The following is a 72,089-nucleotide window of genomic DNA, read 5'->3' on the forward strand; positions in this document are numbered from 1 at the left end:
GGCCTCCCAAGCCACATGGAACTGTAAATCCATTAAACCTCTTTTACTTTCCAGTCTCAGGTATGTCTTTATCAGCAGTGTGTAAATGGACTAATACAGTTGTCAGGCTGTTTTTAAACTCCTGGGCTCAAGCTATTCTCCTGGCTTGGCCTCCCAAAGTGTTGGGATTACATGGGTGAGCCACCACACCTGGCCTATGTCTCTGAGCTCTATTTAAGGTCACCTCTCCACTAGGGCACTTCACCCATCATAAGGATATAAAAGTATGCTAAAGAAGAGTTTATGAAAACTATATAATGGAGTGTTTCTTGCTCTTTAAGTTTGAAAGATACAGCACTCTGTGCTTGAAATTCTAAGCTCCAAAGGTACAGATGTCAAAGGTTTATTCCAATATCTTTACTGTGTAGATGTGTATCTTTAGTATATCCAGGAAGTAATGTAAATTTAATAGTTTGCATAACATAGTACAATTTATATAGCCAAGGCTTGTAAAAGGTGATAAAATCCATTTTAAACTGCTCTGTGGTAAGATTTGTGATTGCCAGTTCAGCAGCATAAGGGTGATGGACTTTGAACAGAATAGACAACTTGGGTTTGTGTCTCAGCAGAACCCTTTAGTAAGAAAATAATCTCTACCTCACTAGGTTGTGTAAATATTAAATGAGATAGCTCTCATAAGGCTGCCATGTAAACTGTAAAGGGCTTTTTTAATATAAAATATTATTTAAAAATGCTTATAGTCACATAGCTATTAAAACCTCAAAAAGTGAACTTGGTTTTCTCAAGGACAGAAAAACCAATGTGGCAAAAAAAACAAACAACAACAACAACAACAACAACAAAAAAAACCGGTAACACTATTAGCCTTTTAAAACTGAGATTGTATTTATAGGCTGCATTTTTTTCACAGAACCTTAATAGAATTCAAATTGCCGTTGTACTGAAATCTCTGTAATGATTACCATTATTGCTTAACTTTCTTACATGCTTTGTTAAATTCAGGATATGCTATTCTTTGGGGTCATCTACAGATAAATTGTTTGTTAAACTGTTAAAATTACTGAGAGTAAACCACTAATAAAGAATAGTCTGCAGCTCTTTCAAAGGTTTGTAAACTATGGGTGGACCTGAATAATGAATTAGGAAGAAAATGAACTATTAAAGAATTCTTACTTGTTCTTATTTAGTTGGAGTTTTATAGAAAAGAAGAGAAAACTAGTGAATTGCTGTTAATTTTGTAGGTAAGAATGTTATTGTCTTTTAAAAAAGTGATTAGCTTCTAGAGACATACTAAAACATGAAAAAATGTAATATGAAAGAGACTTTTTTCCTGAGATGAGTGGATGAAAGTCTATAGTTCAGGAGTCAGCAGACTTTTTCTGTAAAGGGCTAAACAGTAACTATTTTAGGCTTTGCAGGCCATACAACTTCTGTTGCAACTACTCAACTCCACTACTGCAGCACAAAAACAGGCATGTAAACAAAAGAGTATGGCTGTGTTCCAACAAAATTTTATTGACAAAAGCAGGAGACAGGCTGGATTTAGTCTGTGGGTCATAGTTTCCAACCGCCGGGGACAAATGAAACTAAATTTGCCGAGATTAATGTTTATGAAAGCTCAGTGATAGGTACATAGAAGTTGTTACACTATTCTGTGTACATTTTATATATTTAAAATTTTCCATAATAAATTTTCTATAATAAAAAGTCAAAAACATGCCGGGCATGGTGGCCCACGCTTGTAATCCCAGCACTCTTTGGGAGGCCGAGGCGGGCGGATCACGAGGTCAGGAGATTGAGACCACGGTGAAACCCTGTCTCTACTAAAAATACAAAAAATTAGCCGGGCGTGGTGGCGGGCGCCTGTAATCCCAGCTACTTGGCGAGGCCGAGGCAGGGGAATGGCGTGAACCCGGGATGCGGAGCTTGCAGTGAGCCGAGATTGCGCCACTGCACTCCAGCCTGGGTGAGAGGGCGAGACTCCGTCTCAAAAAAAAAAAAAAAGTCAAAAACAAAGAAGAGAGAAAATTTTGATAAGAGAGAAGAGAATGAGATAACCAGGCTGTGATAAAATACCTTCATATTTGATATACACACATTTTACTAGTTTATTTTAATGATCCGATTTGCTGGCTATTTTCCATTTATTTATTGATTTATTTTTGAGACAGGGTCTTGCACTGTCTCCCAGGCTGGAGTGCAGTGGCTTGATGATGGCTCACTGAAGCTTTGACCTCCTAGGCTCAAGTGATCCTCCTGCCTCAGCCTCCCATGTAGCTGGGACCATAGGTACATGCCACCACACCGGGCCAATTTTTGTATTTTTTGCAGAGACAGGGTTTCATTTTGTTGCCCAGACTTGTCTTGAACTCCTGGGCTCAAGCAATCCTCCCGCTTCAGCCTCCAAAAGTGTTGGGATTACAGGCATGAGGCACCACCCCCAGCCTATTTTCCTTTTATATAATCTGCCTGATCATTTTTTTAAAAAAGGTACTGAATTGGAATATTTATGAATTTTTTTGTGTGTGTGTGAGATGGAGTCTCGCTCTGCCACCCAGGCTGGAGTGCAGTGGTGTGATCTCGGCTCACTGCAAGCTCTGCCTCCCGGGTTCATGCCATTCTCCTGCCTCAGCCTCCCGAGTAGCTGGGACTACAGGCGCCCGCCACCACGCCCGGCTAATTTTCTTTTTTTTTTTGTATTTTTAGTAGAGACAGGGTTTTACCGTGTTAGCCAGGATGGTCTTGATCTCCTGACCTCGTGATCTGCCTGCCTCGGCCTCCCAAAGTGCTGGGATTACAGGCGTGAGCCACCACGCCCAGCCTTATGAAACTATTTTTTGGTAATATACTACATTTGGCATACTTAAGTGCCAAGGGATTTTAAAACCTTTTATTTTTAAAAAACCATCACATGAAATAAAGGATATATTTCATATAGGATTCTAGGACTTTGGATTACAATGCTATTGAAAGTTCACAATTTGCATTATTCCTTTACTCAAAACTCATGGCCATGATACATAATACATTAAAGGAAAAAAATACACAGCTTTTTTTTTTTTTTTTTTTTTTAAAAAAAAGGACTTAGCTGTGTTCAGGAAGATAAATCTCCGTGAGCTAGGAACAGAAAATGCAGTGAAGAAAATTGGTAGGTGGAGGCCGGGCACGGTGGCTCACAACTGTAATCCCAGCATTTTGGGAGGCCAAGGCGGGTGGATCACGAGGTCAGGAGATCAAGACCATCCTGGCTAACATGGTGAAAACCGGTCTCTACTAAAAATACAAAAAGTTAGCTGGGCGTGATGGCAGGTGCCTGTAGTCCCAGCTACTCAGCAGGCTGAGGCAGGAGAAAGGCGTGAACCCAGGAGGCAGAGCTTGCAGTGAGCTGAGATCACGCCACTGTACTCCAGCCTGGATGGCAGAGCGAGACTCCGTCTCAAAAGTAGATAGAGGCCATTGTGAGTTCATATCCTTTTAGGAGATCAGAGACAGGTTCACTGCCTAAAACCAGGAGCTGGGCTGGTGATCCTCACTCCCATCCCTTTCACAAGGAAGCTTAAAAAGCTGCTGCTGACTACTGCCTGGGACTACAGGTTTAGGGGAAGCTGTGAGCTTCAGGAGGCAGGACAGAAACACAAGCTGGCAACCAATATTCTACATGTTATCATGAAGGATGTAATCAATGACTGGTCCAAATTATCATTTTTTTAAATTTTATTTTAAGTTCCCGGATACATATGCAGGACATTCAGGTTTGTTACATAGGTAAACGTGTGCTGCTGCACGTATCAACCCATCACGTAGATATGAAGCCCCACATGCATTAGCTATTTTTCCTGGTGCTCTCCTTCCCCCCACCTGCCCTCACCACCAAGGACAGACCCCGTATGTGTTGTTCCCTTTCCTGTGTCCATGTATTCTCAGTGTTCAGCTCACACTTATGAGCGAGAACATGTGGTGTTTGGTTTTCTGTTCCTGTGTTAGTTTGCTGAGGATGATGGCTTCCAGCTCCATCCATGTCCCTGCAAAGGACATGATCTTGTTCCTTTTTATGGCTTCATAGTATTCCATGGTGTACATGTACCACATTTTCTTTATCCAGTCTATCACTAATGGACATTTGGGTTGATTCCATTTCTTTGCTATTGTGAATAGTGCTGCAGTAAACATATGCATGCATGTATCTGTAAAATAAAATGATTTATAGGTCCAATTTATTTACCCCTTTTTGTGCCCATATCCTTTGCCATTGTAACATTGAAGTTCTTCCCATAAAAGGCAGTATGGCCAGGCGTGATGACTCACGCCTGTAATCCCAGCACTTTGGGAGGCCGAGATGGGTGGATCACAAGGTCAGGAGCTCAAGACCAGCCTGGCCAAGGTGGTGAAATCCCATCTCTACTAAAAATGCAAAAATTAGCCAGGCGTGGTGGTGGGTGCCTGTAATCCCAGCTACTCGGGAGGCTGAGGCAGAGAATTGCTTGAATCCAGGAGGCGGAGGCTGCGGTGAGCCGAGATTGTGCCTCTGCACTCCAGCCTGGGCAACAGAGCGAGACTCCGTCTCAAAAAATAAAATAAAAATAAAAAAGGCAGTATACTTTTCTGGGCTCAGCCATGGGATATGCTTTGGCCAATGGGGCATTAGTAGGTATGATGAAAGCAAGGGCTTGAAATGTGCTTATCTAATGGGGCTTGCCCCCTTGCACTTTTGTCACCACAATGAGGAGAGTTTTCCCCAGGGTAGCTGATGCCCTGGGCCCCAGAATAAGCATGCGTAGCAGAAGTGCCCTCTCTGTTTGCAGACCTGGCAACTCCACTCACCTCACACCATCTCTGTGGCTGACAGTGCCCCAGGTGATATGATCCAGCAGCCTCCTGGCCTTGTCCCCTCCACTCTCCCTCTCTCACTGTTCCAGGTCCATAGCTTCCTCCCTCTCCCTTGAACACCTGCCCCAGGGTGTTTGCACTGGCACACCCTCCCCCATTCTGCCCAGCTGGGCCCTTCTCATCACCCGTAAGTCAGTACAATTGTCATCTCCTCAGAGAGGCCCAGGCTGCCCAGGGCCCCAGATTCCAGCTGCACCTCAGAATGAGCATGTGGAGCATAACTGTCCTGGCTGCCTGAGACCTGCTTTATAAACTAAAGCTACTTCAGTGACTGCAGCCTGAAGTTGCCCTAACTGACCTGCAGATCCATGAGAAAATTAAAAGCTTATTAACAAAATGAAAAGCTTACATGTCACTGAGATTTTGTGATTGTTTCTTATGTAGCAATAGTAACCTAATCTAGAAGTCAGCACCTAATACTGGGATGCCGCTGTAATCAGAACCTAAAATATATGTTATTAGCTTAGGGTGGTGGATATAGTGAGGCAACTATTAGAGAAACTGAAAAATGGCAACCTGTATTTGTACAATGGTTGCCCATAGTAATGTGGAGGATAGTAGGATAGTTTCTAGGCATATGTCAAAGGTATGGGGCTAGGTGCTTTAAGTATTATTCTGTTTTGTTTTGTTTTTTTTTTTTTTGAGACCAAGTCTCGCTCTGTTGCCCAGGCTGGAGTGCAGTGGCGTGATCTTGACTCACTGTAACCTCTGTCTCCTGGGTTCAAGAGATTCTCCTGCTTCAGCCTTCTGAGTAGCTGGGATTACAGGTGTGCGCCACCACATCCAGTTAATTTTTTTTTGGTATTTATTTATTTATTTATTTATTTATTTTGAGACAGAGTTTTGCTCTTGTTGCCCAGGCTGGAGTGCAATGATGTGATCTTGGCTCACTGCAACCTCCACCTCCCGGGTTCAAGACATTCTCCTGCCTCAGCCTCCTGAGTAGCTGGGCTTACAGGCATGTGCTACCACGCCTGGCGAATTTTTTATATTTTTAGTAGAAATGGGGTTTCTCCATGTTGGTCAGGCTAGTCTCGAATTCCCAACCTCAGGTGATCCGCCTGCCTCAGCCTCCCAAAGTGCTGGGATTACACTGCACCCGGCTTTATTGTATTTTTAGTAGAGACAGGGTTTCGCCATGTTGGCCAGGCTGGTCTCAAACTCCTGGCCTCAAGTGATCCACCTGCCTCGGCCTCCCAAAGTGCCGGGATTACAGGCTTGAGCCACCGCTCCCAGTTTTAAGTCCTATTTGATAAAATAACAAGAAAAATGAGAAATTCAGAAAAAAAAATCCCACTGACTTGCAAGAAGTGTTTAGAGAGCCCAGAACTTGCTTAGTTGAAGAATAAAATTCTTAATCTCCAGCTAGTGAAAGTGTTTCAGATCCAGCCTGGGAGAAAAATATCAAACTAAGGGCAAGGCTGTAACGTTCTTCATTTAGACATCTGAAAGAATTAAGGTAGTGTCTGGTAGTTCCTTTCACCTGGAAAAAGGGGTTTCTAGAAAGCTTAAGGGCAGGGTCCCTCAGAAGTCAAATGAGCATTAGTTCCTCATAATAAAGTCTAGAAAGACAGGCATGTAGGAAAAAGAATTGTGGGTGTGGGTTTTTTGGTTTTTTTTGTTTTTGTTTTTTTTTTTTTTGAGACAGTCTTGCTTTGTCACCCTGGCTGGAGTGCAGTGGCACGATCTCGGCTCACTGCAACCTCTGCCTCCTGGGTTCAAGTGATTCTCCTGTCTCAGCCTCCTGAGTATCTGGGATTACAGGCTCATGCCACCATGCCCGGCTAATTTTTGTATTTTTGGTAGAGAAGTTTTCACCATGTTAGCCAGGCTGGTCTCAAACTCCTGACCTCAGGTGATCCGGCCTCCCAAAGTGCTGGGATTACAGGTATGAGCCACCGTGTCTGGCCACATAAATTTTTAAAAAGAATAAATTATGAAACAAAATCAGGCTTAAGTGATCCAAGAATAGGTAGAAAGAGTTTTTAAAAAATTTGCTGGACATGGTGGTGTATGTCTGTAGTCCCAGCTGTTTGGGAGGTCAAGGCAGGAGGATGGCTTGAGGCCAGAAGTTCAAGGATTCAGTGCACTATGATTGCTCCCGTGAATAGCCACTGCACTGCAGCCTGGGCAACATAGTGAGACCCTGTCTCTAAAAACGTAAACATTTTTAAAATAAATAAATTTTAAAAAATTAGGAGAACAGTGGGCAAGGACTTCATGTCTAAAACACCAAAAGCAATGGCAACAAAAGCCAAAATCGACAAATGGGATCTCATTAAACTAAAGAGCTTCTGCACAGCAAAAGAAACTATCATCAGAGTGAACAGGCAACCTACAGAATGGGAGAAAATTTTTGCAACCTACTCATCTGACAAAGGGCTAATATCCAGAATCTACAATGAACTCAAACAAATTTACAAGAAAAAAACAAACAACCCCATCAAAAAGTGGGCAGAGGACATGAACAGACACTTCTCAAAAGAAGACATTTATGCAGCCGAAAAACACATGAAGAAATGCTCATCATCACTGGCCATCAGAGAAATGCAAATCAAAACCACAGTGAGATACCATCTTACACCAGTTAGAATGGCCATCATTAAAAAATCAGGAAACAACAGGTGCTGGAGAGGATGTGGAGAAATAGGAACACTTTTACACTGTTGGTGGGACTGTAAACTAGTTCAACCATTGTGGAAGTCAGTGTGGCGATTCCTCAGGGATCTAGAACTAGAAATACCATTTGACCCAGCCATCCCATTACTGGGTATATACCCAAAGGACTATAAATCATGCTGCTATAAAGACACATGCACACGTATGTTTATTGCGGCACTATTCACAATAGCAAAGAGTTGGAACCAACCCAAATGTCCAACAACGATAGACTGGATTAAGAAAATGTGGCACATATACACCATGGAATACTATGCAGCCATAAAAAATGATGAGTTCGTGTCCTTTGTAGGGACATGGATGAAACTGGAAAACATCATTCTCAGTAAACTATCGCAAGGACAAAAAACCAAACACCGCATGTTCTCACTCATAGGTGGGAATTGAACAATGAGAACTCATGGACACAGGAAGGGGAACATCACACTCCGGGGACTGTTGTGGGGTGGGGGGAGGGGGGAGGGACAGCATTAGGAGATACACCTAATGCTAAAGGACGAGTTAATGGGTGCAGGAAATCAACATGGCACATGGATACATATGTAACAAACCTGCACATTGTCACATTGTGCACATGTACCCTAAAACCCTAAAGTATAATAAAAAAGAAAAAAAAAAAAAAAAAATTAGGAGAACATACCAATTTAAAGACTCAATGGACATTCTAGACTGCACACAATCTAAGAAAGAATTACTATATTTTAAGGCATTACTGAGGAAATAATGTAAAATGCAACAGAAAGAGGTTTTTTAAAATGAGTGAGAAAATAAGTGACATAGAGACCAGACCGAGAGGCTCCAACTGTCTAATAAAACTTCAAAAGATGAAAATAGACAAAATTACAAACAAGCAATATTTGAAGAGATAGGGGCAGAGAACTTTCCAAAATTGAAGAATAATCCCTTAGAGTAAAAGTACATTCTGTACCAAGCAGGATAAAATGTAAACTCTTAGGTAGACACATAAAAGCAAAACTGCAGGATACAGAAAAATTTAAAGTTATCAAAGAGGGAACAAAATTAACCATAAAGGAATAAAAATTAGACTAATAACAGATTTCTAATTGAGAAAAATAAGTGACAGCATGCAATAGGATAATCGTTTCAAATTGTTAAGGGAAAATTACTCCGGACGTAGAATTCTATACTCAGCCAAAAGCTACTGTCTAAGAGTGAAAGCAAAGTAAAGGCATTTGCAGACAAAAAGGAAACAAAATGAAACAAAACCCCAAAATACATCTCACTGAAATAACCATTAGAGCTTGCAAGAAGAAAAGTGAATGTAAGGGAAAATAGATGCAAAATACAATGGTGATTTTATGGTATGTGAATTGAATATGAATCAAATTATTTTGTTTAAAAAGAAACAATGGGCCGGGCTCAGTGGCTCACGCCTGTAATCCCAGCACTTTGAGAGGCCGAGGCAGGCGGATCACCTGAGGTCGGGAGTTCGAGACCAGCCTGACCAATATGGAGGAACCCTGTCTCTACTAAAAATACAAAATTAGCCGGGCATGGTGGTGCATGCCTGTAATCCCAGCTACTCGGGAGGCTGAGGCAGGAGAAGCGCTTGAACCCGGGAGGCAGAGGTTGCAGTGAGCCGAGATCGTGCCATTGCACTCCAGCCTGGGCAACAAGAGTGAACTCCGTCTCAAAAAAAAAAAAAGAAAAGAAAAGAAAAAAAAGAAACAATGATGAGCATAAAATTGTCGTTTGAATATTTTTTTAAAAAATATATTTTATGATAAAAATGTTGAAACTGAATTTCCAGACAACAATAAAATAAAAGGTAGGAATTTGTTAATGAGTAAACAAAATAATGTCCTTTTCCTGTTTGGAAGGAAGATACAAATACTAAATAACTTTAGACTTTAGTAGGAAGTTTAAGGGTGGCCCCTAACGAAGAGAAATGTAATCTATAACTTCCAAGTAAGGAGAACATCAAAGTGGGGGGATAATAGAAAACCTTATCAATTTGGCAGATGACCAGAACTAAAGAAGCAAATGTAAATAATAGTAAACACATAAAATAAAATGATAAAAAGTAAAAAAAAAAAAAAAAAAAAAAGAGCTAGGCATGATGGCACACACTACAAGTCCCAGCTATTCAGGAGGATGAAGCAGGAGGATCACTTGAGCCCTGGAGTCTAAGATCAGCGTGGGCAACACAGTAAGACCACACTTCTAAATGAGTGAGTAAATAAATAAATCTAAATGTCATGAATCACAATGAATGTAAATGGGTTACTGACCTACTGAATGGCAGACTATCAGATTCCACAAAGAACAAAATATAGCCACCTGTTGCTTGTAAGCGATACATCCAAAGTAAAATGTCACAGAAATTTTGAAATAGAGGAATAAAAATACACTACACAGGGTTCTGATTGTGAAAATGACAGAGGAGCTTTTATCAGACTATGTCTCCTCTAACAATTATAAACTCTGGGCAACATATATATATATTCAATTAGTTCACATATATATGACCTAATTGAAGGTACTTGGAGAACCACCAAAAGCAGACAGAAACCAAGGGGAGTAAACACTGAAAGAACAGAACCACACTGGGTGAGATTCATGTTTATGAAACTTTACCTCAGCACAGCAATGCTAGAACTCAAGCAGAAAAGTGCAGTCTTACTGGCTTGAGTCAATGGGCAGACTTTGGGGATGCCTAAGCCATTTGAGAGCAAGGGAGCATCCCCCAAAAAGGATAGAGCCAAAAAACAAGGAGTCCCAAAAATCTATGATAAACCTCACTCAAAAATTTTGGCTGACTCTTTGGCTTTGCATGTGCAAGGGAGACTACCAGAGGTGGTGGTGATGGAAAACAACAGCTGAAAGGATGAAAACTCTAACAGAAATCCAGGGGCTGCCCACTGCAAAAGAGGCAGAGTTAGAAATGGGGGTCCAAACAAGCTAAGTGCTTGCTAGAACAGAAATGAAGACTCTTCATATAAAGGTAATAGAGTCTAGTCTAAACAATGTTTAATTCCCAATGTCTTACATATGATAAAGCTAAACATGTGAATGACTAATGTAACAAGTGTTATTCTTACAGTGGGTTACTCTTCAGCCATGAAAAGGAATGAACAACTGATACACACAACAGCATGGATGAATTTCACAGACCTCATGCTGAGTGAAAGCAGATAAACACAAATGAGTACACAGTCAACTCTGTATCTCTGGGTTCCACATCTGTGGAGTCAAGCAGCCTAGTTTGAAAATACGTGGAAAAAAAAAATGGATGGTTGTGCCTGCATTGCATACATACAGATCTTTTTCTTGTCATTATTTCCTAAACAATACAGTATTAACAACTGTTTACATAGCATTTACATCGTACTAGGTATTAAAAGTAATATACAGATAAAGTAAACAAGAAAATGTGCATAGGTTACATGCTAATACTACACCATTTTATTTTTATTTATTTTTGAGACAGGGTCTTGCTCTGTTACCCAGGCTGGAGTGCAGTGGCACAATCTTGGCTCACTGCAACCTCCGCCTCCTGGGCTCAAGTGATCTTCCCACCTCAGTCCCACAAGTAGCTGGGAATACAGGCATGAGCCACCATGGCAGGCTTTTTTTTTTTTTTTTTTTGAGACATGGGGTTTCACCAGGTTGCCCAGTCTGGTCTCAATCTCCTGAGGTCAAGTGATGCACCCACCTCAACCTCCCAAAATGCTGGAGTTACAGGCGTAAGTCACTGCACCTGGCCTACATCATTTTATATGAGACTTATCCATTTGAGCATCCACGGATTTTGGTGTCTGCGGGGAGGGTTCTGAGACCATTCCTCCTCAGATACCAAGGGATAACTGTACACTGTATGATTCCATGTATGTGATGTTCTAGAAAAGGCAACACTATCTAGTGTGAATGAAATCAGCAAAAGGATATTCTTGTGAGATTGATGGGAAAGGGGCATGAGGGAACTTGCTGCCCCAATAAAAATGATCTCTATCTTGAAGGGGTGCGATTGTCAAGAACTGTTAAGGGTCTGAGATGTTACCCTACTTGCAAGATAAAAAGCCTGCCACCATCTCCTGCATCAGGGACAAAGAACTTCATTATCCACAACACAGTAAGCAGCCTGAGCTGCATGTCTGCCTTGGCTCCTCTTGTCCCCCAAGTCTTACAGGGGTAATGCAGAGTGGCCCGAGTGGATGCTGTGCAAGCCACAGTGTGTGCTAGAACTGAGGAACACCAAGCTTAAGGAGTCTAAATCTTTAATCAAGAGCTGTAGCTCTGCTTGCCCTTTGCCCTGGAAGGAGACATTATCTTAATTTTACTAAACAGAATTTGTCTTTTGCTCCAGAGGGAGACACTATCTGTCTTCTGATTCTGTTCACTGTATAAACATCCTTTAAAAGATAGTGCCTCTGCTTACAAGACAAACAGAAACACAACAGACCCATGGGAATAGTCTCCAAAAGTGGGTTATAAGAGTGTGTGCATTAATCAAGAATTCTCAAATCTTACACTTAAGATGTGTAGACTACACTGTAATCTTTATCCCCCAAAACACAACAATAAAACCCTTTAAAACAAACACAAAAGCAGAATTAGGTGTGGACAAATTAAGGATGACAGAAAAGGGGGATTCCTGTGTTCTTGTGAATCCTCTAAAATTGATAGGTTTGGGAGAAGCCAGCCGGCCTTACTAGCAGCTGACCTCACTGTAAACTACTTCTTCAAACTACGTTATATAATAATAGAAGCTTATAATAATTATATAAGCTATTATACATAAGGGCAAAGAAGTCATCTTTTTTTCTTGCTCTTCACCATTATGTCCTTGGCAGCTAGTACATACATATTCAATATATTATTGTTGAATAAACTTGTACAACCAAGGTGAAAAAGGAACCAACACTTTGACCCCAAAGTCACTGAGTCACCCTCTTTATTCTGACATCTGTAATCCTTTTCTCTTGCTTTCACTTCTTATCTCAGTTAGACTTTTCTTGCTTTATCCTTCCACCTCATTCTTTCAAGGAGTCATACAATAGAATAAAATTTTTTCACAACTACATGGTCTATTTATAACATAAAGATTTTATACTTACTTCTTAAAAAACAAACAAATAAAACCCAGAACAGTGGTTGAATTAAACAGCGTGTAAACTTAAAAAAAAAAAAAAAATCCTTAAACAAGAGGCCTCAAAAAATTGGGTAAAGACTGTTCCCTCCGTGGAAATCTTCAGTAAAAGGCAAAAGATTTATATGATCTGAAGAGAAACCAGAGTATCACAGTGTGTGAACTTAAGTGAGGCCATGGAGTCATATTTCTTGAGCGCGAATCCTAGCTCCATTACTTATTTGCTATGTGTCCTGTCAGAAGTCATTTAACTTCCCTGTGCCTCACAGTATTAATTTCACAGAACTGTTAGATGGCTAAATGGGAAAATATCTCAGAGTGCTTGGAACAGTAGTGATATAGTAAGAGTTTAACCAGTATCATCTATTATTCAAAAATCACCTAGATTTTTATTTGGACTGTGAACTAGGCACTAGTAAAATTGTACAAACAACAAAAACACAACATTAAAATAAAAATTAGCACAATCTTTAAAAATAAGCCTAAGTAAAACTTCAGTTTGAAAAGGTAGTACCGAAACAATTATTGCAATATCTATAGAGAATACACACTTGTTTACAGAATCTCTGCAGGAGACATACATAGGAATCCTTCATGCTGTAATCCAAATGGATAAAAATTTATTTTGTGCCTATTATGTGTAAGGTGCATAGCTGTGTTTGAGGTTACAAAAATAAAACAGGTTTTGCTCATAAAAACTTTATAATCTAGTAGGGCATACAGTATATTTTTAATTTTTAATTTTTTTTTTTTTTTGAGATGGAGTCTCATTCTGTCGCCCAGGCTGGAGTGCAATGGCATGATCTCAGCTCATCGCAACCTCCACCTCCCGGGTTCAAGCGATTCTCCTGCCTTAGCCTCCCAAGTAGCTGGGATTACAGGCATGTGCCACGACGCCTGGCTAATTTTTTTTTTTTGTCTTTTTAGTAGAGACGGGGTTTCACCATGTTGGTCAGGCTGGTCTCAAACTCCTGACGTCAGATGATCCACCCGCCTTGGCCTCCCAAAGTGCTGGGATTACAGGCATGAGCCACTGTGCCTGGCCCTTTTTAGATTTTTTTTTTTAAAGTACAAATGTTCACCAAGGAAAAATGGAAAATAGTGAAAAACAAATACACCCATATGGCTCTTTCAAATTCATTCTAGCTTAAAAAAATCATTAACTACATTGTATGCAATTTTGTATTCTGTTTGCTTTCTTTAAATAGCAAGGATGATTTCCATTCTATCCCATAGTTTTGGAAGGATTTGGTGTTACATAATATTTGATTAGTGTGTGCATGTGGTAGCATCTGTAATCTTCGTTATGGCCATTGATATTTAGTGTAGTGGTTAAGAGAATGGGCATCAATTTTAAGTCGCCTGTATCTGAAGCCCAGCTTTCCCATTTGCTGGCTGTTACTTGAGCAAGTTACTTTATTTCTCTGAATGTATTTCAGCTTCCTGTTGATAAAATAGGAAAAATGGTACTTACACCATAGAGTTTTGAGATATATGTAAAGCCACTTGCCCAGTGCCTGGCAATAAATCTAGCTAAGAAGCAGTTTTAGACATTGTGTTTGCCTTACCAACATGCTTTCCATACCTTCCCCATTATATTGCAGTCATGCAGTTGGGAACAAGGCTAGACACTGATTCGTTTAAACAACTCAGCCTAGTCCCATCCTTCCAGCTAGTGATTGTTTCAGACTAATCATGAATAATCCAAAGAGTCCATGACATTCATATGATCATGAGAATGGACAAGTAACCACTTTGGGCAAACAGATCTCATTGTGGATCTACTGAGATGCGTATTAGAGTTCAAGAGCAGCCTGGGCAACAAAGTGAGACCCTGTCCCCGAAAAAAAAATGTGTATTAATGGGCTTTTTCCTCCCAATGGGAACTGCTCTTTCATCAAAGGATAAACCCTACTTAGCAATGGTATGTTGTTCTTTGAATACATGATTTGTACTTCTAATATTTTATTTAGGTTTGTTTGCATCCATATTCATAGGTTAAAGAACAATTTATAGCTTTGATTTTTGTCTTTCCAATGTTTTGGTGTCAGGGTAACAGTAACTGCACAAAACTTACTGTGGTGTACACTCACCTTTTTCTGTCTGCCAGAGAAAATTTATATAACATAGGAATAATGTGGTTCTTAAAAGTTTGGGAGAATGCACAGAGTGATCAGGACTCATTTGAGGAGATACAATTCATTGGTTACTACATTAATTTTTTTCTTTGGTTATCGACCTGTTTGAATTTTGTAATTCTTGGGTGGGTTTTCTAAACTTGTGTACTGAATATTTCATAGCAAATATTTAAATTAAAATAATTAAGGATGACATTTATTTTTTAATCTGTTTTTCATTAACTTTATTATTTCTGATTTTGATTTTTTTTTAAAATACATTTGCCAGGAGGTTGCCTATTTGCTTTCCTCTGATTTATTTCTAGTCTTATCCATATTGTTACTTTTTTCCCTTGTGTTACATGTCTAATTCGTTCATTTTCATGTTCTAAATAATAGTGGCTATCAGTTTTCCTTTCAGCATAGCTTTAAACACATCCTCTAATTTTTATTTGCCATTTTGTTTTCACTCAATTTTACTGGATCTTTTTGACAAAACAACCTTTTAGGAGGCATCTAAATTATTTTTCACATGATTGTGATTTAATTATTAAAATTTTTTAGTTTTATTACTATGTATAACTTTTGCCCTTTAAAATGCACTGCAGGGAACCTGTCAGGCTCTAAGGATTGCTTTCAGCTATTACAGGCCATTCAGATGCTGAAGTAACGTACAGCAGGTGAGCACTGAATGTCAGAACCATTTCATTCCTCCAAGAATCCAAGGCGGCCTATAGGATCTAAGCTTAGGGTAGAAGAGAGTAAGAGGTGTCCTTGCAATCAGACCAAAGTATTTCAGAGAGGCTGGAAAGAACATGTTGGAGGTGTTTCGTTTATCCTGCTGTAAATACTGTAAATCAGCTGATGTGCAGAAAGCTAACAGATCTTTCTGGGTCCTCTATGCTGCTTTTGTCATTTGGCATTGCTTTTTGATCAATTTGTAAACTATTCCATTTGAGAAAAGATATATATATTTTCTATACATATTAATTGTTTTATTTTTCATTTCTTGTGGATAATTTCTCCCCATATTTGATTTGTGTTGTGATGGTTCACAGAATATGTTAAGGTTTCCATCACAATCCCTACACTATTGTAAAGTGTACTTTGTACTTTCACATTTTAATATATAAAAGTATATATATATTATATATAAAGTATATATTACATATAATATATAAAGTATACATTACATATAATATATACAGTATACATTACATATAATATATAAAGTATACATTACATATAATAAAGTATACATTACATATAATATATAAAGTATACATTACATATATAAAGTATATATGACATAAAGTATATATTACATATATACAGTATATATTACATATATACAGTATATATTACATATAATATATACAGTATATATTATATATAAAGTATATATTATATATAAAGTATATATTATATAAATATATTATAATAATTAATATATATTATATAATAAATATGTAATTTCACATTTTAATCCTACATGAGCCTGCGTATAAGTGTAAGGGTCTGTTGTCTTTACTAATTGTAATTTTATCAGTGACTATGCTTCTGTTATTTAGCCTTATAACTTCTCCTTAAATTGTACTCTGAGATACTTTTTGTGTTAAGTGTGTGTGACAGAATTGGATTTAAAGGTAAGTCTCTTGGACAAAGGAAATAATTTCGTTGTGTTTTTAGAATTTAAACAGTTTAAACAGTTTTGGTCTTACGTGCTTTTTTTTTTTACTTTTGTCGTACACACAATTTCACTTTTGTATTGTTCAATAATTTGAAGAGGAGACATTCTGTTATTAATTTTATTATTAACCACCTTAACAGATTTCAAAAGATTCTTAATCTTACATTTAATTATCAAAGTAAACAAAGAATGAATTTTAATATTTCTTTACAAAAGAGAAGGATTTTACCCCTTACCCACCTCCATCCCCCCCAAAAAATTAACTGCCATTCCTTCTTGGCCTTCATTAACTTAACCTAGGGTTATAAATCCCACTGAAAAATTTCGGAATAGATAAGTCATATAATAAACCTCTTTTTTTTTAAATGAAATTTACAATTACCTTCATTATTCTAATAGTTTCAGTGATGATTTCAATACTCACCAACTGGCCTTTCTTTCCTCATTCTTTTATTCTTAATTTTGATTCATTTTGGGAGTGTGGTGATTAATTTTTTTCCAGAAAGGGCAAATGAGCAGTACATTGTATATCACAGAATGTCTGTTACCTTTACAATTTGGATGAGTAGAGAAATCTTGGGCTACAAAACTGCAGACATTGCTCCATTCCAGATGGCATTTAAAATGTGTAGAAGAGGATCTTCAGTCTTGTGACTTAAAATTTTTTGGATCAACCATGTTTCTTTTATTAAAACGAGTTATTGTTTATTGGGGACATCTATTAGTCAAAGGATAAATCTCTGTAATCAGCCTTTTTGATCTGCATCTTTTCTCTTACTATATTCGTTGGAGGGTGCTTTTTATCTTTTGCTCTGGCGCTTTTTGTTCATCCTAACTTATTTAAGCTGCAGAGAATCCTTTAAAAGAAAGCTTTTAAAGCACAATATATAACATTGATGAAAGCAGTTCTGATCTGGATAATGAACAAAAAGTGGAGGAACTTCCCTCCATCTTCGCTTTGTGGACTCATGAGAACCCACAGGATTCTGAAAAGTAGTTCAGTATTCACTGTTCATCATGGATTCAATTTTCTTTAGTGCTATGACTATTTACTATTTCTGACTCAAATATTAATTTAGCTTCTCCCTTTCTTTTCTCACTCTTATTTTCCTGCCCTCTTGCCATCATAATACCCTGCTGCACCATAGGGGGAGCAAAAGCAGATATTTTCTAATATTTCTTGTTCTATAAGCACTGGAAGAACAAAGTCCTTCTTTCTAAATGCTTCAGGACATTGCTCTTCTCTCATTCTGCAGAACTGTCTGTTTCACCAGCCTCATGCTGATTTTTGCTTTATTCACTAAGAAAGAAAAACTTCAAGTATAAGATAAATAAAAAATGCATACTCCATAGAGTACAGCTCAAAAACGATCAGTTATCTCCATCCTGGTCAAGAAAAACAAGACCACCAGCACACCATAACTCCCTTTGAGAACTCCCCCATTCCATTCTGCTCAAAAGGTAGGTTTTGCTTGTTTTTGAACTCTGTAACTGGGAATCCTATAGCACATCTTTTGTTGGCGGTTGCTTTTGTTCAACATTATGTTTGTGAGATTCCTTCAAATCATTAAGTGTAGCAAGTTAGCTCATTTCCTTGCTATAGAGTGTCATATGCATTCTGTTCATGGACATTGGGGTTGTTTCCACTTTGAGGCTACTGTGAATAATACCAAGGATGTTTTTGTATGTGTCTTTTGGTACATATATTTACACATCTTTGTTGGATATATGCTTAGAAGTGGAATTGCTGAGTTGAGGGTATACATATGTTCAACTTTAGTAGATACTGTCAAACATTTTCCCAAGCGGTTGAGCCAATTTGCATCAGCAGTTCTTGTTGCTTCACACTGTCACCAGTACTTGGTATTGTCAACATTTTAATTCTTGCTGTTCATACCACTGTTAGGGTAGCTTATTGTAGTTTTAATGAGCAGTTCATTGATGACTAATACGGCTGAACATTCTAAGTTTTAAAAGATTCTTAAGCTTATATTAACTATCAAATTAAAAAGAATATTTTAATATTTCTTTACAGAATGAACCTATCCACTCCTTCTGTCCTCTGCCAAAACAAAACTAAATAAAACTCCCCAAACAAAAGACCCTGCCCTCTTCTTGGTCTTCTTTTGTGAAGCGCTTGTTCAAATCTTTTGCCCATTTAGTTACTTATTTCACAATGAGGTTATCTAGGCCAATTGCAGAGAACTGTCAGACTCTGAATATTGCTTTCAGCTCCTTCACATTTTACTCAAGTAAGTGCTGATATAATATCCAGCAGGTGGTCAAAGGTGTTAGACTCATTTCATTTCCCCAGGAAATCCCAGGAGGTCCGTCAGATCTACGGCAGAAGAGGGTAAGGGACTTCCTTGCAATAAGATCAAAGTTCTCAAGGCAAAGAAGCTGAAAAGAACATTGTGCACCCCCCACCCCAACCCCTATCTGTAAGTATTCTAAATCAGCTGATGTGCAGAGGCTAAGACATCTTTCTGTGCTGGTTATGTCACCTTTGTCATTCATACTCTTCTGGTCAGAGGCGGGATCTTTTATGACTCCCCTACTGAGGTGAATGCCGCGTGTGGTTCTCTTAGTCAAGGAAACCTCCAACATAGTGCAGCTTCAGGCCACTAGTGAAGGAATGCAGAAAGAAGCCTATTATGACAAGACTCTCAATAGCTGTCTCAAATTAATAGTATAGCCTTCTCATACATAAGTTAATAAGGAGTGTCAGAAGATGGGAGGCTAAGGTGTCATCTTGTTTTATTTGTTTTTGTTTGTTTGAGATGGAGTCTTGCTCTGTCACTCAGGCTGGAGTGCAGTGGCGTGATCTCGGCTCACTGCAAGCTCCGCCTCCTGGGTTTACGCCTTTCTCCTGCCTCAGCCTCACAAGTAGCTGGGACTACAGGTGCCCATCACCACGCCCAGCTAATTTTTTGTATTTTTAGTAGAGACGGGGTTTCACCATGTTAACCAGGATGGTCTCGATCTCCTGACCTCGTGATCTGCCCACCTCGGCCTCCCAAAGTGCTGGGATTACAGGCGTGAGCCACCACGCCCGGCTGTCATCTTGTTTTATTAACAGGATGTTCCAATGTAGAATAGGAGTCAGCCATTTTTTAAAATCCTACCCCTTACTGGGATTCTACTGAATTTCTATTTAGTAGGAATTCTTTCTAGTTTCCACTAATCTTAACCTAAGTTTCTATGATTGATATAAATTTTCTTCCTACTTAATGTTTTCCAGGATGTTTTTGTAGAACCCTGAGAGAGGAGGTTTGCAGAGGCTTGTATTTACACTAATAATTATTATCTTTCTTATTTTCTAGATGAGAAAACAGACCCAAAAAGGCCATGTGGGTACCATATATGAAACTCATTTTTGGGGAACTAAAGGCTAATAATATCAATAAGATCTAGAAGACATGATAAATTCCTGCTACAAATAGCTAAAAGCTATTAAGTAGAAGCTGGATATTCCAGGCACATTGCTAATCTTTAAGGATGATGTAAGGGAGATTTAATTCCGATTTTTTTTGTGTGTGAAATACCTCCTTTGAGTTAACATAGTAAAATAAGACTGTAGGGACTACATTACAGTACCTGGTATAGACACCTTATTGCCTATGATTCCCAGATTTAGGCTAAAAGTAGTAGGAGATGAGTCCTGTTAGGAATTTCTGGTGAAATAAACAAGCCAAGATGGTACCTAATGGTAGATGAATCCTGGTAGGAGTTGGTGATAAACCAAAGGTAGGTGCTATCTTTCCTAGCACACTCTTTTTTTGCCACTGTTGGCTCAATCTTGATATTGCCAAAGCAGCTCCCCCTGTCCAGTGCTCTCAGCAACTATTGTAAATTGTTTCTAAAGTCAGTCCTTTAAGTAACAGATTAAAATCTTCTTCTCTACCCTCTTCAAAATGGTCACGCTGGCACTTCTATTAAGTTACGAATGTACTAATATAGAAGAGGGAGGAAGACTTTTGTGCCAGTGGGGCAATGATATAAGAATGTAAAAATTATCTCCTAGGGCCAAAACCCAACACAATGGATAGGCTTTGTTTTATTTTAAATTTATTTTTGAGATGGAGTCTTGCTCTGTCGCCCAGGCTGAAGTGCAGTGGCGAAATCTTGGCTCACTGCAACCTCCGCCTCAGCCTCCTTCGTAGCTGGGATTACTCCAAGAGATTCTCCTGCCTCAGCCTCCTTAGTAGCTGGGATTACAGGTGACTGCCACCATGCCTGGGTAATTTTTTTGTATTTTTTTGCAGTAGAGACAGGGATTTACCATGTTGGCCAGGCTGGTCTCAAACTCCTGACCTCAAGTGATCCGCCCACCTCAGCCTCCCACAGTGCTGAGATTACAGGCGTCAGCCACTGCGCCCGGCCCAGATAGGCTTTGTTGACAAAGAGAGAAAAAAATGAAATTACATATTTTTATATATCAGAACTTCTAGTAAATTAGTATATAACTTTAAAGTAGATGACTTTAATTTTTTTTCTGGCATAAGAAAACAACAAAAAAACGGAGCAAGCAAGCAAACAAAACCCTTAAAAACTGAGCTAATGAATGCTGTTACCTATGTCTTGTTAATGCTAGAAAATATTAATAATATATGAGCAAAAAAATTAGTTGTAACATCATTACTTACAAAATCAGAAAAGAATTTGGAGAAGAATTCAGAGAACGTAGTTTCACAGAAGTTATTGGTGGGAAGCACTTTGGTTATTCTTCTGTGCTCAGTATTTCCCCCAGTTTCTGTAGAAAACAGTACTGGTACTTGCCTTTTCACACAGTTCTTGAGTTTTGTACCTCATATACAAACAACTGTTTAAAAATAGTCTCCTGATGCCTTCCTTCTGCCACTTCTGCAGCATTTTGGTCAGACAGGCAGTTTCTAAGACTCCCACGGTGGTATAGCCTAGGTTAGCTAGCTCACATGGACCTTGACATCCAGATACTGTCTTCAATTCATATATGACAATCACAGAACTCTCTTTTTCTCTGATAATTACTCAAAAAAATTTTCACAGGGCCTGGTAACTTTCTCAAAGTATAGTGGGAGCTGCATTTTCTACTAAGGACAAGACTTTTCTACTTTAATAAAGTCAAAGTATGGCCATTGTAATGAATGAACTACAACTTGATATTTTAACTGAATATTTCTGTCTAATCTCCTACCAATACCATACCTTCAGTTCCCAGGATCCATGTGTTCTTGAGCTACTGTTGCTAGAAAAAGGAAATAATGCAATCCATTTATTAGAATTCAAGTATTAAAATGGAACTTCTTGTCTAATAAGGATGACCATTTTTGTTTTCTCTTTGCTGAAATCATAGGTAAAAATAACTGCCCTAATTTTTAATAGCGCTTACCATCCACATACGGAACAAAGCCTGCGTGTGGCTATACCTGCAGGTGAAAAGGCAATAGATTTCACTTGTTCTTGCCCTCACTGATTTTTAGCTTTAGTATTTATTAAAGCTATTGAAAGTTACAATGTACCTATAAATCAAAAGGTTTTGGGGTACATCAAAAAAGCATTCATTTTACAAGAAGATTCATCTTACGATTATAAGAACACTCACATACACACAGAGGTATTTCCGTATCCTTTTGATTATTCTATTTCAGTTTTTTTGGCAATGATAATCACATCTCCTTCATACTCCTTTGTCATTTAAAACAAATAACATGTACCTACGTACTTCTTCAGAACCCCAATCTTTGGTAATTTACTTAGACAATTCACTTAAAAATAAATGTAAATAAAAATATTAGGTAAAAGCTTTGAATGGCATAAACAATTACCATCCTTTACAAACATCAAAAAATATTCACTAACATAAAAAAGATGGCCTATTATTTGTTATTTGTGAGACTGTGTTTTTCAATTTCTTAATGCAATTCATATTTACTGATACTAACTGAGGAAAAACCAGATGCTTAATTCTAAAAAATGCCCAAGGTAAAAAGACTAGGAAACAACTTCTCGATGCCTTACTTTTACAACAGTCCAACCTAAGGTCCAACATACGAAATCTCTTTGGGCCAGTACATTCCAAAGTGAATGCCACTGACCACCCCATCATAACCACAGCTTGTTCAAAAACTCACCCCAAACCTGCAGAACCAGTATACCTACATTTTAAACAAACAGTCATGGTGATTCTTGTGGACACCAAAGTTTCAGAACCACAGTTTTGGCTGGGTGTGGTGGCTCACGCCTGTAATACCAGCACTTTGGGAGGCCGAGGCGGGTGAGTCACCTGAGGTCAGGAGTTTGAGACCAGCCTGACCAACATGGAGAAACTCTGTCTCTACTAAAAATACAAAATCAGCTCAGTGTGGTGGCGCGTGCCTGTAATCCCAGCTGCTCGGAAGGCTGAGGCAGCAGAATCCCTTGAACCCGGGAGCTGGAGGTTGCGGTGAGCTGAGATCGCACCATTGCACTCCAGCCTGGGCAACAAGAGTGAAACTCTGTCTCAAAAAAAAAAAAAAGAACTGCAGTTTTAGGCATTTCAAACACCATCATTTCCATCTCAGTGCCTTAAATTAACATACATTGGAATGCTGCACTTTATCACCAATGTTTATCACCACCTAGTGGTAAAGTCCCTTATTTCTACTTTCCATGGGTTCATTCATACTGAATAGGATCCCAGTTAAGAGAACAAAATTCAGAGAAAGCTAAAATTTTAGAGTAATAATTTCCTGGGTATTTTTCACTACCTTTTTATCTACGGTAGATGAAACCTGTGGAACTAAAAATACTGAACATTTTCTAAATGTATTTAACCATGAAAAATTCTTTCTCGTATTTCAAGGAACATAGTTTGGAACATGTTGCTTTAGAAGCAGCAAATTTGACAGTTGCTTTCAGTAATCTACCATACAAGACCTCAGTTAATGAATTTACAAGAAGGCTTTAATCAGGCTTATTTTAAATGTTATTTCTTATTTTAACTACATACTTGAGAGGTTTATTGAGATGTATTGCTTATTATTTAAAAAATTGTTTTAAGAAATATATACTAATAAAACTTCACTGTGTTGGCAGTTTTAATAACTAACATTTGCTGGGCATCCACGTATTTATATATTATGTTCTCATACTCAAAGTGCATCTGAGAAGTAAACATTAAGGTGAAGACATAAACAACTAGATTACTAAATGCTATTTTTTAGGTTCTAGAATTTCCTCACTCTAAGAAAAATCTAAAATTCTGGCTTTTAAAATACAGCTTTAGGGATCAACTGCAAAAGATAGGAAGACAGGACCAAGGCTAAATAACTGAGAGGATTAAGATGAAATGTATTCTGAAGCTGAAGTAAGCATTGTTTACTGAGACATGCAATTGGGAAAGAAAACAAAACAACAGATTGTACTGAAAAAGCAAAGTGTTTTGTAGGTAGAGAGGTATCATATGATCTCTTTAGAATTTATATTAGGATTCAAAGAAATACATCTAGATACGGCACCTTACTCTTACCACAACTGTTTGCTGGGACTGGCTGCCTGACTGGTAGAAGGGAGAAACCGGGATCATTTAATCTGAACAGAGAATGTGGAGGGCTGGCCAGGTATATGATAGCTACCATGTGACAGATTCAAGCTCTCCTAGAAAGCCCAGTGAAATGCTTTAATAGGGGAAAACTGTAGGAAATAGGATCTTATCTCAATTGTGAAGATTAACCAAAGATGCAATGGACTCAGGTAGGAGGTAGAGAGCTCCTTTCTGTAACTGTTACTTTTACACTGTTTAGATTAACTACCTGGCAGAAATATTTTTGAGGTAATTCAAGCATTAGTTACATGGCAGAGCCCAATAACTTGTAAGGAACAATTTAATTCCAATCTGTGAAAACTGAACTATGTGTACAGTAAATGAGTTTGGGATAACTACACCTATTTTTTTGGTCATTAATCCACAACTTCCCTCATTTAGGTTTTTCATTGCTTTGTTCTTTTAAAAAATTAAAAACAAAGAAACAGAGGACAGTGGCTATTCATAAGTACAATAACAGCACTCTGCAGCCTCGAACTCCTGGGCTCTGGCACTCCTACCGCCTCAGCCTCCTGAGTAGCTGGGACTACAGTCACGCGCCACTGCACCCAGCTTTGCTTTCTCTTTAAAATACATCCTCTGCCTCACAGAAAGATACCTGGCCCAACTCTTGTCAGCAGTTTTGCCTGTAAAGATATGACTAAATTTTCTTATCTAAATTTGCTAAAATCACTGACTTTTAAAAGATTTTAGTTTTCCAATGGAGATGTCCAAGTATAAGATACTCAATTATTAAGATTGCTGAATTTAATCTTTCATCGTTTGAGTCAGAATGTGAGAAGTATAATGAGGAGATAATTATGTTTTAACAAATGCATATCATTTATAATACCTTTTTATAAAAAGTGCCAAATGCTTGATTTAGATATACCTTTTTGATACATATCAATTCAATACCGGAGCTAATAAATTTTTTTGTTAAAGTTTTCAAAATACAAGCAGAATAGATCCCTAATTTTTAATCTTTATTTAGTTTTAGTTTTTATTTTTGAGACAGGGTCTCGCTCTGTTGTCCAGGCTGGAGCAGCACTATTGTGGCTCACTGTAGCCTCGGTCTCCTAGGCTCAAGCAATCCTTCCGCCTCAGCTTTCTGAGTAGCTGGGAGTACAGGCACACACCACCACACCTGGCTAATCTCATAATTTTTTGTAGAGACCGGGTCCTCTATGTTGCCCAGGCTGGTCTCCTCTTGAACTCTAGGGCTCAAGTGATCCTCCCACCTTGGCCTCCTAAAGTGCCAGGATTATAGGTGTGGTGAGCAACCACCCCTGGCCCTAATTTTAATCTTTAATTTCAAAATAACTATACCTCCTATTGTGGTCTGTTTTGAAAATTCCTTACATGTCATATTTTTGGAGTGGCCATTATTTCTATAAAGATAAAAATGTCCATCCTCCATTTATTATCAACAAGTTTTAATTTTTTTATCACTGTTGCCTTATAATCTTAAAAGAGCTTTACAAAATTACCAACACATTTTGGTATAACTAAAAAAAAAAACAGTATAAAATATTTCCAGTGATTTTGTCTTTTGTCCTTAGATTAAGTGTAAACAGTTAAGCTGCATGTATAGATTGAGTAGCAATTACCATATTTTATTGACTCTTAAGATGCAACTGATCAAAAAAAGCACCTTTTCACGTTTTTTTAAGAAAGAAAATAAGGTAGTCAATTACACTATGCCATACAACTGATATCGAGATGCTTCTACTTTCAGGGGTGTTAAAATGTGAAAGATGTGCATCTCAAAATCAATGACATATGTCATTTAGTCAAATTCTAAAGACTGTCTATTAAATTTTTCCATTCTTGTCTTTCACATAAATAAGTCATGATTTAGTTAAGCAAAGAAAACTTTATTTCTGCTACACGTAACAACATATTGCTCTAAGGAACAACTACTATATTCGTTTTAGCATTAATGTATGGATTCAAAAATACATGTCAGCAATCCCTGCTTCCCAGACAAAACAATGCTGTACACAGACTATCAGGTATATGGAAAAAAAAAAAGCTGTCAACTGTCCACAGGGAATGCGTCCAGTCACATTTTCAGTCAGTCAGCTGAGGATTATGTCATTATTTAGTCTCTGTTCTGTAGAAAGAACACAACACAAGTATGAAAATCATCACCTGAAAGGAAAGGAAATAGCTGTTGTAGTATTCCTAAAATGCTAGGAATTGTTCCTTTATTTCAATATACCCCATGTTATCTGCTTAATCATAGCTGCCCCCAAATAAAACCAAACTTACTCAGAAGGGCGATGCAGGTGCTGAATTTCTAAAGGGAAAGTGTTGTGAATTAACAAAAAATCTGATGCTCTGAAATACTAAAATTTATATTTTCCTCAAATAGAAAGAGAATTACATTGTGGTTATCAGACCCATCTCAAAATAGAATTCAACTACTTTCAATGTTATATCCTTGGATCAGTTGCTTCTATTTCCTAGGCATGACTCACTTAATCCCAGGCCCATACCTCAGAGATAAAAGAAACCAGCCTTCATGAGCTGTGTTTGCAGCCTTTTAAAAATTAAAGAAACAAACAAAAAAGTGCACCTACCCCAAAAAACTTGTCACAATCATATAAAATTTGGGAAAGTCTTCCACAGTATTTTATTGAACCTTAAAATAAGGTAATATGTTTATTTAATACACCAACAAAGAAGAAGAATCTCATAATGGAGTCCATTGTAAATAGAAGATCCGCAGCAAAAATAAAAAAGCCATGCTGCAATTAGAAGAAATTCAAAACCGTGTAGCTAATCGTATCCTATCAAAATAGCCATTTTCAACTAACCTGACCTTACTTTATCTCTGCCCTGAATATGTAACAATTCAGAAAAGGGAAAAATGATAGATTAAAATTTTTATGAACAGCCATGCTGAATATGCAATTCCTCTAATGTAGGAAATTGGATGAGTTTAAGGGAAAAATGTGGTATTTATAAAGCTTAGTTCTCACAGCACCAACTGGCCACGAGGTAGTTTTATATCATTATACTTTTAGTTTCTGATCATTTGGATGTCATTATTTTAGATAAGAGGACATCTCAAAGGTTTCACTGAAGCTACAAATGCGAGAGTTTTAGTTCAGACTTGCAAAGCCTTTTTTTCATCTTACAAGGAATTTTGTTGACTCATTGTCTCTCAAAAAGGCAAAGAGGGTCAGGCACAGTGGTTCATGCCTGTAATCCCAGCACTTTGGGAGGCCGAGGAAGGCAGATGACTTAAGCTTAGGAGTTCAAGGCCAGCCTGGGCAACATGGCAAAACCTCGTCTTACCAAAAAAATTACCCGGGGATGGTGGCACATGGCTGTAGTCCCAGCTACTTGCAAGGCTGAGCTGTGAGGACTGCTTGAGCCCAGGAGGCAGAGGCTGCAGTAAGCCAAGATCAGGCCATTGCACTCCAGCCTGGGTGACAGAGTGAGATTCTGTGTTTAAAAAAAAAAAAAAAAAAGGCATAGAGACCAGCCCAGTCACAGTTAAATGGCTTTTTATTTTAAGCCCAATATTCTCTTTAACATGTAAACAATCATTAGAAAAGGTTCAACCACAAAAGTAATTTATATACTTTTCTATGCTGAGAGTCTAAAGTCTATATTATTGCCCTTTTTAAGAACAAAGATTTATTGAGTAAAAGCAAGAACTAGTTATTTCCTATTATTGAAATATTCACAGACTGGAAAAAACACATTTTTTTGCATGCTAGAGAATAGCTTGTCCAAACAGAATTCATTCTTAACATTTTATCCATAAACAGGAAAAAATGCTTGCTAATTCTTTTCCACTGCCAATTTAATATATCCAGGGTTATTGCTAACAATGTATGGTACAATGAGAATGGTTTTGTCACTTAATAAAACATTTAAAAAGATTTAAAAATTAGGATTATTCATAGTGGGCCCAATGAGCACTTTCTCTTGTCAAATGCCTTCTGTGAAGGAGGAACTAATCATGTGATCTGTTCTAGGAGAGGAAGGGTCATCAGCAGTGAGGCCTGGCAGGAATCATTCTCATACGTGCTAGCTCACACAATTGGTCAGAAAGAAAATCTTAAGTGAAAAAAATAATGGTTTCAAGCCAGTAACTTCAGACTGAATTCAAAGTGCCTGCCATCTACTACATTTGACCTATAGTAGACTTGGAAAGTTAGTGTGTGGGAACAGGAAAACGGCTTCCCCTGAAATTCAGAATTATTTTACAGAATAAAAACAGCCAAACTTTAGGCCAGGCGCGGTGGCTCATGCCTGTAATCCCAGCACTTTGGGAAGCCAAGGCGGGCAGATCATGAGGTCAGGAGATCGAAACACAGTGAAACCCCGCCTCTACTAAAAATACAAAAAATTAGCCAGGCGTGGTGGTACGCGCCTGAAGTCCTAGCTACTGGGGAGGCTGAGGCAGGAGAATCACTTGTATCCAGGAGGTGGAGGTTGCAGTGAGTCAAGATCTCACCACTGCACTCCAGCCTGGGTGACAGACCCAGACGTCTCAGGGGGGTAAAAAAAAAAAGTCAAACTTTAAAGAATGTTTCCCCAAACCACACAGATATAAACTAACTGTCACAGTCAAAGAAATTGTAGTAGGCCGGGCGCGGTGGCTCACGCTTGTAATCCCAGCACTTTGGGAGGCCGAGGCGGGCGGATCACGAGGTCAGGAGATCGAGACCACGGTGAAACCCCGTCTCTACTAAAAATACAAAAAATTAGCCGGGCGTGGTGGCGGGCGCCTGTAGTCCCAGCTACTCGGAGAGGCTGAGGCAGGAGAATGGCGTGAACCCGGGAGGCGGAGCTTGCAGTGAGCCGAGATTGCGCCACTGCACTCCAGCCTGGGTGACAGAGCGAGACTCCGTCTCAAAAAAAAAAAAAAAAAGAAATTGTAGTTTGATTTTTGAAAACTAATAAATAAAATAGGAAATGGAATTCATATGGCTGTATGTATCAAAATTTACAATAAAGAGTTTTTGGTAAATTGTCAGGTTTTCTTAAAAAATACATATATGCATACGAGAATATTTTCTGAATGTATTGTTTTAATGCACAAACTCACAAATATAAGTCCAGAAAACACCAACATTTAGGTTCAAAAGGTCCAACAATGATATATTATTTGATATTGCTTTTTAGTCATTTCATTAGAGAGAAGTCAAAACATTATAAACGACTGTTATAAATTACCTCAATTCATAACTCAAGACACCAATTCTTCAAGTTAAAAATCTTTAGAAGTATTTCAAAATTTTTTTTTTAAAGCAATCCTTATTCTAGCACTGGACAATTTTAAAGTTTACAGAAGCACATAATAAAAAGTCAAATTCTTAAAATCTAAGATTTCACAAACAAAAAACAATTATTCGTCTTTCTAAATTGAAATGTGATTTTATTTTATAGAAGGGCAAAAACATTCTTCAGTAAATGTCAATAATTTTTAAAGTTTAAATAGTTGCAAAGCTCTTTTAACTGACAACTTCTAAATCACTAAAAAGAAAAGTTCATAAAGTACTTACACATATTCCTCATATACTATTTACTCAATATGTTTTAAAATTCAGATTAAAAAGGGCTTACCTCAAGATCAGTAAGTTCTTTGCCGTTTGTTAGATTCTTCTCTTGGCGAATCTGCCAGCATAACTTTAAGTCTCACTCCATTCAGAATCTTTCCATGTAGAGTGGCAATGGCATCATTAGCACTTATTCTGTCGGCATACTTGGCATACCCCACATTTTTTCCTGACACAAGGTAAACTTCGATCAGGTTACCAAAACGACTGAAACAAAGTGAAAGAAACAATCAACCAAAATTGATAAATACAACTGCTCAGGTCTAAAATTTGGAGTCCGTTCTTGATTCCTTTTTCACCCTTCTCCCCAGATCCGACATCCAACTCATGTCAATCTTAAACATCTCAGTCAGTCAATTCTATTCATTCTCATTCAGGTCTCTCTTCTCATTCAGACCATCATCTTTTCCTTAATCTAACTCCTTTTTAACTAGTTTCCTTACCCCTGAGCTTGTCCCTCTTCAATCCATTTTTCACTCTGTCTTCTGAGTGATCTTTCTAAAACATAAATATGATCATTTACTCCCTAAAAGTCCCCTCAGCAGCTCCCCACTGCCTCCATGGTGACAACAAATTCCTTAATATAGCTCTAGAGCCTTTCTGACATTGTCCTTGGACTCTTTAGTTTCATCTTCCCTAACAATCTCTCAAATTCCCTATTTAACAGCCCTTCTTTTACATTCTCTATGGCAGAAATAACCATGCATACCCCCAGCTTTCACCTGTGGATAAATTTTTTATCCTTCAGGTCTCCACATACACCTTCCTTCTTTCAAGGCTTCTCAGTTTCTAAGGTAACTGCTCCTCCTATGTATCTTACACATTCCTTATCACAGCAACAGTCACCCTGGGTTGTAATTTTCTGTTTACTTGTCTGTTTCCTACATGAGATCAGCTCTAAGAGGACAAGAATCATAATGTCTTGTCCATTTAATATTTTGTTTACATAATGTCTCTTGTACTTAGCACAGTTCCTGCCTTGAACAAAGAAGAGGTTCAAGAAAAAAACTAAATATATCAGTTAAATAAAGGTCAAAATACTTGAACCATATTCTGATATTTTTTTCCCTTTGAGCCTCAATATACTGTCACATTATGTCCCTGATATTTTGTGCAGCTCTTTAACAAGCTTCCTATCTATTAAATTCAGTAACATTCTTGTAAGCAAATGGGAAAAAGGCCTAAAAGAAAAAGCGAAGAAAGGACTTATGTTAAAAACACAAAAATAAATAAGCACCTTCCCTTTTTCAGTATAAAAAACATTTATATATTTTTCCCTACAATCAAGTAATTGTTTACACAATGCGACTGTATAACCCTTAAGGATCCAACAATGCACCAACAAAACAGAAGATGCTTAGTAAAAAAAACACAAAAAACAAAAAGGGTCTCACTCTTGTCACCCAGGCTGGAGTACAGTAGCACAATCTTGGCTCACTGCAACCTCGACCTCCTGGGCAAAAGCAATCCTGCCACCTTAGCCTCCCAAGTAGCTGTGATCACAGGCATGTACCACCATGCCTGGCTAATTCTTGTATTTTTTGTAGAGATGGAGTTTTGCCATATTGCCCAGTCTGGTCTTGAACTCCTGAGCTCAAGTGATCCCCCAACCTTGGCCTCCCAAAGTGTTGGGATTACAGGCATGAGCCACCGCACCAGGCCCATTTTATGTTTCAAAAACAAAATAGCAGGAAATTCTGTATGGAGCCTTAGGATGTGTGACCGATAAACAAGAGAAGAAAATAATCAGAAATTGAAAAAGATGATACAAATATGGAGTTTTTTAAAAGCAGAGAACAGGGCCGGGTGTGGTGGCTCATGCCTGTAATCCCAGCACTTTGGGAGACCGAGGTGGGTGGATCACCTGAGGTCGGGAGTTCGAGACCAGCCTCAACATGGAGAAACTCCATCTCTACTAAAAATACAAAAAAAATTAGCTGTGCGTGGTGGTGCGTGCCTGTAATCCCAGCTACTCGGGAGGCTGAGGTAGGAGAATTGCTTAAACCTGGGAGGCGGAGGTTGCGGTGAGCCGAGATCATGCCATTGCACTCCAGCCTGGGCAACAAGAGCGAAACTCCATCTCAAAAAAAAAAGAAATTAAAATAAATAAATAAATAAATAAAAAATAAATAAAAGCAGAGAACAAATAATCTCTACCTGATAGGTACTGGATGAAGGAAGTGTCTAGATTATGAGAATAATTAAATTACTAGTGTAAATAAAATATAACAAAAAGTGTAACTTTCTTACCAGAATATATCTTCTAATACGTCTAAAGGTAAAGGATGAGGATTAAACACAATAAAAAGTCTTTCTTTCACAGGAGTTTCAGGAGGGGCTTTTTTTTTGCATGATGGAAGTACAACATCTGTCTGGATTTGAGGCAACTGTGATCCAGAGCTTCCTCCAAATTGCTGTTAACAGGTAGAAAACAAGAAAAAGAAAAAAATGCCCTTTAGGGATTTTTGGCCAAGAGCTAAAGACAGATATGTATCATGGCATCTATGTGGTCTTCCACAATAGCTCTGAAAATTTTCATACATAGATAATCAACAAAGTATGATTTCTCTTCACATTTATTTTATATGCTATTGATATATTATAAAGGTTAAATTCTTACCTACTTACCATAAATTGTTGCTGACTTGGGTTATTCCACACCATTGATGCAAGCTGTGCAGCTACCATCTGCGTTGCCATTTTTCTAAGGAGACTGGAGACAATAACTGATAATTTACAGAAAACTAAAAACATTCAGTCTTTTAACAGTAACTTGTTTTGTGTGACTTTCTCACCTGAGAGGTCAATTGTTTCTATTTTTATTCTTCAAGTCCTATCAATCATGTACACTCAAAGCTCAGCTTTAGACACTCCTGGAATGGTACTTACTCTGTTGCATTACTTCCATCATCAATGAAGGAAACACCTATTCGGTTCCCAGGAGGGTACTGAAATCCATGTAATTTGTATTTTGCATAAATAGCTGATGCTACATTAAAATACTGAACCACTCCATGACCTAAAATAGAGAACATACAGAAATGAAAAAGGAAAGCAGACTGAGTGCCTAAGGCCTATGTTACAATCTAACACAAAAATGAAACCATGTAGAACTCTAATATCACACAACTAGTAAATACAGAATCAAATGTATCAGAAAACACAGTTCTGTTATCATGTGTGCAACAGGTGTATTCCTAGAAAAGGAAGAAATAATTTAGGGAAAAATATGAACATGATATTTTAGGGAAAATGGAATATGAACATACATCCTGTCTAATAAGTTTAGTTTTAGGATACTAGCTTTTCTTATATGATACCAATATACTTAAAAGTCTAAATTTTTATTCTTTGAAATCTACTTTGAAATTTTAAGATTTTCCCAACTGTACTGGGTAGGAAATGAAATGAGAAGTGATAGTTGAAAAGAATATATACTCATCCTGGCTATCTGCAGCAGTAGGGAGAGGAAAAGTGATTTGAATGAAAAACAAAAAGATAGGGAACAGAGGATCTCAGATCACAAGTGATATATTTTACATTCCTTTGGAGAGATTTCTGCCAAAGGGATGAATTTCAATTTAGGAGGGTGATGTTGAAGGGAAGGACAATGTTATAATGCATTCCTTAGAGAGCCCAGGAGCTTGTGACACAACCAAAATGTTTTCACATTTATAATACAAACCACTGGGGAAACATTTATAATTTATGTTCATCTGGAAACCCAAGCATCCAATATTTTAATGAAATTAAAATAAAACACAGAAATCAAATGACCATATAAAGTTAATTCAAATGAGATTCGAACTATATGATGACACCTCTATTAGTAAAAAGATGTTCCAATGACACATATATTTCAGATACATCCAACCAGAGAAACAAAACAGGAGGTACAGGAACAAATACATTTTGACATACCAGATAAAAGGGAGGGAACAAAACAAAATAAACACAACTTCATATGCATATAACAAATGTGCCAGAGAACACACAAATGTGTGCCTAGAAGTCTTAGAATGGAGAATGAAAGCATATGGTCGGGTTAAGGTTGGGGATGGCTCAAAGACAGTTCTACAAAAAGACTAGTGCTGGGTCGGGTACTAGTGAGTATGTGGGGGTGTCTGTATGAAGGGTGGAGTTACCTTAGTCCTGTTGGTCCACATGACCAAACTCATGTCACTACTTCTATGTCAACAGCCATGCCACTCTAAAAGGACTAAATCAGGTATCCTTACAAAACTGGAAGAGATGCCAACCAAGTATGATTTCTCTCTATCACCCCTCACTAACAAAGAAAAAAAAAAAACCCTTAGATTTACCGAGTGCCCTATTACATGCCAGAACTTGCATTAAGTTATTTTACATATATTATATCTAATTCTTACCTAACCCTGGCAGAGAAGGTATCAATGATCCCATTTTACATACGAGGAAAGAGAGGCTCAGAGGGGATAAGCAAGTTGCCAAGGTCTCAAAGCTACATGCCACTGCTGGGATTTGTACCTGATTCTGTGCAAAACGGAATGCCAGACTTTCCCATTATGCCACAATGCCTCCATTAACAAAGAGCCTTAATAAAATCAAAAGCTTAAAACACAAAGATGGGTTAGCTAATGTTAGGTAATGGGTTTAATCAATTAACTAATTAATAAGTTCAAATGGCTGATATTGGAGTCTTGCTTCCATTGAGAATTGGAAGAAGCCAGAGAGAAGTAGGGCATTTAGATGCGTGGAATGAAAGGAAGGAGGGGTATAAATTTAAGAGAAAGAGATCTAGGGATGAATGAGGAGGAAATTTTGTGAGTTTCATAACTCTGTCTAGCATTAACCAAAAGAGCACATAGAGGCAGAGGCTCTATCCTGAGGTATTTTTTGTTGTGCAACTGGAATACAGAATGTTATATTTTGTGGGAGTTAAAATATATTTTACAGTGAACAATTTTGTAAAAAGAAGATATATTTCCAGGGCTTTGTTTATTAAGGTATCACCATATTTTGAAGTTTAAAGTAGAGAAAAAGGAAAGATAAAATTCCTGTCACATGAGCAGTACTTGACATAAAAGTGCCACTGGAGAAAAGCCATTTTAACAAAACTCTGTGTGTATATATATATATATTTTAATGTGAACATTATTTTACCATAATTTGAATAAGGATCTCGTTGAACTTCACAATATTCCAATCCTGGTATTATATCAAAAATGCTGAAAAGCTGTTCTTCAGTGAAAGGAACTCTTGATACAACTGACAAGCGTTTGGAGATTGCTTCTTGGCCTCGGCTGTCATTCTTGTCAAAACTTGAAAATTCAGATTGTTGTTCTCCAACAATATAAAAAAAAATAAATCTTTAGATTTCTACACAGCCAACAATTCGCTTAACATTTCAAATACTAGAAAACAAAGAGTCCATTGTACTGAATAAAGGCACTGTATTTTGTAGTATGCTTCTGGTCATCAGAACTACCGATGGGACTAATGACAAGAAAACAGACAACTCTCCCCACTCCCCTACCTTTAATGCAGAAATATAAGAAGAAATGCATAGTCTAATTTCACAGAAATAAGTTTAGTATGCAAAACTGAAAAATATGGTAAGTATTTTACCTGAACGTTTACGTCAAATAACATTCACAGGCCTTACTTTCATTACCCATTTTCCCCTTTTTCTATTAGAGCTTCTACTTTTACCATTCCTCTCCTTTCTGTAGCCCTAATTTTAAAGCAGCAGTAGTTCTGGGACAAAATTTTAGGACTCATATGGAGAGGATATCTACATATGTCTTTTCAAGTTTTTGGTCAGCTATATAGAGGCAGAAGCTCACCCAAAAAAGTGGCAGTGGCAATAGTTTCTAATATGAGGAATGCGTAACTTAACAGAGAAAACTATAATTAGAAATCAGTTAAACAAAATAAGTGTTAAATATTAAGAACTTTAGGAGTCATAATCCACTTTTTAGGAATAAAAAAACTACATTTAAGATTTTTATTCACTAGGTGAAATTTATAGATGCCCAATAACAGAGTATTCTTTAAAACCCAAATTACATCGCATATACTACATTATACTACTAAAAGTAAAGGTTGCCTACTTACCAAATGGAAACATATTTACTCTAGGTTCATGTCCCAAAGCCTCTTGCCTCATATTACTATAATAATCTTGTTCAGAGGATTCAGATGCTTTATTTTTAGGTTCAGCCAAGATTGCTCTAAAACCTGAAAAAAACCCATGAATTTCAAGTTTCATAGCAAATTTAACATACTTGCAAATATACTTGATTGCTAGTGCCTGACTCAGCTTTATAAATATAATTGTACAAAGCAAAATCTATACAATGGCCATCTCCTCCAGACCTACTTCTTTGCTTTCTGGAAGAAGGCAAAGAGTAAATGACAATCAGTAAGTATCCCAAATTACGGGTCAATGTAGACATGAAAGATCAGCAATTCTATGCTATCCCTTCCCATCTCCCCTTATTACAGATAACATCGTCATTCATTCACCTAAGCTCCTCAACATCAAAATCCTGTAGGGCTTCTTCATGTTTAACCTGTCACCAAGTTTCTTCCTTTGAAATGTGCACAATTGGAATATGCTATTTTTTACTCTAACTTCCCTGCCTCTGTTTTTAATTTAGACTCTCTTCAATTATTACAAGAGCCCTTTAACTGGTTTTTTTTGCTTCTGGATCAAGGGTTCTTAACTCGGGGTCCAAGGATGAGCTTCAAAAGGTGGGAAGATTCCACGAACCCTCTGAAACTTTAAACAAAATGCTTATTATGCATTTATGTACACATGGGCATATTTCAAGGGTTCAGTTTTCTTCACATTATTCAGTGGCTTAAAAAAGGATAAAACCAGCCAGTTTGAATTCTCTGGAAATCTATCATTAATACTGTGGGGTTAGATCAACTGTTATTACTTTTGTCTTTCTAAACAATCTACAAAAGAATCCTAATGCGGACTAACCTTGAACTTTTCCTAACCTCCAATATATGGTTCCCATGTTCCAATGTACCTAGTTAACTGTGTCTCAGAATGTCTCAATAGAAATACTGTGCTTTACTCAGACAGCTGCCTTCACAGCACCAAGCAAAAGACATGTTTATTCCTGGCATTGTGCCTCTGCTGGCACTGCTCTCACCTTCTGTCCTGCCTCTTCGACACCAGACACAAGTCCTACCTCCTCGGCATGTGTTGCCATGCTCATCCAGCACACTTGTTTTTCACCATTGACAGGCTCTACCATACACTTATGAACATTTTTTTCATTTGGCAAATTCTTATTGAGTCTACTATAAATGGCAGTTACTTTTATAGAGAGCTTAATAAATCTTTATTGAGGGCCTATTATTATACTAGATACTTGGAGTGACAGACAAATAAGACATACTTCTTGCTTTCAAAGAGCCTTTAAAAAAAGTTCTTCCATTCTTCTTTATTTTTTGCCTATTAAATCTTGGCTACCCAATACAGCTATACATTCCTTAAATGCGAGGGCTGCCATATACTTCATCTGTATCCCTCTACTTAGCATATTGATCAGTTTACTGCAGGTACTCAATTAGTGCTGGCTAAATGAGAAATTTAGAAGGATCTAAGAGAAAATTTGGGTATGTTCCTTAGGGGTATCTAAGAATTCTACTGATTAACAGTAATTCTTTCCAGTATGTATAGATTTTTATAATGTCCTAAAATCCAGCAATTTAATTGCTCTACATATCATTTCTAAAGGTCAATATACCTAACTAGAAGTATATCAACAAAGAATATTCTCTTTGACATCTTTAAAATTCTTATTCTTTATATATACAGCAACATCAGAAGATCACATTCATGTCACTCTAGCTTGAAATTAACCCTATCTATATCAATTACCTATGTTAGCACATCTTATAAATCTTATCCTTAACCGATAGGTTTATTAGTTATACTTTATACTCTTTGGGATGTAGATCAAATATAAACAAATATAAAGAATATTTTAAAAACCTTGAAAAGGTAAGTCAAGTTTTTAATACTTAAAATTCTAAAATACACTTAAAAAACCTTAAAAACCTATAAAAATAATACCCAAAGTATGCATTTCACTTACTAAGTTAATGTAGTTACTCTTATTTCTTCAAGATAGTGCCTCAATGAATGTTTAATCATAGCCCCAAAATATTTTTCTTCCTTGGACTGTAAATATTTAAATACCCACTGCTAAAATTACATTAGCAGATACAGTTATTAGTAAAAATGAATATTAAGTTCAGTTATTTAGAATAATCAGAATTTTTTACAAAAGTTTTTAACAATGTTAAACACATCCTTACTTCGATCACAGTTTTCTATTGCTTGGGCAGCTTGTGATGGTTTTAAGTATCGTACGTAGCCCAAACCTTTACTTTCTCCAGTGACTTTATTCTTAATAATGCTGCAATACTCGATATCTCCATACACCTAAGAGAGTTAAAAGACATGAGTTTAGGGGACTTAAAATTAATTGAACAGAGTATTTCAGAACTAAAAATTTGTTTATATGTGACCCTTGCATGCAAACAAAGAAATAAGCAGTATAAAATATGCAGATATTGCATATTTGTATATGCAAATATGCTTATTTCATAGACGAGGAAGCTGGGCTTTAGAGAAATCAAAAAGGGACAAAGTCACAGAAGACTAAGAATTTGCACATGGTTTGGATAGCTCCAGTCTTGCTCAACGGTGGTTAAGAGCCAGAGCTCTGGAATTAAACTTTCTAGATTGAAATCCTGAATCAACCACTCATTAATTAGGCAGTTTACTGATTCTCTCTGTGCCTACCTCTTTATTAAAGGGGCTAACAGTAGTATCTACCTCACAGGGTTGTTTAAGGGTTAATTGAAGTAAAACATGTGAAGTGCTTACATGGGGCTTGGAAGATACTCAAAGAACATTAGCTATTATTACTTGTCTGTCTTCTAACAGGAACATAAATGATGGTGTATTCTTTTGAAGGAGTGCTTTTCAAAGGGTATCTCTAAAATATGCTGGTTCACTCAGAAAGTTACTATTCTGAGAAACATGCAGTAGTGTTTCCTTTCAATGTTCAAAGAAATATGGAATATAATTGGTATTTATTATTTATTTTATAAATTCTTATATAATCAATTAGCAACTTTATTATTGTACATTAAAGTGTTATATTTGTTCATTCAGGAAAAGATAAAAATTTATAAATATTTAAGGGTAAAAAACATTTTCCTTGCTACTGGAGGATGTATAAAATATATGTTTTTGGTATTTGTTATTTTTGAAGTATTTTATTGAATTCTCAACTGGGGTAGGAGAGAAAGTTTGAAAATTACTTTTTACTGCTTGTTTTCTTTCTTGCTTGTTGCCACCCAATTCATGGGAGGATTAGTAGAAAAAAGATAAAAAAAAAACTACAATTCAAAACAATTTAAAAATTGCTTTTTAATAATTTGTGTGAAAGCTTATCACTGCATAAGTTAATGGCTAAAAAGACTTAAAATTATCCTTAAATTTCATTTATATAGGTCAGAGCTATACTTACATTTTCTTCTTTAAATATAACTCCTTCAAAGGCCCAATTTTAGGACAAAAACTCTTCAAAGAGTAAGCCTTTCTGTGAATGAGTACCATGTCAACACACCATAGGCCTGTTCTAAACACTAGATAATACAGTTCACACACTCAGGTCTGCCTGATTCGCCTCTACATGCCAGGCAATAGAGGGGAGTGATAAGAGCATGCTTTGAAATTTTAAAGACCAAAAGCAGGCTCCAGACTCTGACAGCCTGGGTTTAAATCAAAGCTCTACCACCTACTAGTTGTGTGACTTTACTTAAACGTTTCTGAGCTTTATGCTTCATTTCTGTGAATCTCTACTTTCACAATAAAGTAGGGGGAGACTACCATTACTATTTTCCAGCTTTTATATATTCTTCAATTTTAAAAACTAATTTATGCTAGGTTTAATATTTAAAGAGTAGATTGAAATTGATGAAAACAGTTACGTAATTCCCCACGACTACTCTATTGACCTTATTCCAACAACACTTCAGATTTAGTACCCATACAACCTGTGTAGGACTATGAGTTATCACATATGCTAGCTGATTGGAATAAATATACCTTAAATTTTTCCCGCAGATCTTCTTCTGTGTAGGACTTTGGTATCATAACAAAGATTCTTGTAAGTTCTTCATCTTCAACATCTCGGTGACTTCCAGATGATCGGGACTGAGCAATGAAAACCTAAGAAACAAACAAAACTCCCCAAATAAAATAATGTCAGCTATTTTCCCATTTCTTAAATTTTCTCAAAAGCAATTATTCTTGCAATGACTTTTTCTTTTTTCTTTGAGATGGGGTCTCGCTCTGTCACCCAGGCTGGAGTGCAGTGGTGTGATCATGGCTCACTGCAGTCTCAACATTCTAGGCTCAAGTGATCCTCCCACCTCAGCCTCCAAAGTAGCTGGGACCACACGCACACACCACCACACTCAGCTAATTTTTTAATATTTGTAGAGACAAGGTCTTGCTATGTTGCCCAGGATGGTCATGAATTCCTGGGCTCAAGTGATCTTCCCACTTTGACCTTCCAAAGTGCTGAGATTACAGGTGTGAGTCAGTGTGCTGGGCCTGCAATGACTTTTTTTATGAGATAATACCAATCTCTGCATTGTGTTTTTCCCAAATGTATTTCTACTTTTGCATTTATTTTTAGCCAGAGTAATTTGAAGAAATGTAATACAATTAATTAAAACACCATAAACAAGGGCACTTGCATTGTTTGTTTCTTTTTCCTTTAAAGGGGTCTCTGTATCTTGGTCTCTGATCCACTGCTGGTAAAGGGGGCTCTATATCATTCAAGCATGAGAAAACTGGAACTTATGAAATTCCAGAGTAGGAAGCAGCAACCAAGAAAACCACAGTGTTAGAGACATATCCCTTTATAGTCTACTTCTAGTTATTCCTTCAATAAATCTATACTATATGTCAAGCACTATAGGAGTACAACTATTGAGTAACATGGAAATGGCCCACTAGAGTCTTGTGGCTGATATCAGTAATAAATGGTAAATAGGGAAATACAAATAGGGAAGCTTTAAGTATATGCAAAGACACTAGAGAAAAAAAAGAACCTCAGGTAAGATGAAATTAGAAGTGCCATCAGAGCACAGATTTCTATATTTTAGAGGACTGAGGTGTTTCAAATCTCTGATAAAAGAGACAGTCTATGTAGAACATATGTAAAATAATTAACCTCCTCACGGTAGATTTCTTCCATAAATTTTTACCTTCATAGACTCAGTGTTCATAGGCTCTAGATAAGCATTCCTGCAAAACTAAAGCCAAGATTTTTTTCTTCTGTTTTCTAGGTGTCTCCCTTTCTGCCAGATAACATAGTTGGTCACAGAATAACTTTTACTTGGACAATCTTTTCTGGCTGAGGCCTGGTACGATAATACTGTTGTCTCATAAATCCTCTGAAACTTTGCAAAAGCAAAGTACAATAGAAATATTGAAGCTGAATTAATCTAACTGGAAATGCTAAAAACAACACAAGAGTGTTCCAGTTGAAGATGGCTCAAGTTGCAGCTGCTGAATGAAACTAGGCTGTTAGGGTGTGGTGGCTCACAACTGTAATGGGAGGTTGAAATGGGAGGCTCACTTGAGCCCAGGAGCTTGAGACCTGCTTAGGCAACATAGTGAGACCCTGTCTCTATAAAAAATAAAAAAATTAGCTGGGCATGGTGGTGCACATCTGTAGTCCCAGCTACTCGAGAGGAAGGATGAGGCAAGAGGATTGCTTGAGTCTGGGAGGTGGAGGCTACAGTGAGCTGTGATCAAGAAGCCACTGCACTCTAGCCTGGGTGACAGAGTGAGATTCTGTCTCAAAAAAAAAAAAAAGAAAAAGAAAAAGAAACAGAAACTAGACTATCTAGCTAGGTACTACAGTGAAACAACCTTCTGGCTAAAACTGAATAGTCAAAAATGTGACAAAGAAAATAGTAAAGTTTATTTCTTTTTGGGAACAAGATGTTTAATTTCTCTGAGGCTAAAAGAGAGGGTACATTTCAGTGTTGGGCCTTTAATTTCTCTTATAGAAATTTATCAGGGGAAGGTGGTCCATCAATTTCAAATATGGGATATTTTTTGGGGTTGCCCACAAGGGCTCTGTGGCCATGTTACACTCAAAATATAAAAAACCTCTCCACTACGGTCATAATTGGACAGCGATAAAATTCATCAGTCTAGTACAGGGGTCAGCAAACTACAGCTCCATTTTTGGTATAGCCCATGATGTAAGAACTGTTTTTACAGTTTTTAAGGACTGTAAAAACAGACAAGGGTATGTGACAGAGACTGTATGTGGCCTGCAAAGCCTAAAATATTTACTAGTCAGCCCTTTACAGAAAAAGTTTACCAACTCCTGATCCTGTATGCTGTGGCCCTACAATTAATTTTGTTGCTGTCATATTCTGACACACTTCAGAGGGTTGGAGAGGTGGGAGGAAGGGACTGCTTACTGTGTTGGTATATTCCCAGGCTCCTTCTCTTTTGTGGATGGAGCAAGACCTCCAGAGACTGAAATATCCCTGAGTCCTTTATTTACATAAGTCCATATTAATACCATTCTCAGTTTGGAAAACAATTTTTTAAAAAATTGAGAAAATATTTTTGTGCAAAGTAGCAACAGAATAACATACACAGCAACTATTTACATGGGGCAGACGAAGGGTACAATTTAAGCAATTGCCAGATTCTCAGGATTGAGTCCTGATTTGAGATCACAGGGAGTAAGCTGTGACATCTTGGCTACTACTGATCAATAACAAGGACATATTGAGGGCTCACCCTGTGTGAGGCACTGTGCTGAAAGCACAGATTATGTCAAATAACCCTCAAAATGATCCTTCCTGCCGTGTGTCATTATCACAATGATTTGGCTCTTCTTAAGGCAGTTTACTTTGGTCTGCTTTCAAAGAAAAGTTGCAGTAACAGAAAGGGTCAAGAACCAAATGTATGCTATTAACACTTTCAGAAACAGAGCTCATTTAAAATAATTTTCCAAAATAACAAAATGTGATGAATATGTGACAGTGACCGTTTTAAACACCTGCACTTATTCTTTCTGTACATGTATTCTTTCGTCTGGTACTAGGAAAACGTCCAACACCAGAGGTCCCCAGTTTAAAGTACTTTTGTCAAGTTGTTACCGCCTCATCTCTACCTGAGGAAAAGTAGAGTTTTCCCGTTTTTTATATATGGAAATTCTGGGCATCTGAGAGAGGAAGGTCAGAAAAGTACTCAAAGTAGGCTAGGACGAGTTTGACAATGAACTCAAGAGCTGGTGGATTAGTGAGGGCGAGGGAGAGGGGAGGCCCAGCCACTGCTGTTCTGTCACCCGGTGGCCGCGGCTGCCGGGTCCGCTCTCGTGGGGCAAACATTCCGCATCCCGTCCCCTTCCCTGCAACCCGGCGCAGCTTCGTGGGAGGGGAGCCTCTCCTCAAAGCAGCCCCTGTCCCCAAGCCAGGTGCTGTCTGGTCAGCTGCCGGGAACGGATGTTCCACTCCTCCCTCACCCCGGCAGAGCAGCAGGTGAAGGGAGGTCCAAGAGGCCCACTCCTTCCCCCGAGGGCACCCCGACCCGGGCACCCGCACCTTGATGGGCTTGGTGTCGTTGGGGCCGAGGCACTGGCCATGCATCTCCTCCATGGCCCTGCAGGCCTGTGAGCTGCGGGCGAACTTGACGAAAGCAATGCCCTTGGACTCCTTGGTGTGCTTGTCCCGCACCACCCAGATGTCCTGGATGTCGCCAAAAGGCGAGAAGCGCTCCCTCAGCACCGACTCAGGCGTGTACTTGCTGATCACAAGGAAGATGCGGCTGTTGGGCGGTTCGTCCAGGCTGTCTACGCCCGGGCGGAAGCCCCCGCCGCTCGCAGAGCTGCCAGCTTCGTCCATGGTGCTCCACCCAAATGCAGGAGCCTCACTGCTCTTTGCTTCTGCGGTGTCTGCCACCGCTGCTGTCTCACACCCAAGCCTTTGCCGGCTCGGTGCTCCGCTTCCGGGAGAAAGAGGAGTCCGGCGCCAGGCGCTGTCCAGCCGCGCAGGATGCGGCCTTCCGGGGAGCGGCCTGTAGCGCCCCCTGGCGACGCGGGGGACCCTGACCCAGTCTAAGTCTCAAATCCAGCTGAGCCTAGGCCGAACTATCAGTTGTGCAATCGTTGTTCCCTGCAGGCAGAACAGCGCGGCCTAATGCACAGGCTTTCCCAACGCTGGCTTTACCCCACCCCTAAGGCCAAGGATTCTTTCCAGTGTTAAAGAAAAAATTATTCATGACACTCGTTAGAGATGGTACAGGAAGGCCAACTTTGACAAAGGGAGCCATGGAGATAGGTCCAGGTACAGCTGCAATGGGGTCTTGCAGTGGGAGAGAGAGATTAGACTGAATTTTGACTCTAATAAGGACAAATTTCTAACCAAGAAGCTGGGTGGGAGGTCAGTGAATGGAAAATTACAAAGAGGGAACATCAGTGTTAAGCAGGATTCTGGCTAAACCAACTTGACAGGATAGTTGCTGAAGGCAGGCCAGGGTGATTGATATCCATGGTAGTCAGACACCAAGAATGAGGATTTTCACTACACTGATCCAGCAGGATTCTTGCTCAAATTGGATTCTACAAGGACAGAAAGCCCAAGATCAAGCCTAGTCAAGCAGAGGACTCAAAGGAGCCTAACTAAGTTTTGGTCAAAGCAGAGAGTTCTTTGTCACCATCTTGGTCATAAGCAAAATAGATGATCAATATAGGACAGAATTCAAACTATACAGCATTAGAGTTGGAAGGAAGCTTTGAGATCATTCAATTTCAGCGTCATTTGTTAGAGATGAGGAAACTGAGGCCTATAGCATAGCCAAAGTAATAGAGATAAAAAGTACGGCTAAAACCAGAACTAACTTGGCCGGGCGCGGTGTCTCACGTCTGTGATCCCAGCACTTTGGGAGGCCGAGGCAGGTGGATCACGAGGTCAGGAGATCGAGACCATCCTGGCTAACACGGTGAAACCCCGTCTCTACTAAAAAAATACAAAAAAATTAGTTTGGCGTGGTGGCGGGCACCTGTAGTCCCAGCTACTCAGGAGGCTGAAGCAGGAAAATGGTGTGAACCCAGGAGGCACAGCTTGCAGTGAGCGGAGATCGCGCCACTGCACTCCAGCCTGGGGGATAGAGCGAGACTCCATCTCAAACAACAATGACAACAACAAGAAACCCAGAACTAACTCCATCTGTTGATTTACTCAACTTCTACAAGCAACCCTGGGGTTGGAGGGCAGTGAGGGTGGACTGCTCAGCTGTGGAACTAAGAGAAATCATAGAGTGCAAGCAAAGTGGGAAATGCCTTCTTGTTAACAAGCCTTAGAGGAGAGGTCAGAAACCCAGTAGAAATCCAGAAACAAGGCCTGGATTTAGCAGTGGCATCGGAATGAAGTGAAAGGAATAAACCCCTAAGTAGACTGAGGGCAGAGTTCTTCAAATGAACAAGTTCTGGATGCTAAGACCTAGGTTGCTATGAAGTCAACCAGATAAATACTTACTGTACTCCAACTATGTGCCAGGCTTTATGCCAGGAGCTAGATATATAATGAGGAACAGGAAAGACATGTCCTGAGGGCTTGTTTCCCCCACTGTGGAAATCTTACATGTAAATATATAATGCAAAGTAATATCAGATTATGTTACATGGTTTTGCTACTGAATTGTGTGAGCCTGGACAAGTTACTTAATACTTGCAGCTTCGGTTTCCTTAACTGTAAAGTAGGAATAATATTACCTACTAAATAGGTAATACATATTATTTTATGGTTGGATTAGTTAAGCTTGATAGCTGCCTAATAGCTATGCAGGAGCATGACTATCAAGTTTAATTAATTCACCCATTCACTTAATAAGTATTTTTGACTATCTACTATGTGTTAGGCACTGTGTTATACTGAAGGGATGTAGTATTGAACAAAATAATTACTCTTCTTCCCCCATAGAGTTAATCATTTAGCCTTGTATAGTTATGCTCATATAAGGTAATATATATAGAGTTCATAGTTTAGAGATCAAATGAGATAATATTTGTATAATGGTATAATTGAGATTAATTTTCTTGTTCCCTTTGACTATGGTATCCACTCCCCCACCCCTGATATTCTACAGTTGTGTGATGACTACTGAGAGTCAGGGATTGTGGGTTGTCACTCTGGGTTTAGCACTAACAAGATTTTTATAATTTCTCCTTGTATTACATTCCATATCTGTAATGAGGGTTCTGTTTACCCTGAGGCTGAACAACTCTAGGAAGTATCTTTTCTTAACTTTCGATTTCTCTTTATCCTATCCACAACAATCAAGGTAAATTAAAATAATTTGATAGTGTGATAATTTTGTTGATGAGAGGAAGTGCAAAGCAATATTATTTGCAAACCAGTGCCATCTAGTGGAAAATGTGTAATTTTCTTAAATTGTCCTGATGGCAATCTCTATTCTTTGTGAAATAAGACTACTGATTGGTGTCCTGAAAATTTTAGGCTGTTATTGAGAACAGTTAATTCTTTTCTCAAAAAAAGATAAAAGATTGCATAAAACAAAACCAGGAACAGAAATATTGGAAAATACCAGGAAAGCAAAATTTCTTTACTATCCAATTGTGTGAAATATGACATATTCAAGGAAAATTAGAAATTTACTTATACATTAAAAAATATAGTAAGTACATTTTCTTCATGACTTATGTATTTATTTTAAACAGATTTATTGAGATATAATTCTTCTTCTTATCTTTTTTTTTTTTTTTTTTTAAGGGATGGTGTCTCACTATGTTGCCTGGGGCAATCTTGAACTGGCCTTAAGTGATTCTCTTGCCTACGCCTCGTAAATAGCTGGGATTACAGGCGAGACCCACCACACCCAGTGAGATCTAATTCTTACATCATACAATTCACTCATTTGATGTATTCAATTAAATCGTTTTTAGTACCTTCACAGCATTGTGCAAGCATCATCACAATCAATTTTAGAACATTTCATCACTCAATGACCAAATTGTTACATTTCAAATCATAAAACCTTTGAACATGAATTACATGTAACTAAAACACCTACAAATGTCTGAGGTTTAAAAGAATGATTTTTTCGTTAGTCTGCTTAATAGAAGAAACCAGGTGCTGGGCATTTGCAGATTAAATTTTTTTCAAGGCTTTAGAACATGTAGCCTACAAAGCACTGTTATTAGAATGTGTACACATGTTTCACATGAAATTCAGATTTTTTTGAAATTTTTCTTCCTCAAATCTTTTCCTTTTAAAAACGACAGGTGATATTGTGACTAATTGTTGAAATGCCAGGAGCAAATAGTAAATTTCTGTCATTATTTTCCAAACTCAAGTACAATGAGGCTTACTTAGTTGGTGATATTAGTCTTCATAGGTTACATTCAATTAACTAAAAATATTTTGCCCTATTCGCAAATTTTTTATAGGTTTTAAAACTAAGACTTATTGGTGATCAATTAGTAGCTTTCAGACTGTTGTATATGAATATGGTCCAGAGTTTACATTTGACCCATCTGTAAGGCTACTGGCTACTGATAACGTATGCAATTACTTAGCCTGACCTGTGGCAGGCACTCAAGAAGTGGTAGTCTCCTTCTTGAGTTTGCATGCCTTTGTTTGAGTTTGAGAATAATATCTAACACCTGATTTTTTTTTCCACAGTATGCCTGCTCCTTTTGATTCAACCTGATGACATACAGCTTTTAAATGTGTAGATCACAGGACAAAATTCATAGATACCACTTAGAATAGTTTCATTAAAGCATCTGGTGACTGTGGCTATTTAAATTAAAATTACTTAAAATTACCTAAAATTAAAATGAATTATAATGAAAATAATTAAAAATTCATTTCCTCAGTTGAATTAGCCAGCTTTCTTTTTTTTTTTTGAGACGGAGTCTCACTCTGTCGCCCAGGCTGGAGTGCAGTGGCGCAATCTCGGCTCACTGCAAGCTCCGCCTCCCGGGTTCACGCCATTCTCCTACCTCAGCCTTCCGAGTAGCTGGGACTACAGGCGCCCGCCACCACGCCCGGCTAATTTTTTGTATTTTTAGTAGAGACAGGGTTTCACCGTGGTCTCGATTTCCTGACCTCGTGATCCGCCCGCCTCGGCCTCCCAAAGTGCTGGGATTACAAGCGTGAGCCACCGCGCCTGGCGAATTAGCCAGTTTTCCACAGCTCAAGAGCTTTCCACAGCTACAGGACAGCAGGCACGCAGAGCCTAAGACTGCACAGCAGGTACAAGGCTTTAAGCCTCTGCGAGAGGTGAGATCCCACGGGATCTGGGGGCCAATCAGCAGTGGGACCGGGTCCCGGCTTGCCATTGGCTGGAGACCACTGGAAGCACGCGTCCGGCTGCGCCTGCAGCCCAGGGCGTGTTTCTGGATCGTCAGCCTGGAAGTTGAGGCGTGGACTCTGGCCGGGTGGCTGCCCCAGGTGACTGCTGGGAGCGGGGGCGAAGGGCGGAACCGCTGGCCATTTTTAATGCTAATATTAAAGAGCGTTTCACTAGCATTTCTCTTTTTATAAAAAGTAAGACATAGCAATAGTATGTACCCACCTAGTCCTCTTTAAGCACTCTCAGTTGGGTAAAAAGAAGTTGTAAGCATCTGCAGTGTTACAGATGCTGTGTTCAACACAGGGTTGCCAAGTCACCCTTAAAAAGGAATTGTTGGCTGGGCATGGTGGCACACGCCTCTAATCCCAGCATTTTGGGAAGCCATGGCAGGCGGGTCACGTGGTCAGGAGTTCGAGACCAGCCTGACGAACATGGTGAAACCCCATCTCTACTAAAAATACAAAAGTTATCCAGGCATAGTGGTGCATGCCTGTAATTCTAGCTACTCAGGAGGCTGAGGCAGGAGAATCACTTGAACCCGGGAAGCGGAGGTCGCAGTGAGCCGAGATCACACCACGGCACTCCAGCCTGGGCGACAGAGTGAGACTCCGTCTCAAAAAAAAAAAAAAAAAAAAGGAATTGTTAAACCTATAAAATTATAGATTTAATATTAATTCTTCTCCACTGCTCACCAACCTGTGACCATAAACAAGTCACTTAATCTCTGTTTGCCTCATTTTCTACATCTATGAAAATAGAGATGTTAATGGTATCCATCTTACAGGGCTGTTGTGAGGACTAAATGAGTTAATAATATATAAAGTGCTTAGAATATGCCTGTCACATACTGAGCACATACAAATGTTTGCTACTGTTACTCTATTTAATGTTGAAATTACTTCATTCTTGGAAGAATGACCGTTTTCATACTAGATGCCACATCTTTGCCTATTTCAGTGAGATATTTCTTTTGAAATATGAAATGCTGATAGAGTGTCAAATGATTATAGGACAAAATGAATTCTCTTCATATTCTTCCTATCCTTCTCAAGATATTCTATCCCTTGCTATCCTGCTCTTCCCTTCCTGATATTACTGAATCTGTTGGTTTTAATGCACTTGGAAGAGGGTCATAGGTATTTGCACTGGCAGTATTCGTCTATGAATAGAGAGGGCAGCAGTAAACATTTTAATTGTGATTAATGCTGGTAGTTTTAACAGTTATAATGGAAATATGTTACACGTGACTTTCATGTGAAATCTGTAGTTTATGAGTAAGGACAGTTTTTTGTTTGTTTTTAAATGTCTGGTTTCCTGAATTACTAGTAACAGTTACTTAGTATAAAAACCAATATGAGTTTTCTTTTTTTTGAGAGAGTCTTGCTTTGTCGCCCAGGCTAGAGTGCAGTGACACGATCTCGGCTCACTGCAACCTTCACGTCCTGGGTTCAAGTGATTCTCTCACCTCAGCCTCCCAAGTAGGTGGGACTACAGGCGTGCACCACTACACCCAGCTAATTTTTGTATTTTTAGTAGAGACGAGGTTTCGCCATGTTGGCCAGGCTGGTCTCGAACTCCTGACCTCAGGTGATCCAACCACCTCGGCCTCCTAAAGTGCTGGGATTACAGGCGTGAGCTACCATGCCCAGCCTCAATCTGATTTTTCTGCTTTGTATAAAAATTGGAAATAAAGATTATCTAGTTAGTGCTTAGATGACTTTTTTATGATACAAGCTTTATGGTTATGGTGAATGTATTTTGTGAAAAGGCCAAAAATGTGCTGTTGTGACTGAAGTTTTATCCTTTATGGTCTGTGCTCAAAGGCTTACTGAATTCTGAACCTATTTAGATAATTAATAGAACTGATAATTGAATGCAGTACTCTGAGTGATGTTTGAAGTTTTAAAGTAAGCTTCTCTTGGATAAAGTAAGTTTTCTTACCCGGCTTTCCATGAAACCTGAACTATTGGTTAATAGCTTAGTTGTTTTTGGATACTGCCTAAAGAAAACTATCTTCCCTTTATGTGGATTATTGACACTGTTATGGGTTTCCACATAGATTTAAAGAAGTTAGGGAGATACTGGTTTTGCAGGTTGTTGTGTATAAAGCATTGGCCTTTCTTGGAGTAGTAACTAACAATGTTTGTGTTATTCCGCCAATATTGAAGAATACAGATTGTTTAACTACAGTATGTTAAACAATTTTATGAATTGTAGTTAAACAATATGTTTCTTCAATATTGGCAGAATAACACAAACGTTTTCTGTTTCTATTGATAGATGAATATGTGCTTAGGACTCTACTCTCAAAGAATTTGGTATTTTCATGATGTCTGTAGTAGTAATTCTTTGTGTTCAAATTCATCCCAAACCCCATCTCCCTTGCACTCATTCTTCACAGAACACAAAAACAGAAAAATAAAACCCAGACAGTGTATTCCTTACTATATTAAAGTGCACTTTTTTTTGGACAGAAACCACAAGTGTTTATTGCAGAAATCTGGCCAAGGTCCCAAGTGGCTGGGCAGGTGAGATAGGGAGGGGTGGAGGAAGTGATCTGGCCCAGGAGCTCAGAGCTGTGAGGTGAAATTGGGTGCCAGGCTGCAGGTGAGACCTATGCCATCTGGTTCCACATTCAAGGTTTTCATTATGTCATCCTGTACCACCATGGAGAACCTCCTGAGACATCAATAAAGTACAATTTTTTGATAGTTTGAAATTATTTTAATTTTTATATCATTTTAGATGGAGGAGGCATTTATTTAGTTATAGAATTTTTAAGTCTCAACCAAAATATCTTTGTAAAAAATTTATTTTATATATCTACTATCATACAGTAAGGTTTTGTTTTTGTTTTTGTTTTTGTTTTTTGAGAGAGAGTCTCTCTCTGTCATCCAGGTTGGAGGGCAGTGGCGCAATCTTAGCTTACTGCAACCTCCACCTCCCGGGTTCAAGCAATTCTCTGCCTCAACCTCCTGAGTAGCTGGGATTACAGGCGTCTGCCACCACACCTGGCTAATTTTTGTATTTTTAGTAGACATGGGGTTTCACCATCTTGGCCAGGCTGATCTCAAACTCCTGACCTTGTGATTTGCCCGCCTTGGCCTCCCAAAGTGCTGGGATTACAGGCGTGAGCCACCACACCCAGCCCAGTAAGGTCGTTACTACTTAAAACTGTATTTTCCACTACATTAGTATTAAATGCATACTAATGCTGACTGAACTCAATAATGTTATTTCTGATTGCTTTCAGATAATGCTTGATCTAATCTGGTATCTATAGCTAAGAATGTAAAGTAAATGAGAAATTGTGTTACATATAGGTTTCTATGGCTGCATTCTTTTCTGTATAATTTTTATTTTTATAGTTTGATTATTGTAGACATGTAAATACTCATAGTAATATCATATTTAAACACCTTTCCTATTCTATTCTTATTTTTAAAGAAGGGGATGCAAAATTAGACCTATATGTTTTACATCATCTTTTGCACATGCCCTTTTTAGAAATGAAAAGGAATATGATTGACCTGGATAAATTAATGTAATTCTTTGAAGGCTGAAGTAAAACCCATTTGATACCAATAGCAGTTTCTGAAGTAGCTGTGGCTAGAAACTTAAAATAAGCCTAATTAATGAGATGATTGTCTTTATGAAATTGGATGCTATAATATATCTGTGTTTTTGAGCACTCATGCATTAAAGCTTGCATGCTTTAAAGGATATGTTTTTGTTTAACATCATCAGCATTCACTTCAGCCAAAATGATGGAATTCTTTTTTCTCCCCAGCTTTGAAAATCTAATATATATTTTTTTGGTTTGTGGTTTTAATGTTCCATTGCAGAGCAACATGGGAGATGCTGAAGCAGGCAAGAAGACCTTTATTCAAAAATGTGCTCAGTGCCACACAGTGGAAAAAGGTGAAAAACACAAGACTGGTCCAAATCTCTGGGGCCTCTTTGGCTGAAAAACAGGACAAGCACCAGGATTTTCTTATACAGAGGCAAACAAAAACAAAGGTAAAAACTAGCAGTTGTGGGAGAGAACCAGATACATTGTAGGAAAGAATAAAGCATATGATTTGGCATTATAATAATTTCCTAATTTGCAGTGTTAAAAATGGACCACGCTTTATATATTACTGAAATATGGATTTATATCATAAGACCTGCATTTGGATAACTGATCATCCTTTCAATCAGAAGAATTAAGAATCTTGTATGGCATAGGTTTTTGCCTATACAGGGTATTTGATTTTAGGTAATACATTTTTCTTGAAAAAGTATAAGCTAGATTTTTAAAAAATCATATTTTAGTGGTATAATGGCAGTAGTGATTCTATTTGTAGTATTGATTTTAGCAGAGTGGTAGGAATATTACATAGTTTGAAGAGTATATTCAGCATGTTTTTTTGTTTGTGGGAAGAGGGTAAAGTGAGACAGTATCTTAGGGTTAAGATCGAAGTGGTTGGAAAAAACTACGCTATCTTTGCAAAGCAATTTGTCATTCCTGGATATTATAATCATATGGAGATATATATGTATATATGTATATATATATGTATATATATGTATATGTGTGTGTGTATATATATATAAAATCTCTGGGAATGGAGATTATAATATGATAATCTTGTTAAATATATATATGGTTATATATATATCAGCTTTTTTGAGATTATATATATATATCAGCTTTTTTCAAAATAGGGTATAACTCTATTTGAAACTTTTCTTGGGGCCTAGCATATCTTATAGGTTGGCATTTCAAGTCACTACTATTTGGAAAGGATTTTATTTTATTTTTTATTTCTTTTTATTATTTTTATTGAAGTGATAGTTATATAACATAATTAGCCATTTTAAAATGTACAATTCCGTAGCGTTTAGTGCATTCATAATGCTGTAAAATCACCGCCTTTCCCTATTTTCAAAACTTTTTTATCACTCCAGAACACCTGCATCCATTAAGTAATCACTCTGCATTCCCCCTTAACCCTATTCCCTGGCAACCACTAATCTGCATTCTGTCTCTTTGGATTTGCCTATTGGATCATATAAAAGGATTCATATAATATGTGACCCTTTGTGTCTGACTTCTTTCACTTAGCATAATGTTTTCAAGGCCCATCTAAATTGTAGCATGTATCAGTACTTCATTCCTTTTCCCCCACTGGAAATGTTTAACAACAACAACAACAACAAAATTGCAACAAACAACCCAGAATACAACAGGTGGTACTGAGAAACTAAGTCTAATAATTTTTTATGGCAATCAACACTTCCTGTGATGGTTTTCATTCCTTTTTATGGGTGAAATTCTAGTTATGACCTCTAGCTACATAATTCCAATCTCTGACTTTGTTATTACATGACCCCTGTGCATCTCTGTCTTTACATGACCATTTTCTCATAAGGACACCAATCATATTGGATTAAGGGCTCATCCTACACCAATATGACCTCATCTCAATTAATCACATGTGCAATGACTCTATTTCTAGACAAACTCATATTCTGAGTTACCAGGGGTTAGGACCTCAACATATCTTTATTTGGGGGAGACTCATAATAAAGGACTACTTTTACATATAAAATAAATACATAATTGGCCAAACATGGTGGCACACATATGTAATCCCAACACCTTGGGAGGCTGAGGTGGGAGGATTACTTGAGGCCAGGAGGATTACTTGGTCTGTAAGACCAGCCTGGGCAATGTAGTAAGACCCTGTCTCTACAAAAAATAAGTTAGCTGATGGCTGGGTGTGGTGGCTTATGCCTGTAATCCCTTTACTTTGGGAAGCCAAGGTGGGTGGATCACCTGAGGTCAGGAGTTCAAGACCAGCTTGGCCAATATGGTGAAATCCCATCTCTAAAAAAACAAAACAAAAAAAATCACTTAGACCAGGCGTGGTGGCTCACGCCTGTAATCCCAGCACTTTGGGAGGCCGAGGTGGGCAGATCACGAGGTCAGGAGTTCAAGACCAGCCTGGCCAACATAGTGAAACCCCATCTCTACTAAAATTACAAAAATTAGCCAGGCATGGTGGTGCGCGCTTGCAGTCCCAGCTACTTGGGAGGCTGAGGCAGGAGAATCGCTTGAACCCAGGAGGCAGAGGTTGTGATGAGCCGAGATCACGCCATTGCACTCCAGCTGGGGCAACAGAGCAAGACTTTGTCTCAAAAAAAAAAGTTAGACAGATGTGGTGGTATATTCCTCTAGTCCTAGTTACTCAGGAGGCTGATACAGGAGGATGCCTTGAGCCCAGGAGGTTAAGGCTGCAGTGACCCATGATCTCACAGCTGCATTTTGGCCTGGGTGACAGAGTGAGACCCTGTCTCAAAAAAAAAAAAAAAAAGAAATTAAGTAAATAAATTTATAAATACATAATTGATAAAGTACTTATACTAAAAGTACATTGAATAAAATTTAATATTTGTCATCAGTAGTATTTTATCATCTTTTAAAATATCAGCATATTTATTATTAACACAATATCATTGTATTTGGGATGTGCAAAAATGGTGGTAATAGGTACTGGTAATAATTTGGTCTTTGTCCTGGGTTCCTGGCAAGGAACCTCTAAAACCTTGGAATTTCTAGAGTGATAGGAGTATGTTTGTTACTATAGTTGGCCCCGGGACCAAGACCTGAGTTTATGTTAATAAGATGAATCGCAGTGAACTCCCAGATAGTTTCAGGATGGGTGCTGACCAAACTGCAAGGCCCAATCAGGTGATTACATAATTAAGGCTTTGAGCTAGATGAGTAAGTCTGACCTCTGGGAACAGAAAGGGGGTTGGAGGTTGAGTTCAGTCACATGGCCAGTGATTCACACAATCATGCCTGTGTAATGAAGCCCCAATTAAAAACTTTAGACACTTTCAGCTGGAACTCTGGTTGAGCTTCCTAGTTGGTGAACACATCCATGTGTTGGGAGAGTGATGAGACCTGATTCCACAGATAAGTGACTCAGAAGCTTGTCATTTGGGACCCTCCCAGCTGTCACCCTATGGGTCTCTTCCCCTGACTAGTCCTGATTTGTATCCTTTATAATACAACTATAATTGTAAATATAGTTCTTTCCTGATTTCTGTGAGTTGTTCTAGTAATAAATTATTGAAGTCGATGAGGTTGTGGGAACCCCCAAATTTGTAGCCAGTTAGTTGGAAGTTTGGGTGGCTTGGGGGCCCCTGAGCTTGCAGCTGGTGTCTGAAGCAAGGGGCTGTGGAGTCTGCGCTTACTCTGAGCAGGTAGTATTAAACTTGCATTGCAGTTATTGCAATAGGATTCTCAGTTGATAGACTACTGAATAGATCAGTTTTTAACTCATCTTCATTCTTAGCATTTATATAGCTTTTTAATTTTTAAAGTAGTATTTCTCTATAGAGTCATTTTATTATTATTATCCTGTTATAAGCACAAGTTTTGAACTTCTAATTTGTAGAGCAGTCTTAAGCCAATGTTGTTCCTCTAACTGCCAGTAGTTTGAGGAATTTATTCCTTAATAGCATTGATTTCAAATAATATTAAAATTTATACCAAATATGCCTTTTATTACATAGATTGTTGCCAATGGTTGAAAGCTGTATAAGGCTTGATTTTAATATTATTTAAGAATTAGAAATAAAATTTCCCTAAATCAGATTATTTAAGTAATATTTGTGACTAATTTGACGGTATAATATTATTATTTGTTAGTTCTGCTGATGAAATAAGAATAATAAGTAGCTTACTATGTTAATTGCACTAGGATTTTAAAATAAGTTTACTTAAAACTAAACAAGGATTTAAAAAATATGTTAGCACAGCTTGGCTAAAAACAGACTTCAATAACTAAGAAGAACCAGGAAGTCAGTAGTTCAGTGTTAATAAAAATTGTGCTGCACTGTCAACCATATTTTATTTTTTTGTGTAGACCTTTCTGTTGCAAATAATTATACTATTTTTATTTTCAGAAGAATACAGAAATTCTCAATTTTAAAGATTCTTCGTCCCATATGTCTTGTATAGAATAGAGTTTTACAAAACTCATGATTATAGCAATAATCTTATGTGGTTTTTTAAATTGTAGCAAAATATATATAACATAAAATTTACCATTTTAACCATCTTAACTTACAATTCTGTGTCATTTTAAGCACATTCACATTGTTTTGCAACCATCACCACCCTCCATTTCCAGAACGTTTTCATTTTCTCAAACTGAAACTCTGTACCCATTGAATAGCCCCTCGCAACTGACATTCTGCTTTGTGTCTGTGAATTTGACTGCCCTAGGTACCTAATACAAGTGGAATCAAATCATACAGTATTGGTCCTTTTGTGAGTGGCTTATTTCACTTAGCGTAATGTCTTCAAGGTTCATTTATGTTGTAACGTGTTGAAATTTCTATCTTTTTAAAGACTGAATAATATTCTATGTAGATAGCATTTTGTTTATCTATTTATCCATTGATGGAGACTTGGGTTGCTTCCACCTTTTTGCTCTTGTGACTAATGCTACTATGCACATGGGTGTACAAATATCTGTCGAGTCTGTGTTTTCATTCCTTTGGGTATATACCCAGAAGTGGAATTGCTGAATCCCATGATAATTCTATGTCTAATTTTTTGAGGAACAGCCATATCATTTTCCACAGTGGTTGCACCATTTTATGTTTCCACAATTCCATTGTGAATTAGAATACAAAAGGGTTCTAATTTCTCCAGCTTCTCACCAACACTTATTTTCTGTTTTTGTGATAACAGCCGTCCTAATGGGTTTGAAGTGCTATCTTGTGGTTTTGGTTTTCATTTCCCTAATGATTGGTGATGTTGAGCCATATATATTGTGTTTTTCTTTCTTCATCAATTTTTTTTTTTTTTTTTTGAGATGGAGTCTCACTCACTCTGTCACCCAGGCTGGAGTACAGTGTTGTGATCTGGGCTCACTGCAACCTCTGCGTCCCAGGTTCAAGCTATTTTCCTGCCTCAGCCTCTGGAGTAGCTGGGATTACAGGCGTGCGCCACCACATGCGGCTAATTTTTTTTGCTGTTGTTGTATTTTTAGTAGAGACGGGGTTTCACCATGTTGGCCAGGCTGATCTTGAACTCCTGGCCTAGATGATCTGCCAGCCTCGGCCACCCAAAGTGCTGGGATTTCAGGCGTGAGCCACTGTGCCTGGCCGTACTGTATTTTTAAAAACATCAGTAAATGGATAAAATTTTTCTTTTGAGAATAATGTCTTTGTAGTGCATTGAAGTGCCACTTGCATTTTTGGGCAATGATAATTGAAGTGGGTTTTAGAACAAATTGTTTGAATTAATTCATGATTTTTCCAGGATTCTATGCTAATAAATGGTGGAACTAGGATACAAACCCTCATTTTCTTGGGCCTTTAAAGAAATCGTATCATGAGATTAGCATATTAGCTAAACTATCTTATTAGAGATTTAAGTCTTTATCTTTTGCTTATTGTCATGTTAAATTTTGTTAGTGGATGCAGTAGGAACACATCGAATCATAAATATATTAAGAACTTCAAAAATATTTTGAAATGCTTACATTATACAAAAATCCAAATAGTTCAAAAGAAATATTTACCATTATGCGTGGTAAGGAAATTATGTATGTTCACTTTTCCTACATTCTCCTATTGCTGTCCCTCTACCAACTAAATTTATTTGGCAATATTATTCTTTTTGATAATTTTAATAGTCATATTTATACTTTAAAGAATATCCATGTGCCTCTACAATTAGATTGATCTACATTAAGCAACATCTGCTTATCCTCCACTATGAAGGATGAGAAAGCCAAAATATTTATACAACCTCCCATTTTTCATAGTCTCCAACTCTTACCACTTAAGTATGTTGTTATTTCTACTCTGATATGCCATATGTCATTTACACCCCATGTAACCATAATTACCACAGTTGTTTTTAATGTTTGCTCTACATTTAAATAGTACCAGTGAGTGTTCCCAGATTTTACCATATTATCTTCATTTATCTTTTGGTTAGTGGATGGTTTTCTATTCATTATAACAATAAGAAAGTATTACCAGAACTATATTGTCCCAGTTTTTGGATGTTTAAAAACAGTTGGGGATTGTTATTACACTTGAATGATAATTTGGTTGTAAAATTATTGGGAGACATTTTAGTTGCTCAGGATTTTATATGCTTTATGTTGAATTATTGTTTGGAGAAATATGAAACCAGCCTGATGGCTTTCCATTATGAGTTACTTGGTTTTTTATTTTATTTTTTCCCCCTATGTTTCAGTAAAAGTCTTATTGAGAGTTAGCAAATTTGCTAGGCTATAACTAGGCCTTGATTGATCAATTTCAGTATCTCCTGGGATATGTTGTATTCTTCCAATTGATAGATTCAGTGCCTTTAGTTTTGAAAGTTTTCTTGAATTATATGTTGTAATAGTTTTACTCTATTTCATTTGTTTTTTAAAAATCTTACTTGGGCCACTGGTTGTGCAGATCTTGTATCTCCTTTGTCCGAGTATCTTCTGTATCTGTCATTTGACCTTAGAGCTGATAGCTAGAGTGATCATTTAAAACTATTTTTTCCATTTCATTTTTATCAGTATTTTGAAGTCTGATTGTGCTAGCAGCAGCATTGTCCCTTTTTGCTGTCATTTATATGTTTCTGTTTTATCATTTTCTAGTAGCATCTTTGTAGCTCTGTGATATGGTTTGGCTCTGTGTCCCCATCCAAATCTCATCTCGAATTATAATCCCCATAATCCTCACATGTCGAGGGAGGGACCTGGTGGGAGGTGATTGGGTCATGGGGGTGGTTTCCCCCATGCTGTTCTTGTTATAGTCATTGAGTTCTCATGAGATCTGATGGTTTTATGAGTGTTTGAAGTTCCTCCTTCACACTTCTCTCTCCTGCCACCTTGTGAAGAAGGTACCTTGCTTCCCCTTCATCTTTCTCCATGATTATAAGTTTCCTGAGGCCTCCAAGCCATGTGGAACTGTGAGTCAGTTAAACCTCTTTCCTTTTTAAGTTACCTAGTCTCGGGTATTTCTTTATAGCAGTGTGAATGGACTAGTATAGTAAATTGGTACCAGGGGTTTGGGGCACTGCTGTAAAGATACTTAAAAATGTGTAAGACATGGCCGAGCACAGTGGCTCACACCTGTAATCCTGGCACTTTGGGAGGCCAAGGCAGGTGGATCACGAGGTCAGGAGATCAAGACCATCCTGGCTAACATGGTGAAACCCCGTCTCTACTAAAAATACAAAAAAATTAGTCGGGTGTGGTGGCATGCACCTGCAGTCCCAGCTACTCAGGAGGCTGAGGCAAGATAATTGCTTGAACCCCGGAGGCAGAGGTTGCAATGAGTTGAGATTTCACCACTGCACTACAGCCTAGGTGACAGAGCAAGACTCTGTCTTAAAAAAAAAACAACAAAATGTGCCACTCCAGTTTCAACTATGGCTAACTGGGTAATGGGCAGATGTTGGAACAATTTGGAGGGCTCAGAAGACAGGACGATGCGGGAAAGTTGGGAGCTTCCTAGAAACTTGTTGAATGGTTTTGACCAAAATGCTGACAGTGATGTGGACGATGAAGTTCAGGCTGAGGTGGTCTCAGATGAAAATAAGGAACTTATGGGGAACCGCAGTAAAGGTCACTCTTGCTATGCGTTAGTGAAGAGACTGGCAGCATTTTGCCCCTGCCCTAGAGATCTATGGGACTTCGAACTTGAGAGAGATGATTTAGGGTATCTGGTAGAAGACATTTCTAAGCAGCAAAGCGTTCAAGAGGTAACAGAGCATAAAAGTTCGGAAAATTTGCAGCCCAACCATGTGGTAGAAAAGAAAAACGTGGGCCAGGCGCGGTGGCTCAGGCCTGTAATCCCAGCACTTTGGGAGGCCAAGGCGGGCGGATCATGAGGTCAGGAGATCGAGACCATCCTGGGTAACACAGTGAAACCCTGTCTCTAGTAAAAATACAAAAAAAAAAAAAATTAGCTGGGCTTGGTGGTGGGTGCCTGTACTCCCAGCTACCCTGGAGGCTGAGTCAAGAGAATGGTGTGAACCCGGGAGGCGGAGCTTGCAGTGAGCTGAGATCACACCACTGCACTCCAGCCTGGGCAACAGAGCGAGACTCCATCTCAAAAAAAAAAAAAAAAAAAAAGAAGAGAAAAACCGGTTTTCTGGGGAGAAATTCAAGCTGGCTGCAGAAATTTCTGTAAGTAACAAGGAGTTAATTGCCAAGACAATGTTAAGCACCAAGACAATGGGGAAAATGTCTCCAGGGCATGTCAGAAACCTTCAAGGCAGCTCCTCCAATTACAGGCCTGAGACCTAGAAGGGAAAAATGGTTTTGTGGACCAAGCCCAGGGCCCCACTGCTGCTCTGTGCTCTGTGCATCCTTGGGATTTGGTGCCCTGCTTCCTAGCCACTCCAGTTCCAACTATGGCTAAAAGGGGCCAAGGTACAGCTCAGGCCGTTGCTTCAGAGGGCGCAAGCCCCAAGCCTGGAAAGCTTCTATGTGGTGTGGGGCCTGCAGGTACACAGAAGTCAAGAATTGAGGTTTGGGAACCTCTGCCTAGATTTCACAGGATGTATAGAAACACCTGGATGTCCAGGCAGAAGTCTGCTATAGAGGCAGAGCCTTCATGGAGAACCTCTTCTAGGGCAGTGTGAAAGGGAAATGTGGGGTTGGAGCCCCATCACAGAGTCCCCACTGGGGCATTGCCTAATGGAGCTATGAGAAGGGGGCCACCGTTCTCCAGACCCCAGAATGGTAGATCCACCAACAGCTTGCATGTGTGCCTGTTTTGCCACAGACACTCAATGCCAACCTGTGAAAGCAGCCAGGAGCAGGGCTGTACCCTGCAAAGCCACAGGGGTGGAGCTGCCCAAGACCATGGGAACCCACCTCGTGCATCAGCATGACCCAGATGTGAGACATGAAGTCAAAGGAGATCATCTTGGAGCTTTAAGATTTGACTGCCCTGCTGGATTTCGGACTTGCATGGGGCCTGTAGCCCCTTCGTTTTGGCCAATTTCTCCCATTTGGAATGGGTGTATGCACCCATTGCTTGTATCCCCATTATATCTAGGAAGTAAATAACTTGCTTTAGATTTTACAGGCTCATAGGAGGAAGGGACTTACCTCATCTCAGGTGAGACTTTTGACTATGGACTTTTGAGTTAATGCTGAAATGAATTGAGACTTTGGGGGACTGTTGAGAAGGCATGGTTGGTTTTGCAACGTAAAAATGATGTTAGATTTGGAAGGGGTCAGGGGTGGAATGATATGGTTTGGCTCTGTGTCCCCACCTAAATCTCATCTCGAATTGCAATCCCCATAACCTCCACATGTGGAGGGAGGGACCTGGTGGGAGGTGACTGGATCATGGGGGCAGTTTCCCCCATGCTGTTCTCATGATAGTGAGTTCTCACAATATCTGATGGTTTTATAAGTGTTTGGAAATTCCTCCTTTTCTTGCTTCTCTCTGCTGATGCCTTGTGAAGAAGGTGCTTTTTTCCTCTTCACCTTCCACCATCATGGTAAGTTTCTTGAGGCCTTCTCAGCTATGTGTAATTGTGAGACAATTAAACCTCTTTCCTTTATAAATTACCCAGTCTTGGGTATTTCTTTACAGCAGTGTGAAAATAGACTAGAACACTCTACTTTGAGCCCTTAATTCGTAAAGGCCTTTTTCGAATCCATGGAAATATGGCTATGATTTTCATCTGCCTATTTATTAATACATAATTTCTGATGTGTATTTTTCGTTTTTTTTTTTGTTTGTTTGTTTTGTTTTTTTTTTTGTTTTTGTTTTTTTTTTTGAGACGGAGTCTTGCTCTGTCACCCAGGCTGGAGTGCAGTGGCGCGATCTCAGCTCACTGCAAGCTCCGCCTCCCAGGTTCACGCCATTCTCCTGCCTCAGCCTCTCCAAGTAGCTGGGACTACAGGCGCCCGCCAGCACGCCCGGCTAATTTTTGTATTTTTTTTAGTAGAGACGGGGTTTCACTGTGGTCTTGATCTCCTGACCTCGTGATCCACCCGCCTCGGCCTCCCAAAGTGCTGGGATTACAAGCGTGAGCCACCGCGCCCGGCCGTATTTTTCATTTAACATTTCGTTTTTGTTTTTTGAGACAGGCTCTCACTTTGTTGCCCAGGCTGGAGTGCAGTGGTGCAATCTCAGCTCATTGCAGCCTTGACATCCTGGACTCAATTGATCATCCCACTTCAGCCTCCGGAGTAGCTGGGACCCCAGACGTGCACCACCATGCCCGGCCATTTTTTTTTCTATTTTTTGTAGAGATGGGGTTTCACCACATCACCAAGGCTGGTCTTGAACTCCTGAGCTCAAGCGATCCACCTGCCTCAGGCTCCCTAAGTGCTGGGATTGCAAGTGTGAGCCACCATGCCTGGCCTAACTTTTGTTTTTCATATTCCTTTCTGCTGTGTGTATATATGTGGGGTGTGTGTGTGTGTGTGTGTGTGTGTGTGTGTGTGTGTACTGTGTGTATTGTGTGTATTTTCAGTACTTTCTTGTGCTGGTTATTTTTGATTATTACCCATCTTCTGATGAAGATAATCTTTTTGGACTACTTATTTGCAGAAGGAAAATAAGGATGATGGTCTGAGTTTTCCAGTTAGTTTTGATGTCTTCCTTACCCACAGTTATATTAGAGATAACATATGCCTGAGCGTGTATGGGTTTATGTTTTGGTGGGGCTGTTATTTGGCTCTTTACTTCAGCTGGCAAAGACTGGCAGGCCTGGGGTTATGTTACCTTTGCAGTTTCTCTTGTACCTTATAAGTTAGAGTGCTTCTTTCAAAGAGGACGTATTTATGTTTTCTTCATTCATCCTGGCTCCCATAGTCCTCCATGGTGTCAAACTGAATTTAAGAAGACTTTCATGGCCAGCTGATATATCCTATTCTTTTTGAGCTAAACAAAGGCTTATGCCTTTGCCTTTCAGAGTGTGTCACATACTTTGGAGAGATGCTTAGTGAAAGGTGTCATTTCACTCTGGTCTAGGTTTCATGTCCTTGGTAGGCTTCTAATTATAACAATTGTAACAGGTGCTTCCTCAAAGGTTTTATCAAAAGTGAAGGTAGCATTTCTGTTTCTCTTTCTCCATGTTCTTTTTGACTGGTTTTAGAAAGAAAAGAAAGGAACCTTTCTCTATTGTCTTAAAACTGGATTTTTGAAATCATGGATTTTGATGGAGATCTGGATAGAGGCAGCTTGGTATAATAGGTAGAAAAAACATGGAAATATGAGTTAGTAGTCATAAATTCTTGACTCTAGGTAGCTTTGTAATCTTAGGAAAAGCTTTGGACCATCATTTAATAATCTGCAAAATTAGAGATTGGATTACATGATCTCTAAGACCTTTTCTAGAAGGAACTCACTGTGATTCTTGGAGGATGAGGAACTGCTTAAGCATAACACGTCTTTGGTTGTAGTTCATTGGTTTACCACAGAAGATCCTAAACAGTATGCGACTATTGGATTTCTACAGAGAAGCCAAGGAGTGGAGACAAATTTTGGAAATTTCTTTTAGGTCAGAATCTATAAGTCTCAGTTAAAATAGCCTCCCTACTGAGTCCAAGATTAATCTTTTGTTCACATATGTAGGTCAGATCAGAAAGTGAGCCCTACAAATGTAACTACACAAACTTAAAACTTACCTTCACCTTTGTAGATATTGTATGGGGAGAAGAGACTCTGATAGAATATTTGGAGAACCCAAAGAAATATATCCCTGGGACTGTACGTGGTGGCTCATACCTGTAATCCCAGCACCTTGGAGGCCGAGGAGGGCAGATCACCTGAGGTTAGGAGTTCAAGACCAGCCTGGCTAACATGGTGAAACCCCATCTCTACTAAAAATACAAAAAATTGCTAGGCGTGTTGGTGCGTGCCTGTAATCCCAGCTACTTGGGAGGCTGAGGCAGGAGAATGGCTTGAACCTGGGAGGCGGAGGTTGCAGTGAGCCAAGGTCGCGCCATTGCACTCCAGCTTGGGCAACAAGAGCAAAACTCCGTCTCAAAAAAAAAAAGAAAGAAATATATCCCTGGAACTAAAATGATCTTTTCTGGTCTTAAAAAGAAGAGTGAGAGAGAAGATCTTATTCAATATTTGAAATGGGCAACATCTTCACTTCGGAAATACGTTATAAGCCAAAATTTCTAATTTCAAAAATTGCACGTTTGGAGAAGTCATATTTGATCTTTTTTGATCAGCTTGTAAGTTTAACATTTTAAAATAAAGGTTGATATTTTTTATTGTGTGTGATCTACTCATCAGGAGCCCTTCAGATTCTGAACTTGCTTTTGTTGGCATGCTAAGGGAGGGGATAGGTCAGGATGGAGGAGGAGAAGGAAGGAAACTAAAATCTGTTGTGGTTCAATAGTCTCTACATGCACAAAATAGTTTATAAGTCTAACAACCACTGTTGATGATGGCTTCCACATACTTATTTCTCTGTAATTTAAATGTAAATATGGAAGACATTAGCTTTAATTTTCATTAAGTTGTGCTTGGTTATGTGTTTGCTTTTCATTATAAACAATACTTAAAGCAACTTTTTAAAAAGTAGGGAAAATAAGGTCACTTGGTGATCTTACCTTAGGAATGTTTTTGGGAAAAAAGAGCAAATTGTTGACCTTGGGTGACTTAAAATAAAAGAGAGAAGGAAAAAAGCATGTCCAATGTTGTTAAATATTTGTATCATATAACATGTAGTCTTCCTGCATTAAGATACTCTGCTAATCCTGAGTAATATGAAGCTAAATTTGCAGAGAAGGATAGCAGGGACACTGAGAGAGAGGGAGAAAAAAACCCTAAAACCTTCATCATAAATGTGGAAAGAGCCTCCCCCCGCCCCCACCCCCTTACAGCAAATATAAGAGACACATGGTGGGGCAGGTCTACAGCAGGGCCTGGGTGGAAGGGAACAGTGGCTTTGTGTAGTGTGAGGCAGCCCCTGAAGCAGCTGTGCAGTCCTGCAGGTATTCTATCACCCAAATGATACGGCCCAATGCAAGAAGGAGAAGCTGAGTCTATACCAAAGGGTATAGTGGGTAGTGGACTAGGTCAGGAATCATTCTGGGTGAGGATAAGACATCTGTTACCTCATTTACACTTCACAACAATGGCCCTGTGATGTGGGTTTTACCTTCTATGTTGACACCTAGAGAGATCTGGCACCAGAACCAAAACTTGGATCTTCTGCTCCAATTCCTTGTGGCTTCTCACCATTATCATAGGGATAATATATTAGCTAGTTAAGATATTAGTGGGCTAGGTGCAGTGCCTCACGCCTGTAATCCCAGCACTTTGGGAGGCCGAGGTGCACAGATCACTTGAGCCCAGGAATTGGAGACCAGCCTGGTCAACATGGTGAAACCCTGTCTCTACAAAAAATACAAAAATTAGCTGTCCATAGTGGTATGTGCCTGTAGTCCCAGCAACTCGGGAGGCTGTGGCAGGAGAATTGCTTGAGCCTGGGAGGTCAAGGCTGCAGTGATCTGTGATTATGCTACTACACTCAGCTTGAGCAACAGAGTGAGATCCTGTCTCAAAATAAAATAAAATAAAAAAGATATTAGCATATGCCTCCTGTGAAGATGTCCTATCAGAGTTCTCAGAGTGAGAGAAACATATTGACAAACAATGATTTCCAGACGGTTCCATTAAATCTGCTAAGTGCCCAGGCTTACTCTTAATGCATCTGGTAAGTCGGGGAGAATGCACGCCTCATGGAGCCCAGTGCCAGTATTGTGTAGGAAAGAGTGCCTGTGGGGGCCCAGGAAGGGCTTCAGAAAAAGCTGAGCTTGTTATTCTCTCCCTGAAGGAATTATCTGATAAGGGCAGAGACATCTGTAGGGATTCTAAGAGTATACTAAGGATGTTGCCAGTCTCAGAGCTCAGTTAGATTTGCAAATATGTAGAATTAGGTGATGTACCTCCTATCCTAATTGGCATGAGGCCAGAGAGCTCTCTGAGAAAGAACTTGAATTCCATCCACATTTATAATTACAGTTTGGACTTATACAACCCTGACAGATGAACTTGTGGCACTGATAAAAGCCATATTGCAGGGGGAAGTAAAAGGCCCTCAGGTTTGGAGCTTGGATACTTTTGACTTACGGGAAGTAGAAAGAAGATAGTATGAGGAGAGTTGAGATGAAAAAAGGCAGGTAGGTAGAAATGGAGAAATATTAAGTACATTTCCATTTAAAAAATTGTAGTTAAAAATAATGTGTTGAATGTTTCTTTATGTTTACCTTAGAGCAAAATAAGTATCTCTTTGCCGATAGCAATGTTTCCTGTAAAGAAATAAAAGTAGGAAGAAAGTTTGCAAATGAATGCAATAAATAAAATACTTTATTGTGATAGGTGTTATTATTGAATATATATTATTTCTGAGAGGCTTAAATCCATTTTAGGATGAATTTACATAAAGGGACTTTTGGGTGTGGTGGGGATTTTATACTGTGCCAATTTAGCTAAGCTGGAACTGCGTTTTCCAAATTATTCTCTGTATAGTCCTCAGGGCTGGTCACAAGAGAAATTTGTCTGAGATTCAAAAGGGGTCAGGCAGAAACTTTTACATTTGGAAGGTCAGTTCAGGGCCCCAGTTACAAATTATACTTGTAACTAATCTGTTGGCTCACCTTTGTGTGGTGGGACAACAGCTCTTCCAACTCCTGCCACGTATTCTTTTATAGCTTCTCTAGGTCTTGGGCCAGGACTATGTGGAGCTTTGAGGGGAAAGGGCCTAGGTTTTTCAGGCCATTCATATCATCCAGCTTTGAAATGGGGAGAAACAGACAACACAGGTACCAGTCTACCCTCACAGGCTTGTCATTGCTTTCTCTGTTTGGCTTGCAGCTTTCTTTCCAAGTACTTGCTCTGCTGATCTACAACAACCTTAGGCCCATCACCAGATGCAGAGCCATTAACAAAGATCCTTTGACCAGACTTGAGTCAGGCTCCTCTAAACTGTCTTCTCGACTAGGCCCTAAACTTGGTCTCTGTCTTTGATCCACTTAGTGCAGTTTTAGCAAGAATTGTGCTAAACTAGTTTAGCAAAAATCTCCCACCCTTGGTATCTGATAAAATTCCTCACACCTCAGCTTTGATATCTAATCCCCTGGCCTGCCTTCAGCAAGTATCCTGTTAAGTTGGTTTGGCCAGAATCGCCTCTTACACCTGGCGTTCCCTCTTAGTGCTTTTCCATCCACTGAGCTTCCACCCTGCTCCTTAGCTGTAAGCTCCACTTGACCTTGTTGTATTTATAGTTGAGCTCAATCTTTCTCCCTACTGAAAAACTCTCATTGCAGTAGTCTCTTCTTCAGTAACATCTTTCTTCCTGTGTTTAACAAGTGTCGGAATAATTTTTTTTCTAACTCCAACAACCTCCCGTAGTCGTCTTCACTAGTTCTGCTTTGTGGTCTTACTGATTTTCCTCTGATCATTTAACTGTCCCTTTCTCGACCTTTATCTCCTCAACTTCTCCCCAAATTGTGGAAGGCCTAATTCCTGTAATAAATTCCTTATTCACATCAATCACAGTGGTACTGCTTATCTGCTGAAACCCTAACTGATACGGGCACTATATCTGTGCAACGCCTACTTTATGAAAGATGAGAATCTCTAAGGAAATTACTCTTTGAGTGCACTTCCATCTAAATTAGGTGTACCCTGACAGAGCAGAGGAAATAATAATTAACTTTTACAACTCTTTACAGTTGTCAAGTTGTTAGTCTGAAAATGTCTGCTACACTTGAATTAAATATCCAGTAGGAAAAGGATTCATGTTAATCAGAGAACAGATTTCTATCATGATGAAATCTGAAAAAGTAAATATTTTTGTTTTGTAGTACTGTTAACAGGAACCAGGATACTTGAGTGACCAGGACATGTTACGGTGATAACATACCAACAAAAATATATTTAAAAATATGTAGACCATTGGATGATTATAGAGGAACACTGATCACTTTTAGCATAGGCAATTCTAATTCATATCTTCATAAGGATCTAAAAGGACAAGGTGTTGTTTCATTTAATTAAAGTGAAAATGTGAAATTAGTTAACTTGGCAATTATTTGTGTGTTACAGAAGGTACAGAGAGAACTCTTCAGAAAGCAGTGGAACATTGTTAGATCCTGCATTCTTAAAGTTTTTTTAGACTAGTGAGTGAAGTACTTCCCAGATGTAAACCTCTAGTCAGTAGGTCTTGTGGGAAACAACATACCATTTATTTTTCAAGAAGAATAATTTTTTGAATTGAACCTTTGTGTCCTACAATATGTTGTGTATAATACAGAATAATTTTGAGCATCTATGTTTTGCTTATTCTTCCTCCTCATCACATTCTTCTAAAATATTAACATAGATTAGAATTTAGAATCAAATTTTCTTCTTTGCATTTTTCACTTTGTGATCATTATGATCAACTTGAGTTTGAAATCACAATTTCATGCATTTCCTCAGCTTGAATTTCTCATTCCCCACAAAGTGGGGCTTTATGTAAACACATAATACTATGAGAGTAAGGCAAGTCAGAGTGGGGCGCCATCATGTGAGTCAGGGGTTGTATGAAAGACAGAGGTGGGGGGCTTCAGTGCAGAAAAGAACAGTATTTCCTCATCTATAAAACGTGAGGGGTTGGGCCAGATCTCTCATTTTCGAATATATTTTATTTGCAGAACCACTTGTTTAAACGCAGCCCTCCTCCAAAAAAACAAACCCCAGTGTTTAAAACAGAACCACTCTGATTGAGGAGGAGTGGGACACCTTCCCTACTCCTCCATATCCTTCCTCCCTACTCCTAAGTATAAAACTACTTTCAAATAAAGTGTACAAAGGTTAGAAAATGTTTGAAAACTTACAGTTCCCACAATCTCATTTTATTTTATTTTTGTTCTTTAAAATTTGTATAAATTTTGTTACATGCATAGATTACATAGTGGTGAAGTCAGGGCTTTAGGGTATCCATCACCCAAATAATATACACTGTACCCATTAAGTAATCTCTCATCATCCACCTTCTTTTCTCCCCCTCCTTTCCAAGTCTCCTTTGCCTATCATTTCACAGTCTATGCCCATGTGAATACATTATTTAGCTACTACTTTTAAGTGACAGCATGAGGTATTTGTCTTTCTGTGTCTTACTTGTTTCATTATAGTTAATTGCCTCCAGTTTTAACCATGTTGCTGCCAAGATATGATTTTTTTATGGCTGAATAATATTCAATTGTGTATATATATGACATTTTCTTTTTATTTTTTTGAGTTGGAGTCTTGCTGTAGTCACCCAGGCTGGAGTGTAATGGCGTGATCTTGGCTCACTGCAACCTCCACCTCCTAGGTTCAAGCAATTCTCCTGCCTCAGCCTCCCAAGTAGCTGGGATTATAGGCACCTGCCACCACACCCGGCTAATTTTTGTATTTTTAGTAGAGACGGGGTTTCACCATGTTGGTCAGGCTGGTCTCTGGCCAGGCTGGTCTCGAACTCCTGATCTTGTGATCTGCCCACCTCAGCCTCCCAAAGTGCTGGGATTACAGGTGTGAGCCACAGCGCCTGGCTGACATTTTCTTTATCCAGTCATCCATTGGTGGAGGTTGACCATATCTTTGCTACTGTGAATAGTGCTGTGATAAACATACAGATGCAGGTTTCTTCTTGTTACAATTATTTTTTTTCCTTTGGGTAGATACCCAGTAGTGGGATTGCTCATTTTAAAGTTGAGAAAACTGAGGCCCAGAAACTTCTCCAAAGTCAAACAGTTAGTGTTAGTCCTCAAAACTGGGACTAAAACATGGGTCCTGGTTTCCCAAAATCTGATTTTCCTACTTTTATGTGGGGTTCTGGCCAGATTCATACACTTTTAATGACTGTTATCTATCCAACCACTTCCTCACATTTAACTTTTTGTCCTTCTATAAAAACTGCAACAATCATATAAAATAAAAATTTTTAAATGGAGTCTTTCTGTTTTAATCTTACCAAAACATTTATTTTTGGTTTGTTTTCGTTTTTTGGTAAGTATTTGGAATAGTATTGTGTGAAAATCATGGCTCTATAAATTGCTGTTTGATCATAAAAATAGGGTGGTCATTTTAAACCATGTATGCCCATCTCTACCATAAATAAGAATGTGGTCTGTTACAGTGGATTACCATTCATTAGTTTATTCAATAAATATTTATTTATTGTGCATTGTGGTATCTGGTCTCTAGTGATGGCCCCCCGATAAACCATGCTTCCAGCTATTCATGCCTTTGTGTAGAACTCTCTCATGCTGAATCCGGGTTGACTTTGATTACTTTAACCGATAGGATGTGATAGAAGTGATGCTATACTAGTTCAGATCCTAAGCATTAAGAAAACCTGGAAGCTTACACTTTTGCATTTTTTGGAAGACCTACACCACCATGTAAGAAGGTTGGCAGTCCTGCTGGAGAGAGCATGTGGAGAAACCTTATGTAGAGAGAGGCCTGAGACTATTGGAAGAGGGGAAAGGAGAAAGATTGATTCAGCCAGCAGATGGGAAGAGAGAATTTGAGTGATTCAGTGGTTCCAGAGTCCCAGCTGAGCCCAGACAGAGTGATCCATCCAGTCCAGTCAAGTCTCCAGGTGACTTCAGCCCAAAGATTGTTTTTATTAAGTTACAGTCTTTTAAAAACTTAGGATAGTGGTACTTTTGATAGCACAACTGTCTCTGAAAATCTGTTTGATTTTTGTTCTTTTTGTCAATCGTACTTTGTGCTTGTCAGGCTTTCATGGAGTCACATTCTTTTTACTGAGCCATTTCTTTGCCCCCGTACTGAGTTTTAATTGGCCTTTGTTGCAAGACTATTTTTAATTTCATCTGAAATTGAGATGAGAAACAGTTGCAGCTTTCAGGTCGGCAACTTCTAGGATCTCCAGATTCTCTATTTTCCCTTGAATCCCTGCTTATAAGTAGGCCAGTTCTTTTTCTGAGTTCCCTTCTTGTACAATCTTGTTAAACACAGCTAGTAATGACCAAATACACTAGTAACATTTTGTTCTTCAGTTTTTTCACCTGAAGCTGTATATTCTTTAGGTTTATTTTATTTTTTTATTTCAACTTTTGTTTTAGGTACATAGGGTACAGGTGCAGATTTGTTACATGGAGATATTGTTTGATGCTCAGGTTTGGAGTATGGGTGCCATCACCCAAGTAGTGAGCATAGTATCTGATAGGTAGTTTTCAAAACATCCCTCTCCACAGTGTCTTTTGTTCCCATATTTATGTCCATGTTCATTAGATTTCTTACCTGTTTAAGGTATTGTAGGTGACAATTTCACCAAATATTTTATCCCTGTATAACATGGGTCACCATTTTTCTAGCTCCTGATAATAGTTTCCATGCCACTCTCTGTCAGGTATTGAATATAGGGCCGTATATTTTGGTGATAGCAGCACCTCACGTCTAGGTACCAATTTCTGTATGTCAACTTGCTATAGTAACAAAATCTCAGAGACCTGCAACAACAAAACATTTATTAATATTTCTCATTCACATGGCATATGGACTGTGGTTGGATGTGGTTTTGCTCCAAGCATCTTCTCATTCTAGAACCCAGGTTAAAGAAGTACCTATATGGACATTCCCACTCGTGTGGCATAAGGAAAGTCCAAGAGCCATGGAAGAAGCTCCTGATGTTTCATGAAGCTTCTGCTTAGATGTGGCATACATAATGGGTGCTCACATTCCACTGATCAAAACTTATGTTAAGTAGGCAAGGCCAATGTCAATTAAATGAGAAGGTATACTTTCCTTGAAGGAGGAATGCAAGTCACATGACAATAGTTTGTCATTCTTTTAGAGGGAAGAGGGTAGTAAATAATTGCAAAAAAAAAAAGCTATCTAACATAAACGTGTATGCATTTCTTTTTGCCTGTATTTTCGCTTCATACAATCTTTCTGTTCAACCCAGTCTCATTGCTCCTTGATTTACCTGTTAACCCCACCAGTCATGCCCTATGCGTCAACTTCGCTTTTTACTTTTTTCTA

At 38.6% G+C, this 72,089-nt stretch overlaps 1 protein-coding gene and 1 pseudogene across 4 annotated transcripts; both read right to left on the reverse strand.

The window, feature by feature from the left end:
* Positions 1-12,720: 12,720 nt before the first annotated feature.
* Positions 12,721-12,824, reverse strand: LOC116809754 (U5 spliceosomal RNA; annotated as a pseudogene).
* A 3,762-nt stretch (positions 12,825-16,586) lies between these two features.
* RBM45 (RNA binding motif protein 45) lies at positions 16,587-43,680 on the reverse strand. Of its 4 annotated transcripts, none has more exons than XR_009214142.1 (11): positions 43,271-43,664; positions 39,735-39,857; positions 37,931-38,057; positions 35,705-35,827; positions 34,751-34,930; positions 32,498-32,627; positions 32,237-32,321; positions 31,859-32,022; positions 29,616-29,815; positions 20,766-21,710; positions 16,587-19,107 (listed from the first exon to the last, which is right to left on the reverse strand). XR_009214142.1 is itself a non-coding variant. In XM_032755286.2 (10 exons), exons 1-9 carry the CDS (start codon positions 43,568-43,570, stop codon positions 29,623-29,625), a joined length of 1,425 nt encoding a protein of 474 aa, XP_032611177.1. In that variant the 5' UTR covers positions 43,571-43,680; the 3' UTR covers positions 16,587-21,710; positions 29,616-29,622. The 4 variants fall into 4 exon arrangements, 2 of the variants coding, with proteins under 2 accessions (XP_032611177.1, XP_032611176.1); XR_009214143.1 differs by having other exon boundaries at positions 16,587-18,821; positions 18,988-21,710; XM_032755286.2 differs by having other exon boundaries at positions 16,587-21,710; positions 43,271-43,680.
* Positions 43,681-72,089: the final 28,409 nt, after the last annotated feature.

Source organism: Hylobates moloch, unplaced genomic scaffold (genome assembly GCF_009828535.3).
Source record: "Hylobates moloch isolate HMO894 unplaced genomic scaffold, HMol_V3 SCAFFOLD_1, whole genome shotgun sequence".
NCBI classification, from domain to species: Eukaryota; Metazoa; Chordata; class Mammalia; order Primates; family Hylobatidae; genus Hylobates; species Hylobates moloch.

Excerpts from the sequence above, each read along its gene's own strand:
- RBM45 (XM_032755286.2), bottom strand. The coding sequence starts at position 43,570 with ATGGACGAAGCTGGCAGCTCTGCGAGCGGCGGGGGCTTCCGCCCGGGC. Across the intron at positions 39,858-43,270 it reads ACGACACCAAGCCCATCAAG|GTTTTCATTGCTCAGTCCCG; the intron begins GTGCGGGTGCCC and ends TTTGTTTCTTAG. Across the intron at positions 38,058-39,734 it reads ATCTGCGGGAAAAATTTAAG|GTGTATGGAGATATCGAGTA; the intron begins GTATATTTATTC and ends TAACTCTCTTAG.